The sequence below is a fragment of the Ictalurus furcatus genome, chromosome 4 (genome assembly GCF_023375685.1).
Source record: "Ictalurus furcatus strain D&B chromosome 4, Billie_1.0, whole genome shotgun sequence".
NCBI classification, from domain to species: domain Eukaryota; kingdom Metazoa; phylum Chordata; class Actinopteri; order Siluriformes; family Ictaluridae; genus Ictalurus; species Ictalurus furcatus.
The window spans coordinates 23,343,690-23,415,778 of NC_071258.1; the positions used below are offsets into that span (position 1 = coordinate 23,343,690).

At 40.2% G+C, this 72,089-nt stretch overlaps 3 protein-coding genes across 3 annotated transcripts in view; 2 read left to right on the forward strand and 1 right to left on the reverse strand.

Annotated features, from left to right (window-relative positions):
* The first annotated feature begins 14,560 nt into the window (after positions 1 to 14,560).
* Positions 14,561 to 53,601, forward strand: prx (periaxin). Its single transcript, XM_053622275.1, has 8 exons — positions 14,561 to 14,582; positions 21,394 to 21,507; positions 26,263 to 26,303; positions 26,675 to 26,782; positions 33,939 to 34,061; positions 40,334 to 40,499; positions 40,739 to 40,932; positions 41,059 to 53,601. Exons 1-8 carry the CDS (start codon positions 14,561 to 14,563, stop codon positions 52,201 to 52,203), a joined length of 11,913 nt encoding a protein of 3,970 aa, XP_053478250.1. The 3' UTR covers positions 52,204 to 53,601.
* On the reverse strand, positions 27,693 to 32,108 carry LOC128606338 (uncharacterized). The gene is given in 2 exon segments (XM_053622375.1): positions 27,693 to 28,525; positions 28,527 to 32,108. Coding segments are annotated over 2 exon segments (4,401 nt in total). The 3' UTR covers positions 27,693 to 27,706.
* Positions 53,602 to 64,877: 11,276 nt separating the features above from the next.
* The window catches only part of si:ch211-14c7.2 (uncharacterized), a 15,660-nt gene continuing 8,448 nt past the window's right edge, over positions 64,878 to 72,089 (forward strand). Inside the window, exons 1-2 of the mRNA XM_053623380.1 lie at positions 64,878 to 65,431; positions 70,238 to 72,089. The exon at positions 70,238 to 72,089 is cut by the window's right edge and continues 29 nt beyond it. Of these exons, the coding sequence (XP_053479355.1) occupies positions 70,273 to 72,089 (1,817 nt within the window). The 5' untranslated portion in view covers positions 64,878 to 65,431; positions 70,238 to 70,272. The remainder of the gene's footprint in view (positions 65,432 to 70,237) is intronic.

The window sequence follows — 72,089 nt, forward strand, 5'->3', positions numbered from 1 at the left end:
AGTGCAAAATGCCAAAATAAAACAATAAAATAACAGTACAAGAATAAAATGCATTTTGTATTTTAAGTTTTTGTATTTTAATTTGCCTTGCTACTTCACTTGCAAAAATGGGATTCACTTGAACAATTACATTTTGTATTTGTGCAAATTCAAAAGCCTCAATTAAAACATGTCAAAAAATCCCTGAATCCCTGGTGTACACAGTGGACTCAGAAGGTACAAATATAGTTGGCTGAGGGCCACGCCCCTCAAATCTGAACAACCACCTGCATCACTGAAACTCAAGCATTTAACAAAGCCTTGAAGGTAACCATGTGACAGTGCCACAACAATTCCCTTTCATCCTGCAAAGGTCCATTTTCTTAAGCTAGTAGCTTATTCTTGAGGCTGTTCAGTTTTGGGGACAGCTTTGAACAATCCAGCTCACGGAGGAGTTTCTGGAAGACTTCGAACGTATACCTGAGCTCCTTGGGATAGGCAAGATTCACTGCATAGGTCAACCCAAGGAGCATGGAGCAAGCCCTTGGAAAGTTACCAAGAGCTGTCAGAACTTTCATGCCCTCTACCACGATACTGATGTTATCAGGAACCTCCGACATATTACTCTTGATGTAGATTTTAATCCTTTGTACAGCAAGGTCCTGCAATACACTGTCTTCATCAGCATCCTGAAATAGCAAGAAAATTGTTTATTTCAGACTGTACAGCCAAAGGATAAGGTCCTAATTAAACATCTCCCAAATTGCTTCCAACCCTTCGGATGAGACATAGCTGTTGCCTGTAATGCACCCCATTTACGTCAGACATTTAGAAAGAGATCATTTACTTGTAAAAGCATATTTTCATGGCAGGCAAGTTAAAAAGGATGCAATCAGCTCACTAACAAAGCAAAACAGTTCAGTGACACCAGAGATGATGGTCAGAACTGAGTCTCAGATGTAAATATTTGTAAATGAAATTTAAATGAAATTAATCCATTGCTATATAAATTAGTTTCTCTCTTTCTCTATGGCACTGTAAGCTCACTCCTAAATCCACAGCAACTGGATCAACTCTGCTCCTTCGCTTATTTTAGAAGTTACCTCAGTCTCTGTAAAAGTGTCTCTCAGCTACTTTGTGTATAGCTCTTAGGAAGAAACTCTATAATTTGACCATAAAAGTTCCTAGGTTAAAGACATTAAATACAGCTGTTCGTAGTGCATTACTTGGGAGAAAGAGAATAAGTAAACTACTAATAACTTTTGAATTCTGCCTTTTGGTGAAATCAGACTGAGATGGCAAGCATTTAGTAACACCACCTATTTCTGCAGTAGTACTTAAACATTCCTTAATGAAAAACAACAAAAAAAAGTGTTCACACACAAAAGGACAATGATTATTTACAAGACTCGAACAAAACTACAAAACTCAGTGGCTTGCCAAGAATTATGGTGAGAAATATAGTATACAGAGTGACAAGAGAGTGAGATCACCTTCATATTTTAACATTTACTTTAACTTACATCATACTCTCTTAAGAGTTGATCTGTAGCTTCCCCAAGGTACACCACCAAACACTGAATGACAACATCTCTGATCATGTAAATGGTAAATGGCGCACTTATATAGCGCTTTTATCCAAAGCGCTTTACACTGTGTCTCATTCACCCATTCACACTCACACACCAATGGTAGCATAGCTGCCATGCAAGGTGCTAACTTGCCATCGGGAGCAACTTGGGGTTCAGTGTCTTGCCCAAAGACACTTCGGCATGTGGAGTCATGTGGGGCGGGAATCGAACCGCCAACCCTACGATTAGTGGACAACCCGCTCTATCACCTGATCCACAGCCACCCCATCATGTTGATGCTAGGATTGCTTGAAGCCTGAAACAACAATTAACATTATTCAAGTTCATGGTGTAAAAATCATGCACTGACCTTTAAAGTTGCCATTTTTAACACCACATTGTTAAACAATCCTCCATCAGTTATTCTTCATGTGCTGTCTCAGGGACCAGTCTAATGAAACAGTCATTTCTGAGGTTTCCAGGGAACCAACTGTGACTCCAGGAAGTCACTGGTCCCAGCAAAGAAATAGTGCATAGCACATAAACCCCCATAAAACCAAAACATTTTACACCTTGTATGGATTAAACAAACAAGACATAACATGTTCATCAGTGCACTTTAGATGTGCTGGTAGGACAATTTAGCTAACTTTGGACAGAGCCAGACTAGCTATTTCCCCATTTCCAGTTTTTATGATAAGCTATGCTGCTGGTTGTAACTTCACATTTATAGAACAGACAGTGGCATTAATCTGAAAATCTTCCTCTTAGAGAGAATGCCAATAAACCTATTACCCATAATGCTGACCTATTCCTTTAAGAAGCAAATATACAGAGCTGAAAATCTAATAAGGTGGCCACGGAGTGTATGCAAACTATTTTAAAAAGGAATGCAGTTATTTCATTCTTTTTGTAGAGAAAATCGCTAACATTACTTCCTGAAGATTTAAGTAATAAGCAAATGATATTCCAGCAGTTTGACCACAAAATCCCAAAAAGAAAACATTAGCAAACATAATACTCGTTGAAGGATACCTTGAGTAGGATGGCCTGTAACCTTAACCCCATGGTTCCACCCTTGGACTGGAAGAGTTTCAGAAGCCTGGGAGTGTATTCATCCAGATTGGACATGAACTTTGATTCAAGGTGCATCATTGTGATTCTGTGAAACTCATCCTGGATCTGAAAGATAAATAACGAAACCAGTGTACAAATTGTTCTTACAACATTTTTAAAAGCGAGAATCAACCTAATTCTGACTCTGGAATTTGATCTTGAATATATGATTTAGAAAATAGTTGACAGTAACATAACATACGTTTTGTATCTAAGAGCTAAATATGCAAAACCAACAGTGCAGTCCTTCACAATGGACTAGGAATATTTGTAATTTAGCATTAGTAACTCACATGAGATGCCTCAAATAGAGCAGGCCATCTGGCTTTGATGTCCTCTATGCTGGGTGATTGTCAGCCTATTTCGTTTCTTCTGTGTGCAAATGTTTTGGCCATTTTTTTCTTTTATCAACTTCTTGTTGTCCCTCTTATTTACTTCAGTAAGCAACTGAATCATTTCTTGTTCTTGACATTCTTCATCCTCTCCCTGCTGGGTGAGGGGGGAGGTAGTTTTCCTCTGCCTTTCTAGGTTTTTTTTTTACACTCTTTGCAGACTTCTGGACCTCAGGGCTCTCGTGTTTGAGTGCATTACATATGACCTCAGGAACACCTTAGCCTCTGAGTTTGGTGCGATAATTAGCCATCTTGTATTTTATGCTTTGTTGCCAGCCATAGCAACCTGAGAAGGAGCCAGGTTCTTTGAGAAAAGGATATTTCTTGACAAGTGCCTCAGCAACATCACTTATCTGTGCACGTGATGGATAAGCTGTAAATGTGTATATATTTTCAGACAGCTTCTCAAGTATGTCTGCCTTGACCTTTGAGGTAGTCAGAAGTGTTCCATTCTTCTTGTATTCTTCAGTGGCTCTTTCAAGGTACATCTTGGTTTCATATGCAAACTGTGGAATAGGGAACTGCATTGGCCTTGTTGGCATCGTTCTGAGGTACTTCGCCTAGGCAGAATAATGGTGTCCTGTGAAGATGATGTTCCAACAGATGACTCTGCATTTGATGCAGACTCAGTCAGTTGACTTTTGACCAAAGGAACTGTCCAAACTTTCATCAAGAGGAAGCAAGTTAAGAAGAATCGGGGCGCTGTGAACAACCTTTATGGTGTCTTTGTGTTTAATTTGGTCACTTTTATGAAGAGTAAAGTATTCTTCAAACAACAGTTTGCAGTTCCTCCACAGTGGGTGGGATTCCTGATGGAAGGACCAACTTCTCAATTCAGTCATCAACTATTACTCAGAGCTTTGCCTCCATCTCTGCCAGCCTGACAAGACTGTGAATAGACAAAAGTTTATATATGAGATCAGATATACAGTGAATAATGTGATGAAGAGCCTGGAGTGTGACACAAGATTAAAGCATTAAAAGACATTTAAATAATTAATAAAATCTGAGAATATTAATGGTAATTCAATTTGCCAATTAGAACTATATTTCCTTAGTCTTTAAATGATAAATGAAAAACTGAACTGATGTAAAATGTAATTACAAATTGTTGTATTTTTTATAAAAGTATTTAAATGCATCTTTTTATCATTACTTTTAATCATTTGTCTGCCTTTCCTATTCAATTAATTGAGTACAGAACTGCATTTAAATAACCTGGTAGCTTCTTTAACTCCACTTCAACTAGTCGCACACACAGTTGATTAACTTCCATAAAAAATATGGCAAATCATAAAACCTGTGGCGTGCAACAATAATTATTAAAGCGTATTAAATATTTGTAGATCCTTTAAGGGTATGCTAATAGCAGGAACACTGAAACGTATCATATGTAAATAAGAATGAGGCTAAGAGTAAACGTCCCTTCTTCACTGGCTGAAACATTATCACGCAAATCACTTATATGAACAATAGAACGATATCGCGTAGCATTTGGATCTAGGCTACTGAGCATGACAAGCTAACATAATATGTAGCCTACAGTGTAAACGTGTAACGGCAATCTCAAAAAGACGGACTAATAAAGCCTCTCTCTGGCAGTCTGCACCATGCTCTACTGTAATTTACTGACCTCAAACCAGCTTTCACAAAGATTTACCGACCTCAAACCAGCTTTCACAAAGATTTACCGACCTCAAACCAGCTTTCACAAAGATTTACCGACCTCAAACCAGCTTTCACAAAGATTTACTGACCTCAAACCAAACCAAATTTTAAAATAAAGCCAAATAAAAAAGAGGAAATAGCGCACTTTGTTTCAAAAAGTAAAAAGACACAAAACATACTGACCTTTCTCCCGAAACCTAAGAAAGCTGAGAAATTGCCTACTGCTTTTAACAGCTTGTTAGGCTACTGGAGTAAAAAACGTTGCCGAGTAAAATTTAGTTGAGAAAACGAAATGCAGTAGGTCTAAATCTAACTCGGAATTACTCACCTCTGAGAGCAAATGTTCCTACATATGTGCATGCTTGCTAGCTAGCTTGTGAAGGTGGGGGAGGGATGGAAGCTCAGGTTGAGGCCAGGAAAATTGGTAAAAGTAGATTAGAGGGGGCATTAGGCTATACAGCCTACAGTATAACACTTATTGGGAAAATCACATGAAATTGTGACATTTAGCTGACCATTTTTCAGTCCTTGCCATGCTTTTAGTCGAATTAAAGACAAGACAGACTAACTTCACTAGCCTACATAGCTTCATTTTAACTTACAGTGCAGTAAAGTTGTCATGTTTGGTTTGATAACTTGCAGTAGCTAACAATATTTAACTGCTACATCAACTTGGTTATAAATAGTTGGTTGATTACCTTTGGGGAAATGGCAGTTGATGAAATGTGTAGCAGACAATGATTGAAGTCCATGTGGTGCAAAATGCCTTGGGCGGAAGTGGAAGGTAATTAAAACCATCCATCCACCTTCAACCGCTTTATCCTTTTCAGGGTCGCGGGGGAACCTGGAGCCTATCCCAGGAGCATCGGGGTACACCGTGGACAGGGTGCCAGTCCATCGCAGGACACACATTCACACACTACGGACATTTTAGACACACCATAAACCCCCATGCGTTTCCTCCACGGGGAGAACATACAAACTCCGCACACACAGAGCCGTGGGAATAGAACCCCGATCCTGGCGGTGTGAGGCGAACGTGCTAACCACTAAGCCACCGTGCACCCTAATTAAATAAATTACCAAATACAATGAAATTCTACTCAGTGATTCACAGCTAATTTTATTCAAACAAAACAGAGTAAAATGCAATTAATAATTAACGACAATTTGTTTAATACCACTCAGTGTGATTCAAAACTGTACAAAGTCTTTATTATGTATAGGTTACTATCATTTCTTTACTAAATATTAATTAACCCCAGTCTCAGTTTTTACAGTGTACTTCAACTGTATTTTTAAAAAAAAAAACAAAAAAAAAAACAGTCACAAAAGCGAAGCCTTTAGCGGCACAAACCAGCACAAAAGAAGCACTTGATTTTGAAAAGGGGATAACAGAACTTATGTTTGTTGCGTTTTTTTTTAAATGTCTTTAACACAAACACATACTGTTATTTCAATCAATAAATAATGTTATATTTGTGAGAGTGTTTTCATTTTTAATCTTGTAGACTTCTGGAAGAATTGTGTGCTCACTCACATATGACTGATTTTCTAGGCAAAATATCTGACCGTTCTCAAAATTCACAATACCTGGACATGTTGATCATATTTCTCTTTTTTCCCCTTAGTACAGTTTTGTTTAGAAATGCAATTGTGTGATTTGACCACAAGAGGGCTCCATTGTCCACTTTAGCTCAGCTGTTTAGAGTAAACTAAATCAGATGGTTTTCTGTCCCAAGTACACTTTCACTGCAATTTACTGAGAAAAGGTCAAAAGAAATTGAAGATAAAAACAACATCATACAAGTTTTAGCTTTTATCTTTGCCTTAACACCACCTCCATCATAGCAAATTTGTCCATCATAGCAGGGGGAACGCATCCCGTCAGCTGGGAACGGTACTGTCAGATACGTTTCCCCCTGTGTTCAATAAGAATCAAAGCTCATACATGTGTCATATTTATACTGCTGACTTGTTTACTCACAACAGGTAAATCCTGTGGGTTCATTCATTGGTGGTTCCATTTCCAGTGTCATTTTAAATTATTTAATGTATTTAATAAAATCCTGTTTTACCCATTTATTCATGTAAGTGCCAGTATTTCAGTTTCCATTAAGATTTCTCCATGAATTACAAGCCATACTCCTTGTGTTGGAGTCATTTCATAGAACATTATTTTTTTCAGAGACATGTTTATAAATGTTGACATATTTTACTGTTAATACAGTACAAGCTCCCAGACACACACACACACACACACACACACACACACACACACATATATATATATATATATATATATATATATATATATATAGATATATATATATATATATATATATATATATATATATATATATATATATATATAGATAGATAGATAGATAGATAGATAGATAGATAGATACAGTGAGGGAAAAAAGTATTTGATCCCCTGCTGATTTTGTACGTTTGCCCACTGACAAAGAAATTATCAGTCTGTAATTTTAATGGTAGGTTTATTTGAACAGTGAGAGACAGAATAACAACAAGAAAATCCAGAAAAACGCATGTCAAAAATGTTATAAATTGATTTGCATTTTAATGAGGGAAATAAGTATTTGACCCCCTCTCAATCAGAAAGATTTCTGGCTCCCAGGTGTCTTTTATACAGGTAACGAGCTGAGATTAGGAGCACACTCTTAAAGGGAGTGCTCCTAATCTCAGCTTGTTACCTGTATAAAAGACACCTGTCCACAGAAGCAATCAATCAATCAGATTCCAAACTCTCCACCATGGCCAAGACCAAAGAGCTCTCCAAGGATGTCAGGGACAAGACTGTAGACCAACACAAGTCTGGAATGGGCTACAGGACCATTGCCAAGCAGCTTGGTGAGAAGGTGACAACAGTTGGTGCGATTATTCGCAAATGGAAGAAACACAAAAGAACTGTCAATCTCCCTCGGCCTGGGGCTCCATGCAAGTTCTCACCTCGTGGAGTTGCAATGATCATGAGAACAGTGAGGAATCAGCCCAGAACTACACGGGAGGATCTTGTCAATGATCTCAAGGCAGCTGGGACCATAGTCACCAAGAAAACAATTGGTAACACACTACGCCGTGAAGGACTGAAATCCTGCAGCGCCCGCAAGATCCCCCTGCTCAAGAAAGCACATATACATGCCCGTCTGAAGTTTGCCAATGAACATCTGAATGATTCAGAGGACAACTGGGTGAAAGTGTTGTGGTCAGATGAGACCAAAATGGAGCTCTTTGGCATCAACTCAACTTGCCGTGTTTGGAGGAGGAGGAATGCTGCCTATGACCCCAAGAACACCATCCCCACCGTCAAACATGGAGGTGGAAACATTATGTTTTGGGGGTGTTTTTCTGCTAAGGGGACAGGACAACTTCACCGCATCAAAGGGATGATGGACGGGGCCATGTACCGTCAAATCTTGGATGAGAACCTCCTTCCCTCAGCCAGGGCATTGAAAATGGGTCGTGGATGGGTATTCCAGCATGACAATGACCCAAAACACACGTCCAAGGCAACAAAGGAGTGGCTCAAGAAGAAGCAGGTTAAGGTCCTGGAGTGGCCTAGCCAGTCTCCAGACCTTAATCCCATAGAAAATCTGTGGAGGGAGCTGAAGGTTCGAGTTGCCAAACGTCAGCCTCAAAACCTTAATGACTTGGAGAAGATCTGCAAAGAGGAGTGGGACAAAATCCCTCCTGAGATGTGTGCAAACCTGGTGGCCAACTACAAGAAACGTCTGACCTCTGTGATTGCCAACAAGGGTTTTGCCACCAAGTACTAAGTCATGTTTTGCAGAGGGGTCAAATACATATTTCCCTCATTAAAATGCAAATCAATTTATAACATTTTTGACATGCGTTTTTCTGGATTTTTTTGTTGTTATTCTGTCTCTCACTGTTCAAATAAATCTACCATTAAAATTATAGACTGATCATTTCTTTGTCAGTGGGCAAACATACAAAATCAGCAGGGGATCAAATACTTTTTTCCCTCACTGTAGATAGATAGATAGATAGATAGATAGATAGATATAGATATATATATTAGGGGTCGTACAGTCCACTCCATCCAGGCTGAGGCTCTTCCTCCTGGAGCTCCATCGCCTCTTCTCCCGTGAAATTCATTACTGACAGTGCAGAGGTGGTGCAGGAATAATCCCAGAGGTGGTGCAGGAATAATCCCAGAGGTGGTGCAGGAATAATCCAAGTGTTGCAGGAATAACCGTGCTGTGCGTGTAAGCACGCAGACCACCCATATGGACTGGAAGTGTTGTTTTGTTAAGCTACATGCAAATTACATTCAATAAGATTATATCTCAATGTGGTCCAATTTGTAACCCACCCTTGATTTCACTCTGGAGATCATTCTTAGTACAATTTCACATAAAGAAATCTTCTGTTCTAAACCAAAAGAGAACTTGTTGATTGTTTATCAAGTATTTTAAAATTTAATGTTAATGCAAAGTGTGATAGTATGAGCAATGTCTCTCTCTCTCTCTCTCTCTCTCTCTCTCTCATTCTCTCTTTTTTGTATTTAATTCAGACCAGCTGCTGTTGGATATCTGCGGAGAGTGCTTTTCTGGCTAAGGGGAGACCCTCTGGAGCATTGGTTTTATCCAATGGGTTTTGACTGGTTTGTGAAAACATGTGATGTACAGCTTAAGGCCTGTTCACTTCTTTAAAGCTAAATCCTTAAAGTTATCATTTTAAACAGTATACTCTCTGTAAATAAGTAATGATTTGAATTATATCAAAGTCACAGCAATCGCATTCATACTTATGGGAGGACCCAGATTATTATTTTTTTTAATAATTTTTTTTGGAAGGAGGGGTTGGGTATAAGGCAAATATTGTTGTGCCCAAAAATGTTAATGTACCTGCAAATTGTTGAAGTGTTGAATATGAATAGTCTTTTTTTGTGGTCAATATGTTAATACAATGATGCAATAATGGGGCAGCTAGCTATTTGAATAAGAGGTCAAGAATACTTGAGGTCAAGAATACTATATATATATATATATATATATATATATATATATATATATATATATATATATATATAGATAGATAGATAGATAGATAGATAGATAGATAGATAGATAGATATAGACATATATATTGGCATGGCTTGCCCTTTTTTTTAACCCTGAATTTGTGTTTTTTGTGGGTATCTCTGTGTATGTGTATTTTTGCTTCCTACAAAGTACAATACTGTGCAAAAGTTTTAGTACAAACTACATTATCAAATTAGTACAAAAACATTTTAGATTACAAACCATTAGTTTTCCAGCACAACATTAAATGTTACAGAAAAATGTTTGTATGTTGGTAAAGAAAGCAACATATTAAATGGTAAGAGACACTTTTCAGATAAAAAAAAAACATAATGAAGGCTGCTGGATTTTGCTGCAAAAATAAGAAGCAAGTGCGACAGTCAAAGTCTCCAGAAGAACTGTGGCTGGTTCTGCAAGATGCTCAATAAAACTTACAGCTCATTTCCTTATAAAACTGCACTAATTGTACTGGAGACCACTATTTTTATTTATTTGTTTGTCACACCAAATATTGACTTTGTTTCATTTACTACTGTATACTGCCCTTTACTGTATTTTTTTTTTTTAATGTAGACCCACATCCAATTCCAGGTTGATTCATAACATTTCTAGTTGACTGGAACTTCTTAATTATTGCCTTGATGGTGGAAATGGGCATTTCCAAGGCTTGTGCTATTTTTTTATAGCTACTTCCCATTTTGTGAAGCTCAACAACCTTTTGCTGCACATCACAGCTATAGTCCTTGGTCTTACCCATTGTTATGAATGACTAAGGTAATGTGGCCTATGTGTTACCTCATATTTATAACCTTGTGAAACAGGAAGTCATGGTTGAACAATTTCCTGTTCCTAGTCACCCAGATGTATTTAATTTTTTTTAAATATCAATGGGAATATACTTCAAATATATTTCTCATATGAATTCATAGGGGTGCCAATAATTGTTGCACACATTTAACAAAGGTTTTTTGGTTGTTTTTTTTTTGGATAAACCTGTGATATCCATGAGAGCAGAGTATTTTTGTGATTTTTTAAACAAAAGTTCAAAAGCTTAAACAATAAGGACAATTTTTCACAGCCTTTTTTGCTCATATTTACCAAGGGTGTGAATATTAGTGGAGGGCACTGTAATAGTAGAGAAGCAAAATTGTGTTAAAGGCTGTAAAATTCGTACAGCAATGCGCATTAAGAAATTTATCACATGACTGAGTTACCAAAAGAACTAAGACAAGACGATTTAACGCAGTGTAATGGAAAGACATTTTTATTAAAGGTTCAAATGACTAGCCTTTAGATTTCCTCATTCTTTAAAACACACACACACACACACACACATTAGGTGTGTGTATTAGGTCAGTGTCTCCTTACTGCTTTCTTACACCTGTGCTGAGTGGTGAGTGTGAGGTGAAGAGTGTGAGGTGTGAGGTGATGAGTGTGAGGTGATGAATACGAGGTTTTACTAAATGTTTTAACTCTCTCGCCTATTGTAACACTGTTTATAATTTAATTCTTGCCCACTTGAACACAGTTTTCTTTCCTATTAGTGGTACAGCAATTGCTGAACCGTAAAGTTAAACAACTAGATAATAAGCTAGGACACATTTCATGTTATTGTGTTTATTTATACCTGTTTTAACACGGTTATTACTTGCTTGAGTCTCTATTCACTATTTACAGGCCGATAAAAATCACACAAAAACCCTCAACACTGAAAAGCAATTATTTAGCAACATGAGACATATGCTAACTAGCCGGCTAGCTAATCTTACCTTTGCTAATGTTCCTCCTCAGCTTAACTATTTGACTTTAGTAAACTTTAAGAAAAATATCGGACTTTTTCTAACAAGATAGCAAACACAAAACAAGCGCTAACAAGCCAGATAACATTAGGCTAATTATTTTGTATCTTAAACCATTTGCGGAATGGTTCATTTCTGCCCACATTAACATTTCTAAACACATTAACACCGTTTTCCTCTTTTCTGTTCATTTCCCTTTAGTTTGCTGTTTGTACATTAACACATTTAATAACATTTTAAGCGTGTTTGCCTGTTTTTAACGCTCTTAAAACTGTCTGCAGTTTTATGCCCATTATAGCTATAATACTCAAACAGCTATGTGCTAATGCTAACAGCTAGTTAGCTTAGCTAAAGGTGTTCCTCATCATAATTATTTCACTTTATCCAACCTTTCTGAAAAACCCGCTAACTTTAGGATAATTATCATGGATGTAAAACGATTAGCCGAACAATAACATACACATCGCTTTTACCAAAACTCTCTTATCACTGTTAATGATATTCCTGATTGTGTTTCCGCCTGTTTAGTGTGAATGCCAACATGTACTGTGACATACTGAAGCAAAGCATGATCAGTATGCAGTATTTCAGCATGATAACGACCCCAAACACACCTCCAAGACGACCCCTGCCTTGCTAAAGAAGCTGAGGGTGAAGGTGATGGACTGGCCAAGCATGTCTCCAGGCCTAAACCCTATTGAGCATCTGTGGGGCATCCTCAAACGGAAGGTGGAGGAGCACAAGGTCTGTAACATCCACCAGCTCCATGATGTCGTCATGGAGGAGTGGAAGAGGACTCCAGTGGCAACCTGTGAAGCTCTGGTGAACTGGTGATGCCCAAGAGGATTAAGGCAGTGCTGGAAAATAATGGTGCCACACAAAATATTGACACTTTGGGCCCAATTTGGACATTTTCACTTAGGGGTGTACTCACTTTTGTTGCCAGCGGTTTAGACATTAATGGCTGTGTGTTGAGTTATTTTGAGGGGACAGCAAATGTACACTGTTACACAAGCTGTACACTCACTACTTTTCATTGTAGGAAAGTGTCATTTCTTCAGTGTTGTCACATGAAAAGTTATAATCAAATATTTGCAAAAATGTGAGGGGTGTACTCACTTTTGTGACATACTGTATATACAGTTGCCAATAGCGAATGTTGTGGCACTCACAATTTGTAGAGGTCTGTGGGGTGACTTGTTGGTAGGACAGGCAATTGGTGAAACTGAGAAAAAGAGAACTGACCAAACTCAGCATCATGCAATAATTGTTGTTGTAAGTTTGACTGAAGATAGCTGGGGTGGGGACAATCTCTTTACTGGAAATACCAAGCCATGAACAAAAAAGTAAATGTCATCTTTCTTTAACTTTCTCTTTTGCTCTCTTCATTGATCTCTTCGCTCCTCTTTCTCTCTTTATTCTTATAGCCAATGTGGTGTTTATCATAAAGACACCAGCAGCTCAACATTCTTGCTCAACATTCTACTTGCTTGCATCTTTTTTTTCGTCTTCTTCTTTGTCTGCAAGACAGTTTTGTACTTGAGCACCACCAAGTCGTAGTTTTATGTAACTTCAGCAGCTCCGGGCACGTGAACAAAAGTGCGAATCTCATTGGTTGGCCAGTTTTTAATGCGGCACATAAAAAAATTAACCCCTCAACGTTAAAAGAATTTGACGCCTTAACACCACGTGTTTTATGCGTGGGTGTGAACACTCCCATTGACGGCCATTGGGAAAAACTTCCCGGTGTGAACAGGCCTTTAGCCATTGCATTTGATTTTGTCACACTCTGAGCTTCTTGTGCTATTATTTAAATGTGTCAGATTTCTTTGTAATTTGTTGAATTGTGTGCTGAAACAAATAAAAATAGTTATAAAAAATAGTTGATGGTTGGTTAATTTATTACAAAATGAGAAAGATGTAGTCCTATATTCTTTACAAATGTACCTCAAATCATAAAATATTTTTCCCCTACTTGTTTTTTTATTATTATTCCTGGATTGTGTTTATATTAATGTTGGGTATATGAATTTTTAAGAATATTAAGATGATGAGCTCTGATTTGACACAATATTGCAAACCCCATGAAAATTTGCTCTTTTTTTTTTTGGATGTAAATAATGATGCTAAGATAAATCATGTCAGATCTTTTTCCACCTTATAGCAACCAAGAAAAAAAAAACTTACAATAACCTGGTTGCATAAGTGTAAACACCTCTGTAATATATTTTGGGTAAGAGTCTTATTCCACTGCTTCTTGCAGAAATACTCCAGATCTATCAAATTGTGAGGAGTTCTCTTGTGCACAGCCATTACATAGGCTTTTGATAGGACTTCAATCTGGGCTCTGACTGGGCCATTCCAAAACATCAATGTTCTTCTTCTGAAGCCATTCCTTTGTTGATTTGGATTTTTCTTCACGTGTCCAACAGAGGCTTGCCAGTTTTGTGAAAGAATTATCTTCTATCATCTAGTATAAATTTACCTTCTATCTTGACTAGTGCCCTAGCTCCAGCTGAAGAGAAGCAGCCCCATAGTATTATGTTGCCACCACCATGCTTCACCATTGGCATGGTGTTCTCTGGTTGATAAGCTCTCTTGTTTTTGTGCCAAATATATCTTTTAGAATTATACCAAAAAAGTTGTACCTTGGTCTTATCAGACCATAACACATTTCCTTACATGGTTTATCAAAATGTAGGAGGGCTTAGGTGGGCTTTTTCACAAGAATGGGCTTTTGTCTAGCCACCCTACCTTATAGCCCAGACATTTGAAGAATACAGTAGTTTGCTGTCATGTGCAGGGAGTGACCAGCACTGGCCAGATATTGCTGAAGCTCCTTCAATGTTGCTGTAGGTCTCTTGGCAGCCTCTGTGATAGTTTTTTTCCACCTTTCATCAGTTTTGGAGGGACGTCCTGTTCTTGGTAATGTCACTGTGGCTTCTCATTTTCTCCACATGATAATGGCCTTCACGGTGGTCCATGGTACATCTAATGTTTTGGAACGTTTTGTCAAGAAAACACTACAGAAACAGGTGATCTTTATTCAGGATCTTTAATCAGAATCATGTAATTGATGAGAGATTTATTTATTTACTTTTGAGCATGAGTTGAAATGTGATTGGTTAATTCTGAACATAGTCACTTGCCTCATTATAAAAGGGCATGCACACTTATGCAGTCATAATTTATAATCCATGTTTCCCTAAAATATTTTTATTTGTTTTTCACTTTAATTTTAAGGTGAGACAAAATCTACTTACCCTACCTATCTACCTACCTGTTTAGTTTTCATAGAAATGTATACACACAGACAGGTGACACAGACTGTGCCTTGCCATTGATTCTATAAGATTCTTGATCTTGTACACCATTCTTCCAAAAGATATTCCCTCAATTGGTGTTTTGATGATTGTGGTAGAGAGCACTGTCTAAAGTCTCCCATAGGTGTTTTCTGTTTCTCACACCTCTGTATATAATTGCATCTGTAGTAATGACATTATTCTTTTGTCTTTGCAGTTTCAGTGTAACTCTTTAGTTTGTGTAATAACTTATGTTGTAGGATTATAGAATATATAAGTGAACCATGTTGCTGTTAGAGCTGTGACAAACACATTCCTGAGTTATGATCCATTTCTGTTTATTTCACTAATCCAAGTTAACATAGGGAACAAAAGGCTGGTGGCTTCAGCACACCACATTCTGCTGACTCAAACCGCTAACACTCCATTCTGTGTTGTTCACCCTCATCTTCTATCACTCTAGGCCTGGTTCTCTCCATCCACGATTCCCCCTCTCTCTCTCTAACCACACCCTGTTCACTATATAGTTCCCAATTTCATGACTGCAGCCTTTTTAATGTTACTTAGCATTATAATATCCTGCACTCATGAAGTTCTACAATGCACCACAACAGGATAGCATCCAGTTGATGTACCCTGATGGATATGGAATACCCAGACTGGACTATAATGTTTGAAGACAGCATATATATTGGGGTCTAGCACAGATCTTCTCTCTGATCCTGTCCAGCAGACTAATCTAGCAACCTGAGAAGAACAGGGCTAAGTGCACCCCTATGTCTGTTTAGTTTGTGTGTGCAGTGTTTGAGAGTGTGTTTTGTATCTCTATCAATTATGTGTGAGTGTCTGAGAGGGATTTTTTTTGTCAACTGGACACCATCTTCCAGCACAGGTGAGTACGTATGCTCATCTGAAGTTATAACATTGTTTTAAGCAGACTTCTTGCATTTTTTCCACTTTCAGCTCTGTAATCAGGGCTATATGTTATTATAATGTTACTGTATAGCATAACATTAACTATAACTATTTTGAATTTTATTATCATGGTACAATATTATGAAAAATTTAATATAAAAATAGACACTGTTATGGTTCACATATATGGTTGTAGAATGTAGAAACTAGAAGGCTCTCATTCCACATATGTGATCAGATATATTAGGGATTTTATAACACAACGGATAGTAAAATTAAAATTGGCAATGGGACCCAACAATGTTAAGAATTAAACACTACAGGAAGGTTAAGTGTCTATTTAGGTTGTCTCTAGCCTGTTTCCTGAGCTGTCTTTCCTTTTTGTAAATAATGTTAAATGTGGTGGTCGAGGTGAACAGGGAAGGCCGTCTGCATTGTTCTGCTGCCACACTTGTTTTATCTGAGAAGGAATTATGTGTACGAGTGTGTTTATCTGCTTGGGTGTAGCACAGACTTCCTGAAAGTGCCCATGGAAGAGATTCACATCAGATACAATCACTAGTTTATGATAAAATTGCTATTTTTTAATGTAATATCTAATGCTATCTGAGTTGCTTATCGTGTGTGTGTGTGTGTGTGTGTGTGTGTGTGTGTAAAACTTAGTACTAATCTCAAAAAAATAAATCACATTATACTAGTATGAGAGTGCTTTAAGGTATGTGCTCCAACCAATTCGCCAAGTCATGTGACACTGTCTCCCGGTCTATTATCTACACTTGAATGGTATCGGAACTTCATTCTGCTGACACTGAACTCCATGCCTAAATCCCACTGTTATAACTCACAACAATGTAGGCCTTTGCGCAGCTCACACAGACTAAATGTTAATTAGTACTGGATCACCAACACATGTCATGCAAAACAATTCAAATAATATCTGTCTGTTATTCATTTGGTCCTGGTTTTAGGATGACAGATCTGAGACCTAATTAAACATGCCCTATTATTGAATGTAACTCAGTGTGTCTGGTTTAAACGTGTACAGAAGAAAATATTTAAAGAATGCATTGCCAACTTTATAGCACATTAGCATTGAACATAGATGAAGATTTGCATCATGCTGGGGAAAATACTAGTACAAATCAACCATATCTACTTTACTGTTCCTTGCTTTCTTCCTACCACCCTACAATGACCATCCCTTGGGCTTTGTCCAGTTGCCATCCCTCCCTTCCTCCCTCCCTTCCTCCCTCCCTACATGGGCCATCCCTTGGGCTTCGGCCTGTTGCCCTTACTCCCTCCCTACATGGGCCATCCTGTGGGCTTCACCCAACTGCCTTTCTGCAAATGTAGTTCCATTTTCTAAATTAGCCAAGCTCAGTCAGGGCAGAAGGCTGGCTGTCAGAGGGCAGTGAGTGAATGTGTCTGTCTGTGTTGGTATTAATAATCATTTGAGATTTTTAGTCATGCACAGTTTCAAAAGGAGTCATTGATTACGGTAGGTACAAGGCTCTTTCTCTCCTTAAACTGGCCACCAAAGTGTGCTCTTTAGGGTGCTGAATAGATGCAACAGCAGATATATTGATATCTATTTGTGAACGTCAGCAATGAATGTTTATACAGAGTACACTCAATAAATAATGAAAACATGCAGAAAGCAGTTTTATAATGCAATATAAAAATGTGTATGTGACTCAAAACTTCTACCAATGTGCTGGTGATATATATGTGTGTGTGTGTGTGTGTGTGTATATATATATATATATATATATATATATATATATATATATATATATATATACACATACATACATACATACATACATACAACAGTGTAGTCTTTGAAATTGCATTACATTAAGTAAACAAATGTGTAATAACTGTGTTATGGAAGTATAAACCCATAAACTATCTATAGCAAAAGTGAAAAAGCTTTTAAAATTGTTAAGCTGTAATTTAAAGTTATGTACAGTCTTGTGTTTTCACAATCTCGAATTTGGATTTGGTATTATTTCCAGATGTAATACTATGTAACTGCTTTTTATCTGTTAGTTAGAGATTACGTTTGTATTAATGAGGGCCAAAGTGTAAATGATTTAGTGTTGACAGTTCTCTATTTTCTAAGGCCTTTAAAAGGTACTGTATAAATAAACGCTTGTGTCGCATGAAGCAGAATAAGGGGTGGTTTGTTGGAGAGCTTCACTTAAAAACACTCTCCTAGCATGATGCAATTCAGCAATGCTATCTATCTTAAAAAGGCTGCTGCTTTCCTGCTTAAAACCTGAAAAGTTTTTTTTTTGTTTTTTTTTTTAATTCTAAACTCCTTAAAAACATATTTATCTGTGCAATCAGTCAGGTCCTATAGGCCCAGAAGCAGAACTCTGGGACCAAATGTACAATGGCCAGAGTTATTTTAGCTGCACTGCATGACCTGTGTTTGCAAACTGATGCTAAATAACCATTTATCTGTGTTCAGTTTGTTATTAATTATAATTAAACAACTTTATGTGTGTGTGCTACTTTCTTTATGCAGTGCTGCAGTGCATTGTTGATATAATTTGTAGCCAGTGGTCCTCATGAGCTTGTGAGATTTATTTGTAGACTGGTACTGCCATATACACTTGACCTGAGCTATGAAGTATGCAGGCGTGTGTGTTTGTGTGTCCGTGTGTGTGTGTGTGTGTGTGTGTGTGTGTGTGTGTGTGTGTGTGTGTGTGTGTGTGTGTGTGTATTGGAGCTGTCTCTAAATTAGTTTTACAGAGAGGCAACAGCTGCAGTCTCCAGTCATAAGACCCAAGTCTCTGCATGCCATAACTTAGATAGCACTGTGTAGTGAAATCTTGGTGGTGTTTATTATTTTTGAACACACATAATAGGAGCTCTTTGTTTTCAAGTTGGTCTCATACACTGGTTTTTATTCAAAGTGTCAGTGTAGAATGGAAATGCAGACTAAAATCTGATTCCTACTGGAGGACAAAGTGAGTAAACAGAATATTGATTATAAAAACAGCATAGTTGTTTGTGTGCTGCTGATTGGGATTTTTTAAATTGATTGTAAAAACTCTCTCTCTCTCTCTCTCTCTCACACACACACACACACACACACACACACACACTACAGGTAAACGTAGTATATAACAGTGAGACATGTCCAAAGCTTGTTTTTTAGTTTTGCTGTAAGGCTTACGTAGGTAATGAGTAATGATAATCTATCACACCCACATTTTTTGTCCATAAATATCTGCCTCAAACGGCATCCAGTTCTTCGGTTGTGTCATGCAGTCTTGGCGGTGAGCTTTAGAGCACTGTATGACTTGTGGGCTCAGTTACCACTTGCACCTTGGTGAAATTCGGCTCACCATGTGGCAGAGCTCATTTATATGCAGATCAGTGTACCTAATTTGGATATAGCTGTGAAAACTAGTCTATTTAATCCATCCAGATTTAGTGAGTAGAAATAGATTTCTGATTAACTGGGCAGAAATTGAAACAAATGCTTTTTCAAAATAAAAGTACATCACGTAAAAGAAGCCCCACTACACAAAACAGGAGACTATTTTGAAATGTTGAAATAACAGCATACCTTCCATGAAATATCATACAAATATTTTCCTTTAAACATTTACTTTAGCCAACTTGCTTACTTAGGTAAAATGAAGGTATTCCTTTTAGTGGTGCAATACTGCAGAGTGTCTCCAGCAGTGAGAGTAAGAAATGTGTGTGAAACATGTTGACAGTCTAAAGATAGGTCTCAGTGCAGTGTAGGAATGCCTCATAGTGATCCCTACCTTTTAAAATAATGAATAAATCTTTTGTTTCTCCACAAAGCAGTCTGAAAATCAATGGTCCTCCATTTATTTTGTGCTAAAAAAATACAACTATTTATTTCATTCCAAGGATGTTTTAATTTCATTAGCTGTAATGAACTAAACTCGCATTCTCTCAGCTCTTTATTATTTAAGAGTACATAATTTAACACTGAGAGAGATCCAGTGTTTAGCATTTGATTCACACACATACATGTCATTCAAATGCTAACACACACACACACACACACACTCATAACAGCACAAGACACAGAAATGTTTTCATTTATAAAAGTTCTTACTTAGAGAGACAACAGGAACCTGTTTCAGTAAAACGGTCCTTATAAATATATTACTTATAAACAGAAATGGGGTTCATTTATCCAGCTTTGATGTTTTTGTAAGACGTTCTTCTACAGAACTACTCCTTTGCAGCAACAGTCAGAAATGATTAGGAAACTAAAGTGGTATTTAATTGAATATGGAGAGATACCTGCTGTTATACTTTAACAGACATTGGCTGTAGCAAGTGACATAAATTTAGAGAAAATTCACTGGGGGAGACGTGTTAATTAAAATTAACCAATGAATATCAGGACAAGTATGTAGGGAGGACCATTTGACCAAAGAGTATTGAGAGCAGTGATGTTAACGCTTTTGTAGTACTCTTTTGCATGTGAATTTATAGATTGTGTCATTTGAACAATAGTAAGTTTAGCCACACTTTTATTCAAATATTTTTGTAAATGTGGTGGACACAACTTTATTGGAATGTACCATAATACCTGCTCCTGCACTCCAAAAATGCTGGGTTATTTTTTCTACCCAAACACTGTGTTGGGAATTATGGGTTATTTACTTGGGTCATTTTCTAAGTCTAAGTCCCCCACCCCAACACAACAGCCCAGCTCCTTGGGTCAAATCAACTTTTGTTTTACACAGAGACTGTTAGATTTATTTGGATAAATAATGTTTGTATCAATATAATTATCCATAAAACCATTATTGTACACTAGAAAAAGCAAAAATGTGTGACAACAGTCCAGTTTACATGACATTAAATGCAACGCTATCTTGTTTGTAATGCCCACTGGATTGTAAGTTGGTTACTCAGTGGGTTTTTTTGTGTGTGGATGTTTTAAATGTCTCCTTTGATCAGAATCTGACGTTTTCGTCTTAAATATGACTTATTTGAGTCATATACTACAAAGTCTACATATAAACACAACTTTAGCAGCTCTAGCATTACACTGCTGAACACCTTCTTGTGTATAAATAAAGGAGATACCATGCTGACATATTTGTTTATAATGACTGTATATTTGTCATTTTCTTAATGGTAAAAATAACCCTGAAAACATTAACCTAGCCTTTACATTAGCCTATATGCTGGGTTAAAATCAACAACCCAACTTGATGGTTAGTTTAGCCCACAATGTGTTCTGTCCTATATTTACCCAGCTGTTGGGCTAAAAATAACCCAATTTGGGTTGTTTTTAACCCAGTGTTTTTTAGAGTGTGACTCAGTTAGATCTGTCAATGTGTTGTGCATCATCAGACCTATGCTTTCACTCAATAAGTATACCCTGTACTCAACTGATAATGAAGAGTAACAGAGTTGTGTTGGAGAAATACATCTTTGGATCAATTTTTATTCACTTTGAAACTAAATCTTCAGATAGTTTCAAAGTTAGGATAGTTTGCCTATATCATGTATTTCCAGAAACATTTCAGTTTTTTGTTTAGAATGCACCATTTCCTGTTTCCATTCAGGAGAATGGGTGAGATGTCACTTCCAGCAGGGAGAGTTGAAAGAGAGAGAGAGAGAGAGAGAGAGAGAGAGAGACAGAGACGTTTTCTCACCATCTCTGTACAGTCACCAGACCAGTGAGAAATAGCACCTTTTAATACTGCTTATGTGAAAATGCATCATAATGCATCCTACCTAAAACATACAAAACCATACAGTGTACGTCACCAGACACAGCAGACTATAAACAAAAGCTGCTGTCCCACACTGGCAGAAGAAAAATTAAAGAGGTGCATAGGAGGTGTATTGCATAGCTTTAAGTGGAAAAATCTCATATCAGTCTTAGACTAAAGGTCAGTGTTGGCTGTTGTCAATTCACTGTTTATGAGAATACAATGAGTGGAAAGGCTCTTGCCAAAATAATTAAGATACCCAGAAAAGAATCCAGCAGTGTAACAGGATGTTACATTGGCCAGTAGTACTGCCCTACACACAAAAAAATTGTTATTTATAGCCTTATAAACAACATAAACAAATTTACTGCAACTCATTAAATAATGTGACAAAAGTAATTTGTCACATAATTGTTACGGGACATTATATACTAAATGTACCCAAGCTAGCGCAGTTTTATCTGTCTGTCAGTCTACCCGAGTGTGCGCAATAGACACATTCAGCCTGTTTACTCAACCAGATGCTAATCTGTTGATTATGGAGGCAGATGTGTCACAGCATTGTGCATCTAAATAAAGATCAAGTTTGAGCAACAACATTCCTGCAGACCACTCCTAGGGGTATAGCATCACATGAGTGCAGCTGCTTATTTCAATCAATTAGTTACATAACACACACATATGCCTACACATATACAGCAGAATGCAGGCAGTCACTCCACTGGACAAACTTCTGCTAACAAACTAATGTTCAATGACCCTGTGACTACAACTCCTGTCCTCTTTTGCATGCATTCCAATTGTTAAATATTACTCTAAATTAAAATAGTGCAGTCAGACAGCTGACCACTCAAATCCTCCACCTTCAGTCTGACTTTCTGCAACAGTCTATTATGTCTGCTATCTGCAGATTGATCACTATATTATGTTGAGTCCATAGAACAGCTCTGGGTGGGGGGATGGGGTCGAGAAGGACTTTTATACATTTATACATACTCATTTATACATATACATGTATTTATAGTCTCACTAGCTAACATGAGATAACTTAACAAGCTTTAGAGGATTTTAAGTCTTACTCATTTATAATCTTCACAGCTAATGCTAGCTAGCTAGTTAACAGAACAGGATATCAATGAAAATATTTGAGTGTCATGTACCCACTCACAAATCTTGAAGGGCCCACCAGTCCCACTCAAAGACACATTGGCTCATGTAGTTTAGTTAATCTGTGCACATAAACAAACCTAATAACATTCTGTAAATATTACTGGCATTTACATTTTTAACCGTATATCTTACATGTAGATTTGCACTCGGTCTCCTTTAGTGAACAGTGGATTAGTTCAACAAAGACTTCATGTACAAACCATAATGAACTTTCTTTTACTTTCATACTATTTGTTGTTACACAGATGAGGACGGGTTCCGTTCTGAGTCTGGTTTCTCTCAAGGTTTCTTCCTCACCACTGGCTCACTCAATAGGGATAAATTCACACACTTAAAATCTGTATCCTGTGTTTATATATTTCTGTAAAGCTGCTTTGAGACAATGTCCATTGTAAAAAGCACTATACAAATACAATTGAATTGAATTGAATTTACTTAGCTTTTACTGTACAGGACATTCCTTACACATATTATTTTACCCATTTCTGTAATCAAGATGAAAATTTTAGTTAGGTCCTCATTATGGAAATGCATCAGTTAATATACTGCAGCACAATGCAGAATGTGTACTACTGTACATCAACTGCTATTTTAAAAATCTCCATTATGTTATACTTCCATAATCCATAAACTACTCTGACTCCAATTAGACCATTTAATTTTTAATGATTGAAATGTTTTTATTTATAAGACAGCCTATTGATTTCAGCCTCCAAATATAGGAAATTTCACAATTCTTAATTCATATTTCATTAAAAAATGATACAGTGAATGGTATATTAGCATACGATTAATTTTGTCTACTTATTCAAATGTAATATTTTGTCAGCCATAAAATCTAAGACAAAGACATATCAGTATTTCTTACAGTGTATGTTCTGTATTTTCCCCTTACATATTTTTAACAATTGCCACTGTGATTTACTATTAAAGAACAATAGTGTGGAACTCTTAAAATTAACAAATTGTCTAATTTATCTAATTATTACAAATTATATAACTGAAATTATTATTTTTTTCATATTATAGACTATTTACATAAAGATGACAAACTTAAGCAAAATGCAATGCATTTGATTCTAGAAAATGTTACTTTTGAACACTGTATACAGTATGAAGAACAAAAGAACAAAAGTACAAAACCATGCAAAATTACAAAGGTCCAGGTGTCAGTGCCCTCATAGCTAGTCATGGCCATGGTTTTAATGTATATTTGCACTCATATATTGCTATCCGTTACTGGTATTTATTTTTATACAATGTTTGACTAGCTTGTAATTAAAATACTCACTGTACTAGTGTCTGGCCCACATTGTGGTTAACAGAATAATGACTTTATATAAGTGGGATAGCCACTTGGCTCTGCCTCTTGAAGAGGAATGAGAAATACGCAGTTTGACGGGGAACACCATTGGAATGGTTGATAGCAACCAGAGAAGGGTGTGGCACTGCATACTTACTTACTGCTGAGACTAAAAAGCACCACGGAAAGAATCTGAATGGTGTCCGGTAACTATAGCAATGTCTGTCATGATAAATTAAATAGTCAAGTCAACAAGCCTAACATTTTCATTTCTGTACAGCTATTATTAGTAAGTAAACATATTGCTCCATTAAAAATGTCATTATTTATATGTAGGTTTATGACTGCACAACAAACATCTTTAATAAAAATAAAATGAATTTGGTTGACAATTTTGAATTCATTTGGGGTTTTCTGTAATCAAAGATTATTACTTCAGTGGTGCTGAAAGTTCCAAAATTTTCTTTAATTTGCCAAGACCAAGGCCTCTTTATTTCTTGTTAGTGATCATGACTACATTGACTACAGCTGGCAGCTTCTCTGTGCCAACATAAAAAGGGTTTGTTTGACAGCACTCATTGGATGATTGACCAACACACAGTACTATGGGAAGTCCAAGGAGCACAGTGCAGATCTGAAAAAGAGGATGGTGGATTTACACAAGTCAGGAATGTCTCTTGGAGCCATTTCTAACCAATTGCAGATTCCAAGATCATCAGTTCAAACAATTGTACAAGTTATTGGGAAGTGTGGCCACTTTGCAAAGGTCTGGAAGAAGACCCAAACTGTCACCCTCAGCTGCATGGAAATTGACCATATGAACAAAGAAAAAGCCTTCTGGAGGAAAGCTTTATGGTCAGATGAGACAAAGATTGAGTTGTTTGGCCAAAATGACCAGAGGTATGTTTTAAGGAATAAAAGTGAGGCGTTCCCAAGAACACTGTACCAACTGTTAATCATGGTGGTGGTAACATTATGCTCTGGGGCTGTTTTGCTGCCAGTGGATGGAATAATGAAGGAGGATTACCTTAGAATCATTCAGCAAAAACCATCAGCCAGACGGATGAAACTTGGACACAATTGGGTGGTCCAGCAGGACAATAAACCCGAACACACATCAAGGCTGGTTGTGGAATGGAAAAAGCAGGCTAACATTAACCTTATGAAATGGCCTTCCCAAAGTCCTGATCTCAACCATATCAAAAATTTCTGGACTGTGCTTAAAAGTTGAGTCAGGGCCAGGAAACCAACAAATGTCATAAGGAAAATAATGTACTTTCCATGGCTCTGTAGCAGCTAAAACCATACAGGGATAGCTTAGTTGTGCCTCCCCTTAGCTAGCGACACCAAACTAGTCTAGTTAGAAAAGTTTTATATTTTATCGGTCTGGTAATCCTACAAACAGTAACACCCAAGGCAAGTTTTATTATAAATCCAGCTTTTTCTGATCATGTCACACATTGACATGCACTAAAATTACTGAAAGAACCAAGTTTCACTTTGTAGTGTATTTTTATAGATTTGCTAGGATTTAAAAGTAACATGAACATAAACTAATTAGAAATCTGATTACTTTTTACATGTAGCAATCAGGAATGTAATCCAATTATAATTTTAAAGTAATAATTAGTAGTCTGTAGTGGATTACTTTTTTTGAGTAACTTAGTAACCCAACACTGGAACTCAACCATGAGAAACCACAAGAAACCATATTTCATAATCATATAGAGAAACATAACCCCTGAGATCACCCATGACAGCTTTGATACCTCTCTCTTGTTTGGAAAAATGTGAACAATATCTAAACAACCATTGGATAATAGAAAATGAATGGTGATCCTTAATAAATCTTGTGGCAGAGCTATACGTCAAGTCATACATAAGTTGGTCTTTATAAAAGTCAAATTTGAAGTTTAATAAAAGGAACAGTTATTTCAGGCATGTTTTCGTTTTATATTATAGTACTTGTAGAAGATTTGGTGCCATCATGTGTCTCAGAGAACTGTGTTTGAAATGAAGTCTGACTTAAATGACAAAGTTTTCACTGAGATTTTAATGGCACAGAGGGAGCCCTTGGTCAAGGGGTAGTAATATATGGTTTTTGCACTAGAGTGCTCAAGCAAAATTACACAATTAAAATTAGTTGAAATTGGTCAATAACATCTTTTTTCTTGTGGCTCTGTAGAACTGATATTATTTACTGCTGATTATACTGCATATCTTTATATGACTTGATTTGTTTTCAGACTCAGACAGAGAATTGGAGGAGAGCCAATCTAATCCACCTGTGAGTTCACACACCTATTATTTTTATTAGCCATTGTGTCACATTTGTTGCACCATACTGCTAGTAAAGTGTCATCATAATAAATACACAATAACTTATTTGCTTTACATGTCATGCCACAACTCAAAAGGTATATGCTTCATATAATCCATATACAATAATCAGTACTCAAGTATTCTGTACTCAAGTCAGCTATTAGGAATTCGGCTATTTGGAATATCTTGGTTCCACTCTCGTACCTAACATGGCTGAGCAACATTGAGTATTCTGTCTTGTTTAGAAACTGGAATAGAACAAAAATACTGTCTGGTTTGTGATCCACAAGTATTATACAAGAGCATCTATTCTTTGTTACGTCTTCGTGTGAGCAGGTAAAAGAAAGAAGACAGTCACCTCCATTGGATAGCCCTCGCTCTGTTCCTCAAATCAGGCAGAGCCTCTGCATCTCCACAGAAGATCAGGACAGCCCAGAAAGAGTTGTGAGTGCCAGTTATGAGAGTCTCAAATTCTACTATAACTAAATATTTCCACAGCATTTTAATAGATAAGAAATTGAGCAAATTAGTGACAAATGTTTAAGTCATTAAAGGTGTAATGGTTATGTCAGCAAATTCTGTAATTTTTTAATTAGTAGAAAGGCGTAGTCCACACTAGTACAGGTAAATTTACACATGTTGCCTTTCCATCCTCACTAAAACAGTTTTTGACCACCAACTATGCATCTCCTCAAAACCACTCTTTAAAGTGGATAAATTTGAAAATGCCATTTTAACAATGCAATGAGAATAAGAGAAAACGTAGCTTTTTGAAAATGCTGATGTATGATTGTCATGTGATCTCCACAATTTGAAGACTGCTCAACTTATTTGGAGACAGTTTTCTGTATTGCATTTTAATAAAATTTTAATTTCACATTTGACTGCTTTGTATAGAATATGAGTGACACTCAGTACGTTTACATGGACAACAATAATCCGATAACCCGATGAAGACAACACTCTGATTAAGAAACTACCATGTAAACAGATTTCTGATTACCTTAATCCGACTAAAGTCATACTTGAAGTAAACACAAATCGAATTAAGACATGTACTGTGAGGAATTAGCCCGGGGAAGGGCGGTGTACAGACTCACAGGAGGCAGAAGAACGTTCACAAACGGTGGTTTATTGGTGCAAGGGTGAAGTGAGTGGGTTGTGAGGGGATGAGTGCGGGGCTTGTGGAGGCGTGACTGCCGGTGTAGCCTACTCGTGGCGGAGGCGGGATTCCCGAGACGGGGGCGAGGGTTTTCCCGGGCCGGCGTCCTCCGTAGGTGGGACTCTCACCACCCGGCGATCTTGTCCACGCTTGCACCTTTTGTGGGGAGAGAGAGAGAGAGAGAGAGATTAGCGGGGGGCGTGAGGTTACCGTCGTGCTCGGTGATTGCGAGTCGCTATGTCGCTGGAAAACACGCACGGGGTCCGTCTTGTCGCTACGGTATTGTCTTCTCTCGTACGGCCGGAAGCGCGCCCTTTTATCCTCCTCCGCCGTCGCCTGAGTGGTGGAATTTCTCCGTTGGGCCCGCCAATCGCTGGCCGGTGTCGCGTCCGTCCCGCCCCGCCGCGGCGGTCCTTCCGGCTGGCGGAATGTTCGGCACGAAGCTGCCCACGTCGTGCCGGTGCGGCAGTTGGAGAAGGAGCGATTTCCTTCTTGTGTGCGCCGGCTCTCTGCCCGTCGCGACAGTACCCCCCCCTCAGCTCCGAGCCTACTGCCGCTCGGTGGTGGGCCCAGAGGGTGTCTCGTCGTGAGAGCCCATCCGCATTACCATGCTGGGCCCCCGCCCGGTGCTTAACCTGAAAGGAGAAGTCTTGTAAGGCGAGGAACCAGCGGGTTACCCGGGCATTGGTGTCCTTCGCCTTGGCCATCCACTGCAGGGGGGCGTGGTCCGTTATGAGGACGAAGTGCCTGCCTGCCAGGTAGTATCTCAGCTCCTCGATGGCCCATTTTATCGCCAGTGCCTCCCGCTCGACCGCTGCATACTTCCTCTCGGCCGGGGACAGCTTCCGGCTGATGTAGAGGACCGGGTGTTCTTCCCCGTCGAAGGTCTGGGAGAGGACGGCGCCCAGCCCGGTCTCGGATGCATCAGTATGTACGGTGAACGGGAGGTCAAAGTCCGGGTTGTGGAGTACCGGTGCGCTGGTGAGGGCCCCTTTTAGGGCCTGGAAGGCCCTTTCTGCGTCGGCTATCCACCTGACCTGGTCTGGCTGTCCACCTGACCTGGTCTGGCTGGCCCTTCTTTGTAAGGTCTGAGAGGGGAGAGGCTACAGCAGAAAAATTAGGCACGAACCTGCGGTAGTAGCCCGCCAATCCCAAGAAGGCACGTACCTGCTTTTTCGATGTCGGACGCGGGTAGCCCTTCACAGCCTCGATCTTCTTTAGTTGGGGCTTCAGCATTCCCCGTCCGATGCGGTATCCCAGGTACTGGGCTTCCGTCAGCCCTAGGTGGCACTTCTTTGGGTTGGTGGTCAGGCCGGCCCCCCGGAGTGCTTTCAGGACCTCCCTGAGGTGGAACAGGTGGTCGGCCCAGGTGGAGGAGTGGATGACCACGTCGTCCAGGTAGGCCGCTGCAAACTGCCGTTGGGGCCGCAGAAGGATGTCCATTAGCCGCTGGAACGTGGCGGGCGCCCCGTGCAGCCCAAAGGGGAGAACCCGATACTGCCAGTGGCCGGTGGCCGTGCTAAAGGCCGTCTTGGGCCTTGCCTCCGGTGCGAGCGCCACTTGCCAGTAGCCTTTGGTGAGGTCCAGGGTCGATATGAATCGGGCTCTCCCCAGCCTCTCGACCAGGTCGTCCACTCTGGGGAGGGGGTAGCTGTCGAACTCTGACACCTGGTTCAGCCTCCGGAAGTCGTTGCATAGCCTCATGCTCCCATCCGGCTTCGGCACGACGACGACGGGGCTGGACCAGGGGCTGCTGGACTCCTCAATGACGTGGTCCCGCAGCATGCGACTGACTTCCTCCTCGATGGCCTGGCGCCAAGCCTCGGGGACACGGTAGGGCCTTTGTCTCACCACTACACCGGGAGGAGTCTTGATTTCATGCTGGACCAGCTGGGTCATCCCCGGGGTAGCCGAAAACACATCTGCGAACTGGTCGATCAGCTCGGTAAGCTCCTGTCTTTGGGCGGGGGTGAGGTCCTCCCCTAAGCCGACCAAGGTACCCTTGCCCCGGTCCGAGTCCTGAGCTGCGAACGCCGACACCACCGGGGCTGGTTCCACTCACTTTTTCAGCAGGTTTACATGGTATAGCTTCTCGTCCGTCCGCTTACCGGGCTGCTGCAGGCAGTAGTTGACCGGGCCCCGGCGCTCGAGGACGGTATATGGACCTTGCCACCGGGCGAGGAACTTGCAGGCGCTGCTGGGCACTAACAGGAGGACCCGGTCCCCCGGCTGGAATTCCCGGGGCTGTGCGGGGCGGTTGTATACCTTCTTCTGCTCCTCCTGCGCCGCGTGCATGTGCTCCCGGACGATGGGGCCCACCCTGTCAATCCTTGCTTGCATGTCCTGCACGTACTCGACGACGGAGCGGAAAGGGGATGGTTGCTCCTCCCAGGCTTCGCGGGCCACGTCCAACAATCCCCGCGGGCGCCGCCCGAACAGGAGCTCGAAAGGCGTGAAGCCCGTGGACGCCTGGGGGCACTCCCGAACGGCGAAAAGTACGTAGGGGAGGAGGAGGTCCCAGTTCCTCCCCTCCTCGTCCACCACCCGGCGCAGCATCCGCTTGAGGGTCTGATTGAACCGCTCGACCAGCCCGTCGGTTTGGGGGTGGTAGACCAACGTCCGGAGGTGCTTCACCTGCAACAGACGACACAAATCCGCCATTAGCTTCGAGACAAAAGGCGTACCTTGGTCGGTCAGAACGTCCTTGGGGATCCCCACTCGACTGAAGAGGAGTACCAGCTCCCTGGCGATGTTTTGCGAGGTGGCCTTGCGGAGCGGCACCGCCTCGGGGTACCGCGTGGCGTAGTCGACGAGGACCAGGATGTATTCATGGCCCCGGGCAGACTTGGGTAGGGGCCCCACGAGATCCATGCCCACTCGCTCAAACGGGACGCCGATAACGGGCAGGGGGATCAGGGGCACCGGCGGGGGCCTCCGCGGGGCCGTGCGCTGGCACTGCGGGCACTGTTGGCAAAAGGCCCGGACCTCCGCGTCCATCCCGGGCCACACGAAGCGGTCCCGCAGCTTCTCCAGGGTATTTCGGGCCCCCAGGTGGCCGCCGAGTGGATGGGTGTGGGCTAGGTGCAATAAGACAGCCGTCTTGGGTCGGGGCACCACCAGTAGGTCCACCTGCTCCCCGCGGCGGCAGGCCCGTTGGTAGAGGAGCCCCCCTCGGACGAGGAAGTACGATGTGGGGAGCCTCAGGTCTGGACTCTGGTCGACCCCCTCTATCACCCGTACCTGAGCCCAGCAGTGCTTCAGCCGGTCGTCCTCCTTCTGCTCCCGGCCGAACTTCCCCTCTCGGTTCACCTGGGGAAAGACAGACAACAGAGGGTTAGTAGCTTGGGGGGTCTTACCTTCTGTGGTGGCCTCTCCGTCGTCCTGGGCCAGGTAGGCCGGCCGGGCAGGGGTCCCCTTCGTACGTCGCCGCAATCTCCGGGGCTCGGCTCTCGGTACCACCAGGAATCCTGGCCAGTCTCGTCCCAGGAGGAGGGGCACAGGGAGTTCGGGGATGATTCCGACCTGGAGGGGCCAGGTGCCGGCTTCGCCCCGGATCTGGACCTCGGCTGAGGGGACTTCCCGGGTGTCCCCATGGACGCAGGTCACGGTGAGCGTCCCCCTTGGGCGGCGCTCCTCAGGCAGGATGGAGGGCCGGGCGAGGGTCACCGTGCTCCCGGTGTCCAGCAGGGCGGTTATCGGTCTCCCTTCGATCCACACCGTCAAGGAGGGCGCCTCTGGCGGTTGCTGCTGATGGAGGGCGCAGCCTGCCAGCCATGGTTTTGTAAGCAGCCGGGCGGCTTCCCTCTCCGGCTCTGTAGGCATGGGCTCGTCTCGGGGGTGTTCACAAGTGGGCGCCCTCTGGGGGTTCCTCCAGGTGCGGGGCCGGGTCTGGCGGTCGGACCGGGGGCCCGGGGCACCTGGGGGCCGATCGAGGTGCTGCTGCTCCCCGGGGTCGAGCTCCAGGGTGGCCAAGGTTCGCTCCAGGACAGTTAGGAGTTGCTCGGGCGTAGTTGGGGCGTGTGCCCCCACGGCCTGTCTCTCTGCCCGGGGTAGCGCCCTCAGGAAACGGTCGACCGCCACTTTCTCCGCCACCTCCGAGGCGGTATGCCGATCCGGCCGGAGCCATCGTTTGGTGGTCCGGATGAGGGCGTTCATCTGGCAACGTGGTCGGGCCCCTGGTCGATAAACCCAGCGATGGAATTCAGTAGCAGCCTGGCCAGGGGTTCGGCCACACCATGCCAGGACTCCCTCCTTCATCGCCAGGTAGTCCGCGGCCTCCTCCGGCTCGAGGGCATAGTAGGCTGTTCGGGCCTCTCCCGTGAGCAGTGGACCAAGGACGCGTGGCCAGTCGTCACGGTCCCACCCCTCCCGGCGGGCGATACTCTCGAAGGCTTCGAAATACGCCTCGAGGTCCTCTTCGGGGCCGAGGGGGGGTAGTAGGCGGCGGGTCTCGCTACTTGCGTCGGGGAGAGGCACGGAGGCGGCGGGGGTCTCAGTCCTCATGGCGATCAGTGTCTGTGTGGCGACCTGAAGGCTCTCGGCGAGCTGCTGCGTCACAGCGTGCTGCTGGAGGCTTGTCTCCAGCAGGTGTCGCAGGGTATGGTCCATTTTGTGGGGGGGGGGGGGGTTTCTTTTTCTCCCTCTCGTTTGTTTTTTTTTGTGGTAGGCGAGTCTGTACTATGCCCGCATTCTCCACCAGTGTGAGGAATTAGCCCGGGGAAGGGCGGTGTACAGACCCACAGGAGGCAGAAGAACGTTCACAAACGGTGGTTTATTGGTGCAAGGGTGAAGTGAGTGGGTTGTGAGGGGATGAGTGCGGGGCTTGTGGAGGCGTGACTGCCGGTGTAGCCTACTCGTGGCGGAGGCGGGATTCCCGAGACGGGGGCGAGGGTTTTCCCGGGCCGGCGTCCTCCGTAGGTGGGACTCTCACCACCCGGCGATCTCGTCCGCGCTTGCACCTTTTGTGGGGAGAGAGAGAGAGAGAGAGAGAGAGAGAGAGAGATTAGCGGGGGGCGTGAGGTTACCTCGCACGGGGTCCGTCTTGTCGCTACGGTATTCTCTTCTCTCGTACGGCCGGAAGCGCGCCCTTTTATCCTCCTCCGCCGTCGCCTGAGTGGTGGAATTTCTCCGTTGGGTCCGCCAATCGCTGGCCGGTGTCGCGTCCGTCCCGCCCCGCCGCGGCGGTCCTTCCGGCTGGCGGAATGTTCGGCACAAAGCTGCCCATGTCGTGCCGGTGCGGCAGTTGGAGAAGGAGCGATTTCCTTCTTGTGTGCGCCGGCTCTCTGCCCGTCGCGACAGTACACACCTTAATCACACTGTTAACGTCGTGTGGGAGTTTTCAACGCATTGTGAGACAGGACAGATACACTCATGGCAGTGCTCAACCGGTTGATGGCCAACAAGAGAGCACGGCTGCATCCGAAACCGCGTACTTACCTGCTATATAGTAGGTGTAATACATGTACTTCAGCTAATATACAGTATCTCACAAAACACAGACCAAATTTAACACAATTGCTCCCCATTCACACCTGAGACCTTGTAACACTAAGAAGTCACATGACACCAGGGAGGGAAAATGGCTAATTGGGCCCAATTTGGACATTTTCACTTAGGGGTGTACTCACTTTTGTTGCCAGCGGTTTAGACATTAATGGCTGTGTGTTGAGTTATTTTGAGGGGACAGCAAATTTACACTGTTATACAAGCTGTACACTCACTACTTTACACTGTAGCAAAGTGTCATTTCTTCAGTGTTGTCACATGAAAAGATGTAATCAAATATTTACAAAAATGTGAGGGATGTACTCACTTTTGTGAGATACTGTATATTAGGTAAGTATACGGTTTCTGATGCAGCCCACAACTTCAAGCAGTCGTCTATTTGCACGTTTAGCATGACAAATAATTAACTGCACTTGAAGCTTCCGTAAAATTAAAAATGAAACATCCAAAACTGTATGTAGATACGTGAAATTCTGGAGGGAACATTGGACGGCGTGGCGAGGGGACGTAATGACGTGTGCCGTTAATCGCTCTATGTTCTACAACATGTAAAATGGAAACATGAAAGGAATATTCTAAAAGCGACTCATGTAAACACCTTAATCACAATATTGTCTTATTCAGAATACGGTCAATAATTAGATTATTGCTGTCTGTGTAAACGTAGTCACTGGGGCGTGCAAGAAAGCATTTTTAAAGTTGTCAAAACAAATAAAAATGGCAGATATTATGTTAAGGTCATAGGCACCCAGTGCTTATGCCCAGCAAATCTTTTTAATTCTTTGTAGAAGTGAATGCTTTGGGAAACTGACTGAAAATGCTAGTTTGATCAAAGCATAACACTTTCACAATTTCCTGTGTCAGTGTGGACCAGGCCCAAGACTTACAAGTTGACACACAAGAGCACTTAGAATACTGCACAACTTTTTTCAGGTTCAGAAGGAGAAACTACATGCAGAACTAAAACAAGTTCTAAGTAGAAAAAGAAGACACCTGAAACAGAGTCACTCAAATCTCACAAGCATGGATCCTTCAAAGGAGAGGAGTGAGTCTGTGGTAAGCTAGAACCATAATAATCACAGTTAGTGCATGATTAATTTCTCACAACAGTGCAACTTGTTGGAAGACTAAATGCAAAAGGGTCAGAATTATCCAATAAGAGAGATTGACGTCAACATTGTAGTAGGTAGTTCAGCCTGGTATAGTACAAGTACAGTTAAATTGAGGGTGAGCTCACAAGGGAAGTGAGTTGCAAGTAGTATAATTGTTATACCATTAAAGACAAAACTAGATATACTAAATACCTAAGGTGAGTGTACTCAGTTGTTCATATTTAAGTATAAGAAATGTATCAAAAACTTTTCATTAGATTAATTTTGAAAAGGGTTTCATTAGAGATTTTGAATAGGGTTAAAGGTTATTAGAGTGGAGGACCATCAGAGCAATTTTCATCCAGAACTAGGGGAGTTGTGTGCTGGTTTTCTTAGCTGAATGTAGCATATAAAAGGCCCCCACTACATCACATACAGTCTGGTCCATAAGCATTTGGACAGGGACACAATTTTTGTAATTTTCCCTTTTTAACAACACGACAATGGATTTTAAATTAAGTGATTAAGATGTGACTGAAGTGTACATTTTGGGTCATTATTAGAGATACACCGATACTAAATTTCGGAGCTGATACCGATAACCGATTATTCAGAGTGATATCGGCCGATACCGATAGTTCTGCCTTTTAAACCTTCTTATAAATTTATAATAATTAATTCCACAATTCTGAAAGAAGTGCAAATAAAAACTTTATTCTCTCCATTTCAATAAGGTGTTTCACATTAACTGGTCTCAAACAGAAAACACATTACTCAAATTAACATTAACACATGAACTGAATTCTGAAGATTAAAGTAAGATTTCATAACTTATTGAATGTTATTAATTCATATTAACATTAAGTGAATTCTAAAAAACCTCCTGTTAGGCTCACATTCACTCACCACAAACAAAAGCATTTCTACTTCATCAGTGAACATCAAACTGGTAATGTATAGGCCTAATATAAACTCTTTTTTTTAACATTATGTAGCACTTGTATGCTCTGATACAACTTTATTGAGCTACTGGGCCAGTTCTAGGTTCAGATGGAGTGGGGTAACCATGAAAAAATTAGACCAGAGACCAGGTACTTTAAATACAAAAGCCGGCAGTTTACTGAAGGTCAACAAAGACAATACATTAAACAGACATCAGAACCAATGAATTGTCCTGCAAGTAGCAAAAGGTAGGTAGAACCCACTTTAATCCTTTTTTTCCCCCTCTTTCCCTTTCCTTCATGTATGTCACAAATAATTTGGTTTACCTAGCTTATTTTATTAGATTAGACCGGTCTAAATATCTTGTTTTAGGTTAACAGGGTGTGCCTATTTTCTCTCTTTTTTTTTATCCCTTGAGTTAACTCTTTTTTTCTTTCCTTACAGGTGAGGAAACATTTATGTCATTTCCAAATCAAAGTCAATTCAAGTAAAACACTCTTAAACCTTGAATCATAATATTCACAATGATGAAACAGAATACAATGTGAAGTAACACTTCAGATCCAGTTCAAGTTCAGTTTCACTTATACCTTCAAATTCAATTAAGATCAGTAAAGTCCAGTTCAGTCCAGTTCAGTTCCAAGGGAAAAAATTAGTCCCAACACTCCTACCGCTCTGGCAGCGAGTTTACTGGAGTCCCATCGTACACAGCAGATCCTCTCTGGCACGAAGAAGCCAAGTTGTCTCTAGAAACTTTGTCCATGGGTTTGGCTCGCCATCTTGTATCCCGTGTCTGTGTGTGTGTGTGTGTGTGTGTGTGTGTGTGGTCCCCATACGCAGCATACCAAAGTCCAATTTCAAACAGGAACATAAACAACAAAAAAAAACCTGACCTGTATAACAGGTCATAAAGGAAATAAATTATTCTAACCACATGAATAAAGCAAATACCCCATTACAATTTCTGTGAAACGTAACATTACTGCTACATCACTGTACATGTTTAACTAGGCCTCAGAATAGCTACTGAGACAAAAACAAGTATTGTTTTTGAGCTTCTAAATCAACACTTCACAAAAGCGTTTAACTTTTTAGCTTGTTAGTCTGTCTGCTTCTCCTCTCCACTCACTGCTCAGTGCTGCTTCAAAATGGGCCAAGGCGTCTCTTAAAGGGGAAGCGTCACCACAATTCCTTACAGCCATACTTCTATTTGTTTACATTAAATCACTGTCAAACTGTTTTTAACCATTCTTAATTGTTTCTTACATGTATGTGTTTTAACTGATTAGCTTATTTATGCATTTTATAAATTATTTATTTTTGATAATTCAATGTGGGTTACAGTTAACTGTAACAATAACATTAACATTAATTGGACATGAAATATACTACTCTACAAATACTTTTCTGTGCAATATATACTTTTTTTGTTAACTCATCTTCATTTAAATCTTTCGACGGTGTACTGGCACTTTAATGCAGCGCGGAAGCAGTGCGCGATTAGCGCTGGGGGAATTATACTTGATGCTAAAACTCCTGTTTCCCGTTTCGCTGCTGCTCACTTCCGGTGTAAAATGCTAGCAGTGCAGAGATTACAGAGCTTACAAACTGCAGTTTTGTCATCATTCCACACAAGAGACATCTTCTTTACACACAGCACGAAATCGATGTGTTTTCCCACCCTCTTTTGATTGACGGGATATAATCGGCGCTGATCATCAGATGTTTTTAAACCATTGGCCGATAGCCGATAGCATGAAAAATAGCCTTTATTGGCCGATACCAATAAGCGATAGTTCTGCCTTTTATGCCTTCTTTTAAATTAATAACAATTAATTCCACAATTCTGAAAGAAATGCAAATAAAAACTTTATTCTCTCAGTGCATCTCTCATCTGTGTATCTCTAGTCATTATCCATCTGTAATGTGAAGCGCTGTCCTATCAGTTTTGCAGCATTTGACTGAATCTAAGCAGAAACTACAGCTCTATACATTCAGAATTCACCCTGCTACTTCTATTAGCAGTCACATCATCAATAAACGCCAGTGACCCAGTTCCATTGGCAGCCATGCATGCCCATACCATAACACCGCCTAGACATGTTTGATAGGTGATGTCGAATGCTTTAGATCATGGGCCCTTCCTTTCCTTTTCCATACTTTCCCCATCATTCTGGTACAAGTTAATCTTGCATCAGAACTGCTCAGGCATTTTTTAGAGGTTTGTTAGCAACGTCAAATTTGGCCTTTCTCTTCTTGAGTGTTACCAGTGGTTTGTATCTTGAGGTACACCATCTGTATTTACATTCATGAATGTGTCTCTTGATTGTAGACTTGATTGTATGCCTACCTCCTCCAGAGTGTTCTTGACTTGGCTAGATGTTGTGAAGGGGTTTTTCTTCAACAAGGAAAGAATTCTGCAATCAACCACTTTAGTTATCTTCTGTGGACTTCAGACCTGTGGGTGTTGCTGAGCTCACGAGTGCAGTCCTTCTTTTTACGAATGTACCAAATTGGTGATTTTGCTACAAGTTCCTTCTATCTCTCTGATAGGTCTTTTTTGTTTTTTTCAGTCTAATGATGGCCTCCTTCAGTTACATCGACACCTCTTTGGACCACATATTGAGAGTTCCCATAAACACTTACCAAATGAAAATTCAATGCTTAGAATCAACTCCAGACCTTGTATCTCCTTAATTTGTCATGATATAATGAGGAAACAGGCCACACCTGGCCATGAAACTGCTTATCAAGCAATTGTCCAATTGCTTTTGAGCCTGTGAAAATGCAGGGCCTCTGTAAAAAAATGGCTGTAATTCCTAAAAGGTTAATGCAATATTTTTGTTAAACCCCTTGAATTAAAGCTGAAAGTCTACACTTCAGGCAATGTATATACAGTCATGTGAAAAAATAAGTACACCCCATGGAAATTGTTGGGTGTTTGGACAAATATAGACAAACATTTGATCCTTTTTGAAACAGTGTTTATTAATAAAAGTGATACACGCTGTCAAATAAAATTAACATTTTGTAGTAATTTTCACAATTTAAATTAACAAAAACACAGATCTGTCACATGGGGAAAAAAATCCATAAAAATTTCCATAAAATTAGATCCATAAAATCAAATCCATAAAATTAGAATCAGATGTTCAAGACTGGGTGCCAGTGATTAGAACCTGCTTAGGAAGTGCAGGTGGAACCTGTCTTAATTAAACTCCTCTCATATCTAGTGTCTGGTTTTCTCTGTGCTATTGAGGTAGGTGGTGTCATCATGCCAAGATCTAAAGAGTTTTGTAAGGCCTTCAGAAAAAAGTTTGTGGATGCCTATGAGTCTGGTAATTGATTTAAAATGATCTCCACATTATTTGAGATACATCATTCCACTGTAAGGAAAATCATTTACAAGTGGTGCAGATTTCAAATGACTGCCAATTTGTCCAGGACTGGCCGTCCCAAGTAATTCAGCCCAAGAGCAGACCATCTGATGCAAAAAGAAGTCATTTCATCACAGGATCTGCTAGTAATTCTTGCAACTGTTGGTGTCAAAGTGCATGCTTCTACAATCAGAAAGAGGTTGCACAAATTTGACCTGCATGTGAGGTGTGCCTGGAAAAAGCCTTTGCAAGACTACAGTTAACCACTGAGCATATAGACAAAGACCAGGCCTTCTGGAATAATGTGCTCCGGACAGACGAATCAAAGATAGAGTTGTTTGGCCACAGTAACAGCAGACATGTTTAGTGCTGACCAAAGACAGATTTTCAGGAGAAGCACCTCATACCAACTGTGAAGCACGGTGGTGGAAATGTTATGGTTTGGGGTTGCTTCACTCCCTCAGGGACTGGACAGCTTGCATTCATTGATTCAACTATGAATTCTGCATCATATCAAAGAGTGCTTGAAGATAATGTGAGGCCATCTGTTGAAGTAAAACCTAAACTGGACCTTTAAACAGGATAATGATCCTAAGCACAATAGCAAATCCACCAAGGAATGTCTCAAAAAGAAGAAATGGATGTTTGGAATGGCCTAGTCAAAGCCCAGCTTTGAATACCAGTGCAATGTTGTGGGGGATTTTAAACGGGCAGTACGTGCAAGAAAACCCACAAACATCTTGCAACTGAAAGAATATTGCACGCCTATAAGAAGTTATTTCTGGGGGCAATACTAGTTTCTGAGGCCAAAGGTGTACTTACTTTTTACACAGACAAATATTATATCTATTGATATTTCTGTTGAATAAATGATTGAAAAAGTTCATTTTGGTTGTGGTTTTGTTCAATTTCATTAATAGATATTAGAGATGCACTGATGTATCGGCCAATAAACGGTATCAGCTGAAAAAGGTTATTTTTCCCGCTATGGGCTATTGGCCGATAGTTTAAAAACATCCAATGATCAGGGCCGATTCTATCCTGTCAATCAAAAGAGGGCGGGAAAACACATCGGTTTCATGCTGTGTGTAAAGAAGATGTCTCTTGTGTGGAATGATGACAAAACTGCAGTTTGTAAACTCTGTAATCTCTGCACTGCTAACATTTTACGAGATTCCCCCCCCAGCCTCGCACTGAACTAAAGGGCCAGTTCACCATAGAATTTAAAGGGGCAATACACCGTAGATTTAAGTGAGTGACAAAAAAAAGTATATATTGCACAGAAAAATATTTGTAGAGTAGTATATTTCATATGCAGTTAATGTTTATATGAGTTAATATCATCAAAAAAAGTTTGTATTAGACCTTTATATTACCAGTTTGATGTCAGCGATGAAGTTGAAATGCTTTTGTTTGTCGTGAGTGAATGTGAGACTAACAGGAGGTATTTTAAAATTAAGTCAATTACTTCTGTTAATATGAATTAATAACATTCAATAAATTAAAAATCTTAGTTTAATCTTCAGAATTTAGAAATGTGTTAATGTTAATTTGAGTAATGTGTTTTCTGTTTATGAGAGCAGTAACTGTGAAACAACCTGTTGAAATGGAGAGAATAAAGTTTTTATTTGCATTTCTTTCAGAATTGTGGAATTAATTATTATTAATTTAAAAGAATGCATGAAAGGCAGAACTATCAGTATTGGTCATCGTATCGGCCGATATCACTCTGAATAATCGGTTATTGTATCGGCTGAGAAATTTAGTATCGGTGCATCTCTAATAGATACTGTTTCAAAGATGATCAAATGTTTGTTTCTCCAAATATGTCAAAAAAGCCAACCATTTCTAAGGGGTGTACTTTTTCACATGTCTGTGTGTACATAAGTTGTGTAATGAGTTTTAAAAATCTTTACAGAAGCAGGAGAAGAGCCATCTATCAGAGGTAGTGGAGGTGGTGGTAGAGACAGACGCTGAGGTAGGAGCTAGTGGCTACAGTGTCGTGGGTGGAGGAACAAAGGGGATCTTTATCAAAGATGTCTTGAAAGACTCACCTGCAGCAAAACATCTCAGCCTCCAGAAAGGTGAGACCTTAACATTCAGTTCCACAATTTGTAGTAGCACTTCCTCATCTCTTCAAGATGTTTCTTTATCATTTTTATAAAATATCCCATACATCATATCCTAAAATGACTTCTGTTATGTTTGTGCATTTATGCACTGCCGAAATCCTTAGTTGTTTGTTTGTTTACTTAGAGATTTAAGGAGTTTGGCTGCATTTTGATTGATCTCTGAGTGTTTGAATAATGATGTGCTTCTATAGGAGATCAGCTGCTTAGTGCCAGAGTGTATTTTGATAATGTGAAATATGAAGATGCTCTGAAGATCCTCCAGTGTGCAGAACCTTATAAAGTGTCATTCTTCTTGAAGAGGACTGTGGCTCAAACTGAAGTGACCGGTCATCTGGATGCACCGCATATTGAGCAAAGAGGACCTAAGGCTAAGATGCAAAAAATGGTAAATGGCAAAATGTTCTAAGAAAACAGTTTTTTTTTTCAATGTTACTTGTATATTTTACTTATAGAACTTCTACCTAATATACAGCCATAAGGGCACCTGTTAATACATTATGTTTCCTTTCAGAGTGTGAGAAGTGTGAAACAATTCAAAGCAAAGAAGAAAAGAGGAGGAAGATTTGGATTGAAAAGGCTAAAAAAGAGAACAAGAGCTGAAGCAGAAATGGACGTTGAGGGACCATCAGGTAGATTGGACTTTACTCCAGTTGATGTGGAGTTTGCACTCCCAAAATTTAAACTAAAAAAAAAACATGGAAAAGTCACTGCAGAGCGTTCGGGACATTTAGAAAGTATGAAGCTTAATGATGAGGAGACAAGAAAGATTAAATTTCCAAGGAGTAAAATAAAATCATCCATAGAAGGTACACAAATAAAATCATCCATAGAAGGTACACAACTTTCAACACCAAAAGGAGAAATAGAGATGCAAAAAGACAAAGGAAAAAGCCCAAAATCGCAAATGAAAGATATTAATGAATGTGTGCAAGGAAAGAAAATCAGCATGGCAACTGATATATCAGTACCAAATCTAAATCTAGACACAAAACAAAGACCTGAAGATGAAGCTGATGGATTCATGGCTAAAGGGACAAATGTGCTGTTTATTAACAGTGAAGGCTCTGGTGTCAAATGTGGGGACATTAGGATGCCATCCACTGAGATATCATTAGTAAAAAGTAAAGATGAAAGAGAAATTGTCCTAGAAAGACATTCTGGAAAAGGAGAAAAGATTCAAATGCCTAAGCTTGACATTTCCATGCCAGAAATAAAATCACCTGAAGTTGATATTAACATACATGGGCCTGAGATCAACAATGGCAATTTTCATGTGCCAGATATTGACATATCATTGCCAAAAAGAAAAGTTAAAAATGTTGAGCTTAAAGGTGAGGACAGTAAAGGGGGGAAGTATCAGATTCCTAAGACTGATCTTTCCTTACAAACAATGAAGTTACCCGAGGGGAATATTAAAGTGCAAGGCCCTGATGTGAAAACATGTCATGTTGGAATGTATTCCATGGACATATCATTACCAAAAGGGATGGCTAAAGGAGAAATTGACTTTGAAGGACATTCTGGAAAAGCAGGTAAAAGTGACTTGTCAAAGCTTGACATTTCCCTACCAAAAGGAACATCACCCAAGGTTGACATCAGTGTTGAGGGTCCTGAGATCAAGGGCAGAAAGTATCACATGCCAGATGTTGACATCTCACTGCCAAAAGGAAATGTAAAAGGGGGTGTTGATCTCAATGGTGAGACAGATAAAGGAGGGAGGTTTCAACTGCCAAAGGTTGATCTTTCACTACCAAGAATGAAGTTACCAGAGGGTAAGATTAATGTGGAAGGCCCTGATATCAAAGTCGGGAAAATTGACATGTCATCAATTGACATTTCATTACCAAAAGGGATGGGTAAAGGAGAAATTGACATTGAAGGACTGTCTGGAAAAGGAGGAAAGATAGACTTGCCAAATCTTGACATTTCCTTACCAAATGTAAAACCAACCATGGTTGATATCAGTGTTGGTGGTCCTGAGATCAAGGGCAGAAAGGTTCACATGCCAGATATTGACATCTCTATGCCAAAAGGAAATGTAAAAGGAGGCGCCAATCTTGAAGGCGAGGGTGGTAAAGGGGGGAAGTTTAAAATGCCAAAGGTTGATCTTTCACTACCAAGAATGAAGTTACCAGAGGGTAAGATTAACGTGGAAGGCCCTGATATCAAAGTTGGGAAATTTGACATGCCGTCAATTGACATTTCATTACCAAAAGGGAAGGTTAAAGGAGAAATCGATATTGAAAGACAGTCTGGAAATCAAGGAACGACTGACTTACCAAACATGGACATTTCCTTACCAGTAGTAAAACCCCCTGACCTTGATGTCAGAGTGGAGGGTCCCGAGATCAAAGGTGGAAAGTTTCACATGCCAGATCTTGACTTCTCACTGCCAAAAGGAAAAGTAAAAGGGGGTGTTGATGTCAAAGGTGAGGCAGATAAAGGAGGGAGGTTTCAACTGCCAAAGGTTGATCTTTCACTACCAAGAATGAAGTTACCAGAGGGTAAGATTAACGTGGAAGGCCCTGATATCAAAGTTGGGAAATTTGACATGCCGTCAATTGACATTTCATTACCAAAAGGGAAAGTTGACATGCCATCCATTGATGTTTCATTACCAAAAGGAATGGGTAAAGGAGAAATTGACATTGAAGGACTGTCTGGAAAAGGAGGAAAGATAGACTTGCCAAATCTTGACATTTCCTTACCAAATGTAAAACCAACCATGGTTGATATCAGTGTTGGTGGTCCTGAGATCAAGGGCAGAAAGGTTCACATGCCAGATATTGACATCTCTATGCCAAAAGGAAATGTAAAAGGAGGCGCCAATCTTGAAGGCGAGGGTGGTAAAGGGGGGAAGTTTAAAATGCCAAAGGTTGATCTTTCACTACCAAGAATGAAGTTACCAGAGGGTAAGATTAACGTGGAAGGCCCTGATATCAAAGTTGGGAAATTTGACATGCCGTCAATTGACATTTCATTACCAAAAGGGAAGGTTAAAGGAGAAATCGATATTGAAAGACAGTCTGGAAATCAAGGAACGATTGACTTACCAAAGATGGACATTTCCTTACCAGTAGTAAAACCCCCTGACCTTGATGTCAGAGTGGAGGGTCCCGAGATCAAAGGTGGAAAGTTTCACATGCCAGATCTTGACTTCTCACTGCCAAAAGGAAAAGTAAAAGGGGGTGTTGATGTCAAAGGTGAGGCAGATAAAGGAGGGAGGTTTCAACTGCCAAAGGTTGATCTTTCACTACCAAGAATGAAGTTACCAGAGGGTAAGATTAACGTGGAAGACCCTGATATCAAAGTTGGGAAATTTGACATGCCGTCAATTGACATTTCATTACCTAAAGGGAAAGTTGACATGCCATCCATTGATGTTTCATTACCAAAAGGGAAGGTTAAAGGAGAAATCGATATTGAAAGACAGTCTGGAAATCAAGGAACGATTGACTTACCAAAGATGGACATTTCCTTACCAGTAGTAAAACCCCCTGACCTTGATGTCAGAGTGGAGGGTCCCGAGATCAAAGGTGGAAAGTTTCACATGCCAGATCTTGACTTCTCACTGCCAAAAGGAAAAGTAAAAGGGGGTGTTGATGTCAAAGGTGAGGCAGATAAAGGAGGGAGGTTTCAACTGCCAAAGGTTGATCTTTCACTACCAAGAATGAAGTTACCAGAGGGTAAGATTAACGTGGAAGACCCTGATATCAAAGTTGGGAAATTTGACATGCCGTCAATTGACATTTCATTACCTAAAGGGAAAGTTGACATACCATCCATTGACATTTCATTACCAACAGGGAAGGCTAAAGGAGAAATTGATATTGAAAGACCGTCTGGAAATCAAGGAACGATTGATTTACCAAAGATGGACATTTCCTTACCAACAGTAAAACCCCCTGACCTTGATGTCAGAGTGGAGGGTCCCGAGATCAAAGGTGGAAAGTTTCACATGCCAGATCTTGACTTCTCACTGCCAAAAGGAAAAGTAAAAGGGGTTGTTGATGTCAAAGGTGAGGCAGATAAAGGAGGGAGGTTTCAACTGCCAAAGGTTGATCTTTCACTACCAAGAATGAAGTTACCAGAGGGTAAGATTAACGTGGAAGGCCCTGATATCAAAGTCGGGAAAATTGACGTGCCGTCAATTGACATTTCATTACCAAAAGGGAAAGTTGACATGCCATCCATTGATGTTTCATTACCAAAAGGGATGGGTAAAGGAGAAATTGACATTGAAGGACTGTCTGGAAAAGGAGGAAAGATAGACTTGCCAAATCTTGACATTTCCTTACCAAATGTAAAACCAACCATGGTTGATATCAGTGTTGGTGGTCCTGAGATCAAGGGCAGAAAGGTTCACATGCCAGATATTGACATCTCTATGCCAAAAGGAAATGTAAAAGGAGGCGCCAATCTTGAAGGCGAGGGTGGTAAAGGGGGGAAGTTTAAAATGCCAAAGGTTGATCTTTCACTACCAAGAATGAAGTTACCAGAGGGTAAGATTAACGTGGAAGGCCCTGATATCAAAGTTGGGAAATTTGACATGCCGTCAATTGACATTTCATTACCAAAAGGGAAGGTTAAAGGAGAAATCGATATTGAAAGACAGTCTGGAAATCAAGGAACGATTGACTTACCAAAGATGGACATTTCCTTACCAGTAGTAAAACCCCCTGACCTTGATGTCAGAGTGGAGGGTCCCGAGATCAAAGGTGGAAAGTTTCACATGCCAGATCTTGACTTCTCACTGCCAAAAGGAAAAGTAAAAGGGGGTGTTGATGTCAAAGGTGAGGCAGATAAAGGAGGGAGGTTTCAACTGCCAAAGGTTGATCTTTCACTACCAAGAATGAAGTTACCAGAGGGTAAGATTAACGTGGAAGACCCTGATATCAAAGTTGGGAAATTTGACATGCCGTCAATTGACATTTCATTACCTAAAGGGAAAGTTGACATGCCATCCATTGATGTTTCATTACCAAAAGGGAAGGTTAAAGGAGAAATCGATATTGAAAGACAGTCTGGAAATCAAGGAACGATTGACTTACCAAAGATGGACATTTCCTTACCAGTAGTAAAACCCCCTGACCTTGATGTCAGAGTGGAGGGTCCCGAGATCAAAGGTGGAAAGTTTCACATGCCAGATCTTGACTTCTCACTGCCAAAAGGAAAAGTAAAAGGGGGTGTTGATGTCAAAGGTGAGGCAGATAAAAGAGGGAGGTTTCAGCTGCCAAAGGTTGATCTTTCACTACCAAGAATGAAGTTACCAGAGGGTAAGATTAACGTGGAAGGCCCTGATATCAAAGTTGGGAAATTTGACATGCCGTCAATTGACATTTCATTACCAAAAGGGAAAGTTGACATGCCATCCATTGATGTTTTATTACCAAAAGGGATGGGTAAAGGAGAAATTGACATTGAAGGACTGTCTGGAAAAGGAGGAAAGATAGACTTGCCAAATCTTGACATTTCCTTACCAAATGTAAAACCAACCATGGTTGATATCAGTGTTGGTGGTCCTGAGATCAAGGGCATAAAGGTTCACATGCCAGATATTGACATCTCTATGCCAAAAGGAAATGTAAAAGGAGGCGCCAATCTTGAAGGCGAGGGTGGTAAAGGGGGGAAGTTTAAAATGCCAAAGGTTGATCTTTCACTACCAAGAATGAAGTTACCAGAGGGTAAGATTAACGTGGAAGGCCCTGATATCAAAGTTGGGAAATTTGACATGCCGTCAATTGACATTTCATTACCAAAAGGGATGGGTAAAGGAGAAATTGACATTGAAGGACAGTCTGGAAAAAGAGGAAAGATTGACTTACCAAAGATAGACTTTTCCTTACCAAAAGTAAAACCTCCTGAGCTTGATGTCAGTGTTGATGGTCGAGAGATGAAGGGTGGCAAATTTCATGTGCCAGATATTGACATCTCACTTCCAAAAGTAAAAGTAAAAGGATGTGTCAATCTTGAAGGTGAGCGTGGTAACAGGGGTGAGTTTAAAATGCCAAAGGATGATTTTTCCCTACCAAGAATGAAGTTACCAGAGGGCAAGATTAATGTGGAAGGCCTTGATATCAATGTCAGGAAAGTTTACATGCCATCAATTGACATTTCATTACCAACAGGGAAGGCTAAAGGAGAAACTGATATTGAAAGACCGTCTGGAAATCAAGGAACGATTGATTTACCAAAGATGGACATTTCCTTACCAACAGTAAAACCCCCTTACCTTGATATCAGTGTTGAGGTTCCACAGATCAAAGATGGAAAGTTTCACATGCCAGATATTGACATCTCACTGCCAAAAGGAAAAGTAAAAGGAGGTGTTGATCTCAAAGATGAGGCAGATAAAGGAGGACGGTTTCAACTGCCAAAGGTTGATCTTTCACTACCAAGAATGAAGTTACCAGAGGGTAAGATTAATGTGGAAGGCCCTGATATCAAAATTGGGAAAATTGACATGCCATCAATTGACATTTCATTACCAAAAGGGATGGGTAAAGGAGAAATTGACATTGATGGACTGTCTGGAAAAGGAGGAAATATAGATTTACCAAAGATGGACATTTCCTTACCAGTAGTAAAACCCCCTGACCTTGATTTCAGAGTGGAGGGTCCCGAGATCAAAGGTGGAAAGTTTCACATGCCAGATATTGACTTCTCACTGCCAAAAGGAAATGTAAAAGGGGGTGTTGATGTCAGAGGTGAGGCAGATAAAGGAGGGAGGTTTCAACTGCCAAAGGTTGATCTTTCACTACCAAGAATGAAGTTACCAGAGGGTAAGATTAATGTGGAAGGCCCTGATATCAAAGTCGGGAAAATTGACATGCCTGCAATTGACATTTCATTACCAACAGGGATGGGTAAAGGAGAAATTGACATTGAAGGACTGTCTGGAAAAGGAGGAAAGATAGACTTGCCAAATCTTGACATTTCCTTACCAAATGTAAAACCAACCATGGTTGATATCAGTGTTGGTGGTCCTGAGATCAAGGGCAGAAAGTTTCACATGCCAGATATTGACATCTCTATGCCAAAAGGAAATGTAAAAGGAGGCGCCGATCTTGAAGGCGAGGGTGGTAAAGGGGGGAAGTTTAAAATGCCAAAGGTTGATCTTTCACTACCAAGAATGAAGTTACCAGAGGGTAAGATTAATGTGGAAGGCGCTGATATCAAAGTCGGGAAAATTGACATGCCTGCAATTGACATTTCATTACCAAAAGGGAAGGTTAAAGGAGAAATTGATATTGAAAGACAGTCTGGAAATCAAGGAACGATTGACTTACCAAAGATGGACATTTCCTTACCAGTAGTAAAACCCCCTGACCTTGATGTCAGAGTGGAGGGTCCCGAGATCAAAGGTGGAAAGTTTCACATGCCAGATATTGACTTCTCACTGCCAAAAGGAAAAATAAAAGGGGGTGTTGATGTCAAAGCTGAGACAGATAAAGGAGGGAGGTTTCAAATGCCAAAGGTTGATCTGTCACTACCAAGAATGAAGTTACCAGAGGGTAAGATTAACGTGGAAGACCCTGATATCAAAGTTGGGAAATTTGACATGCCGTCAATTGACATTTCATTACCTAAAGGGAAAGTTGACATGCCATCCATTGATGTTTCATTACCAAAAGGGAAGGCTAAAGGAGAAATTGACATTGAAGGACAGTCTGGAAAAAGAGGAAAGATTGACTTACCAAAGATAGACTTTTCCTTACCAAAAGTAAAACCTGCTGAGCTTGATGTCAGTGTTGAGGGTGGAGAGATGAAGGGTGGCAAGTTTCATGTGCCAGATATTGACTTCTCACTACCAAAAGTAAAAGTAAAAGGGGGTGTCAATCATGAAGGTGAGGATTGTAACAAGCATGAGTTTAAAATGCCAAAGGTTGCTTTTTCCCTACCAAGAATGAAGTTACCAGAGGGTAATATTAATGTGGAAGGCCCTGATATCAACGTCGGGAAAGTTGACATGCCATCCACTGACATTTCATTACCAAAAGGAATGGCTGAAGGAGAAATTGACATTGAAGGACTGTCTAGAAAAGGAGGAAAGATTGACTTACCAAATTTTGACATTTCCTTACCAAAAGTAAAACCAACCAAGGTTGATATCAGTGTTGAAGGTCCTGAGATCAAGGGCAGAAAGTTTCACATGCCAGATATTGACATCTCTATGCCAAAAGGAAAGGTAAAAGGGGGTGTAGATCTTGAAGGTGAGGATGGTGAAGGGGGGAAGTTTAAAATGCCCAATGTTGATTTTTCTCTACCAAGAGTGAAGTTACCCAAGGGAAAGATTAAGGTGGAAGGTCCTGATATCAAAGAAGGGAAAGTTGACATGCCATACACTGACATTTCTTTACCAAAAGGGAAAGCTAAAGCTGAAATTGACATTGAAGGTTTGTCTGGAAAAAGAGCAAAGCTTGACTTGCCAAAACTTGACATTTGCTTACCAAATGTAAAACCACATACGCTTAATGTCAGTGTTGAGGGTCCAGATATCAAAGGTGGCAAGTTTCACATACCAGATATTGACATCCACTTGCCAAAAGGAAAAGGGGGTGCTAATTTTGAAGTTATGCCTGATAAAGGGGAGATGTTTCAAATGCCCATGGTTGATCTTTCACTACCAGGAATGTTATTACCAGAGGGGAAGGTTACTTTGGAAAGCCCTGATATCAAAGTTGGAAAAGTTGACATGCCATCCCTTGATATATCATTACCAGAAATACAGGCTAAAGGAGAAATTGACATTGAAGGACCTTCTGGAAAAGGAGGAAAGATTGATTTGCCAAAGATTGACATTTCTTTACCAAAAGTAACACTGCCTAAGGTTGATAACAGTGGTAAAGGCCCTGAGAAAAATGATGGACAGTTTCACATTCCTGGTATTGATATCTCCTTGCCAAAAGGAAAAGGGGGTGTTGATCTTGATGGTGAGGCTGATAAAGGTGGAAAGTTCCATATGCCCAAGGTTGATTTTTCTATACCAAAATTGAAATCTCCAAATATTGAGGAACCTGATGGTGGAAAAATCACTATGCCAGCTATTGATCAATCACTTCCAAAAGGAAAAGCTGAGGGATTTGGTAATTTTGAAAGTGATATTGCTATGTGGGGAAAGCTACATATGCCTGACCTTGAACTTTCATTACCGAAAATTAAATCACCAAATACTGAGTCAAAAATTCACAGACCAGACATAAATGATATAAATATGCCTGATGCCAGTGTTTGTCGAAGCAAAGGTGGTAATTTAAAATTGTCAACCGTAAAGCTACCAAGTGTTGATATATCAGCACCTAAGGTTGATCTTGACTTTGGTATTTCCAAAGGTAAAGGCACTGATAGAGAGGACATTGAACTTCTCAAAGCTGAGGGCAGCAGACCATCATCTGGAGCAAGTTTTGACATCCCAGATGTGACTCTAAAAATGCCTAAAATTCCACTGCCTAAATTTGGGGGAAAATTTAAAAGTGAAGACACCCAAGTAGAAGCACTTAGCTCATCTGCTAATTTGGATATAGAACAAAATATACCATCTGTAGGGATAAATGCTGATGGAAAAGTAAAAGGCAAAATAAAGAAGCTACAACCTGAAGGAGATGTGAATGCTTCGCTTGATTTGGGAGCAGAAAGCAAGGAGCATTTTAAGGCTCCAACATTAGATACAAAGGCAAAGGTCAAAATGCCCTCAGTGGAGATAGCCCTGACAGCCCCATACATACCAGAGAGAGAGGCATTGCTGCCAAAATCTGAGATTGATGTATCTGAGGCAGATATCAACACTTATGAGGGAAGTTTAAAAATCCCAAAGATGCCAACTGTTGATATATCAGTACCAAAAGTAGATTTGGATGTTGTCCTACCAAAAGTAAAGCAAGCGGCATTAGTTGACCCCAGTTCTTCTAACCTCAACCTTGAAAGAGATAACCTAAAGTTACCACATATCAAAAAGCCTAAAGTTGATATATTACTACCTCAATACAAAACAGCTTGCACTGACACACCAGATGTAGAACTGGAAGGTAAATATGGGAAATTCAAGATGCCAAAAATTAGAATGCCAGCCGTGGAAATATCATTACCACATCGAAAAACGGTTGTGTATTCTTCAGATTTGGACATCAACCTACACAGTGGGAAATGTAAGATATCTGATGTCAAAGTGCCCTACATAGATGTTTCAGTACCCCATGGTAGAATAGACATTGAATCTCCAGATTTGAAAACAGAAGGACAAAATGCAAAGTTGCCAAATATTACTCAGCCAACTGTGGATAAATCCCTGCTAAAAGGGAATGAAGTTCAAGAAATGGACACAGGAGGATGGCAAAAATTAAAGATTCCAACAATAGATACACAGGGCCCAGTGAAACATCTTGAATTGGATATCGGATTATCAAAAGATGGTAAAAAGGAAAAAAAGTTTGAGCTTCCCAGTATTGACCTCAGCCCCTTGGCATCAGAGGAGAAAGTCAAGGGACCAAAAGTAAAAGGTACCAAGTTCAATATTGGAATGTCTAAAGTAAAAACTTCTACATTGGAGACAGATGTAAGTAAGTCTAGTAATGTGAATGCAGGTCAGCATTTATCCTCAAAGTTGTCTAATATCAAACTGCCTGAAATAGAAATTTTTGAATCTAATGTAAAAAGCAAATGTCAAGGAAAACTGGTATCAACAGAATGTACCCCTACAGATGCTGGTTCTTTAACTTCACCTGAAGCCAAAGTCAACATTAAATCACCAAAAGGATCTTCCCTGACCACAAATCCTGAAATACAGTATGAGGGCCCTCATATCCCTAAAGTAACAAAAGCAGTTTTTGTTTTGGTTAATTCCCAAACAGAAAGCTATGTTACCGTAACTAGCAAAGCAAGTGCTGAGACTGTAGATAAGAAAATTAAAGTGCCAAAAATCATAAAGAAGCAAAGCTTTGAAAAGTCACATTCAAAGGGTAAAGGAACAAATTCTGGGGAGGAGGAGGCAAATGATGAAGAGTTAAAAACAGGAGAATTTAGGTTGCCAAAACCTGAGCTTTCTTCACTATTCTCAAAAAATGTGGGAGAAGAGGAGAAATTGGAGATGGGCATGGAACCTGAGAATAAGAATAGCACAGAAGCTAGCAAAGGCACTAAAGATAAATCAGGAAAAATATCATTTCCAGGTTTCAAGAAGAAATCTGTAAAAGGTGATGAGGAGAGTGAAAATGGCTGTGTAGTGTCCTCAAAAGCCAGGGTGGAAATGTTAAAAGAAAAGCAAGGCTCTGAGTCTCCAGTACCAAATATTTCAATTGGATCTGTCTCAGGAAAGAACAGAACACAAAAAGAGGTTGGATCCATAGAAGATATTAGAAGCAGTCAAGAGTTGGAAGAAAAAGAGGCGATATCTTGGTTTAAAATCCCCAAAGTCACTCTTAGCCCCCATTCCACTGGCATCCTGCAGATCACACCAGAGGGATCTCCAAAGGACAGCAAGTCATCTTTACAGTACTCCAGTGAAGAGATTTCTGGAGGTTTCTACAGGAGGATGCCAAATACTGAATTTTCCACTCAGGATGTTTCTCCAAAACACACAGTCACCACAACAAAAGAAGGGACTTTCACTGTGGTAACAGAATCTGCAAGTAGCAGCTCAAGTACACACTGGAAACAGTAAATTAGGGGTAAATCAAGGTATAGTGGAATATTTTTATATTGTTGTTGCTTTTTCGGTGCTATACAGAATGAATGTATTTACATAAATACAGTCACTATTTAATGTAGCACACATTTTATTTCATATACTTGCACTGACCAGTCAGTATTATTCTTTATGCAGATAATTACTTTCTTCAATTAGATTATTAGTACTACTTCTCATACCTGCAAGTCATGCATTAGATCGTATAAACACATAGGTGAAAATAAATCACAAGGTGAGTGGAATTTGAGGTAGAATTTTTTTTATTGGAAACATAATAGTTTTTGAAGCTTCATATGTTCGTGTTAACTTTTTTTTTTAATTATTATTATTATTGAAGCTGAACATGTGTTTCTTCCCTTATATAAGAGGAATATTGTTTTAATAAATAACACCTAAACTGTAGAAGAATGAACTGTATATATTTAAATATTTTTTAAATAAAAATTATTTTTAGTGCCATGAATTGATTTAACATGAAAATTAATAAAAATTTTAAAGACACATAATATAATATAATATAATGACTTTTAGAAATATTTAAATGCATTAAAATGTGATGCAAGGATGTGTACAATGATGTTGATGTGTCTGTGTGGGAATGGTTTGTGTTCTTGATTTTGGTCTTGATTGAGTGTGCATTGTGAAATTCTTTGCCGCATAATTTTTCATAATTTCAATCATGATCTGAGTATGAAATTTTAATTAATTTTAATTAATATAAAATGCAGACCATTATTACTGTATAGTTTTTAGCATGTCCTTTACATTTCATTTTTAAAGCACAATTTCTCAGCTTGATGAAATATTAAATAAAATATTTTACCTGCTCTTTCATTACTCTGAATTTCTGCAGTCTTTACTGTTAGATAAGACATGTGCCTTTTGCTGTTCATGTAGTGTATATAGTATTATGCAAATAATAAACATTAAACATAAATAACATTATAAATAATGTTTAATTGGGTCCTTGTGGAATTGAAAATCAACATTTCTGAATTTGAATGAGGACTTAAGCTGTGGGTTTGTTTGTTTGTTTGTTTTTTGTTTGATTGTTTGTTTGTTTTTACATTATTTGTGGTTTAACAACTGGAATAAAGTAATAGCACTGCCATATGCATTTAATGTAAAATTAATAGTCTCAGTGCATATATACATATGCACATAAAAAAAACATTAATTGCACCACCCAGTGTAAAACCCAAAGCTCACATACTGTATGCACTCCACTCTCCTGTTCAGTTGACTGTAAAAAATTAAATACAAAAAAAGAAAGAAAGAAAATGAGCAAATGAGTTCCAAGTTAAAAAATGTTTCTTTATCATTCCAGTGCCCTTTTTCATATATATATATGTTTTGTACAATCATTATAATTTCTGCTCAGATATTCAGAAATAAAAGTGACTAGCTTAAAGCAACAATAGAATGGTTATTCTTTTAACCATAAGTCCAGACATAACAGAAGGGAAATTAGCATACAATTATAGGCAACAATAATATGGCTATTTAAAGGGAAAGTGTAACTGAATACTTTCAATTCAAAATATGTCCATATTATATTAATAACTTCAAGAAACTAAGTGAAAAGATAGTAAGTGATAAATGTTTGTTTTTTAAATCCATATAAAAAAAAAAGAATCTCTGAATTTCTTCAGTAGATAAAGGTAAAATATATGCGTATGCAAAATAATGCTAGGAAATTATAAAACTCCATGTGCATGTATGCAGACATGTCAAGAACTTCCATCAAAGTAATGTAGTTACATACTGTATGGTGCATTATTTGCAATAAACACCATGGATATAATAACTCTACACACGCCTTGTTAAAATTGCATGTATTTGTCATGTGAACAATGAAACCAAGATTCATCATGTAAGACTTTTTCTACCAATAAAATTCAGGTAAAAATAAATATAACCTTTTTAGGGAAAAAAGTGAAAAACTTATAATTACTTGGATGCACAAGTGTGCTCATATTTATTTATATTTTTGTAGCACTTTTTGCTTGTAATACAGTGCTCATTCTTTTTGGGTTAGAGCATTTTAATAACAGTCTTTTATTTTCTGAATAATTTTCTCCTTCTTCTGGAAATCAGTTCAATTCAACAGACAGTTCAGTTGACATAATCAACATGTATGCATGTATAAAATAGGAAGCATATCAATGTAAGACAGGAACAACTCCATATATGGTTTTCAGGAAGTCATAGGAGTACGAGCAAATGTTATTCAGGAAGGTATGTAAATGTACAACGGTATTCAGGGAGACAAAGGAATTCGCAAACGGTGAGGGACTTTATCTCTCTGTACATGGTTGGGAAGAGTTAACAGAGGAACAAAGAGAAAAAGGTGTTAACACAGGAACAAAGAAAGTGTTAACAAGCGAACAGAGAGCAGAGAGTGTTCACAGTAAACTTATCACATATCCTCCGTCAGTAAAAGGTTTTCCTTGTCTTACAATTGCCAATGAGCCAGCAAAGCTGACAGCATTCGGGCTTCCAGTTGCCGCTTATGTCTGATGCTGTCCAGCTTGCAGTTTACGCTGGAGCTCTGCACGTTCCTTTGGCTTTCACCCACCGGCTACTTTGCTGCAAATGCAAAATGTCTCTTAACAGTTGATTTTTTTAAACGAGGCAATACGTTCTATGTAAATCAGACACAGCAGAGCACCAGAGCTTTCAATAAAAGCATATACTTCAGTCCATCCACTTTGAAATGTTTGATGCTCTTCTGAATACTTTCTTTTCGCCATCTCCACAAACTAGCTAGGTAGCTGCTTGACTCTGAGGGTGAGAGGTTACCATAGAAACGTAAGTTGTTTGCCATTGATTGGTGTCATGACACAGCACTGCATACATGCACTAGCCGGAACAACTTGAAATATATTATTATAAACGGACTTTTCATTAACTTAGGTACGCTGTACAACAAAGGAATAGTAATTGACTTTGCATTTTCTATAGGAAACTGATCTCCAGTGATGTGCTTTTAACAATCATAAGTTGGTGAAGGGTGAGACACCTGGCGTGAACACATTTTTTCTTTTTTTTTTTGTAAAATATTTCTATTTGTTTTCACTTGAATTTTGTTGTGTGCTACAGTGAGGGAAAAAAGTATTTGATCCCCTGCTGATTTTGTACGTTTGCCCACTGACAAAGAAATGATCAGTCTATAATTTTAATGGTAGTTGTATTTGAACAGTGAGAGACAGAATAACAACAAAAAAATCCAGAAAAACGCATGTCAAAAATTTTATAAATTAATTTGCATTTTAATGAGGGAAAAAAGTATTTGACCCCCTCTCAATCAGAAAGATTTCTGGCTCCCAGGTGTCTTTTATACAGGTAACGAGCTGAGATTAGGAGCACACTCTTAAAGGGAGTGCTCCTAATATCAGTTTGTTACCTGTATAAAAGACACCTGTCCACAGAAGCAATCAATCAGTCATATTCCAAACTCTCCACCATGGCCAAGACCAAAGAGCTCTCCAAGGATGTCAGGGACAAGATTGTAGACCTACACAAGTCTGGAATGGGCTACAAGACCATTGCCAAGCAGCTTGGTGAGAAGGGGACAACAGTTGGTGCGATTATTCGCAAATGGAAGAAGCACAAAAGAACTGTCAATCTCCCTCGGCCTGGGGCTCCATGCAAGATCTCACCTCGTGGAGTTACATTGATCATGAGAACAGTGAGGAATCAGCCCAGAACTACACGGGAGGATCTTGTCAATGATCTCAAGGCAGCTGGGACCATAGTCACCAAGAAAACAATTGGTAACACACTATGCCGTGAAGGACTGAAATCCTGCAGCGCGCGCAAGGTCCGCTGCTCAAGAAAACACATATACATCCCTGTCTGAAGTTTGCCAATGAACATCTGAATGATTCTGAGGACAACTGGGTGAAAGCGTTGAGGTCAGATGAGACCAAAATGGAGCTCTTTGGCATCAACTCAACTCGCCGTGTTTGGAGGAGGAGGAATGCTGCCTATGACCCCTGGAACACCATCCCCACCGTCAAACATGGAGGTGGAAACATTATGCTTTGGGGTTTTTTTTCTGCTAAGGGGACAGGACAACTTCACCGCATCAAAAGGACGATGGACAGGGCCATGTACCGTCAAATCTTGGGTGAAAACCTCCTTCCCTCAGACAGGGCATTGAAAATGGGTCGTGGATGGATATTCCAGCATGACAATGACCCAAAACACACGGCCAAGGCAACAAAGGAGTGGCTCAAGAAGAAGCACATTAAGGTCCTGGAGTGACCTAGGCAGTCTCCAGACCTTAATCCCATAGAAAATCTGTGGAGAGAGCTGAAGGTTCGAGTTGCCAAACGTCAGCCTCGAAACCTTAATGATTTGGAGAAGATCTGCAAAGAGGAGTGGGACAAAATCCCTCCTGAGATGTGTGCAAACCTGGTGGACAACGACAAGAAACGTCTGACCTCTGTGATTGCCAACAAGGGTTTTTAAACCAAGTACTAAGTCATGTTTTGCAGAGGGGTCAAATACTTATTTCCCTCATTAAAATGCAAATCAATTTATAACATTTTTGATGTGCGTTTTTCTGGATTTTTTTGTTGTTATTCTGTCTCTCACTGTTCAAATAAATCTACCATTAAAGTTATAGACTGATCATTTCTTTGTCAGTGGGTAAACATACAAAATCAGCAGGGGATCAAATACTTTTTTCCCTCACTGTATATCACAATAAAGGTGGAAAAGATATCACATGATTTATCTTTATTTTTCAACATCACAGAAACCTGCAATTTTAACAGAGGTGTGTGTACTTTTTATATCCACTGAACATCTATCATACAGCCATGTTTATTTCCTACACACCACTGAGAGGCAACATTATCCCTGTAAGTGCCTGATGGTGCTAAGCACAGAATTCCTGCAGCACACCTTTGAATAAGATGAGGAGGAGAGATCCCTTTGTAAAGTATTCAGTATTCAGTTCAAATCAATACAATTTTATCAACATGCAAGTGGGGACTCCAGAAGGTCTAATTATGGCATTTACAGTTCTACTTGTGACATATTAGTCAATTAAACTTGACACGTTAGCTGTTACATAGAGACTCTGAAAACAGGGTGAAAACTAGACTTAGCAGATAAAACCTGCTAGACTTAGCAATAAAACCTCTGAAAACAATACCTTCTCTACTTTAAAGCTTGTATTTAAATGCAAATTATCTAACAAAAAATGTGAAATGTACCTTATGCTGATAGAAAGTAGGTAATAACACTATAAACTAACACACGCAATTATAAAGCCCACACTAACGCAGCAACAGGAGAAGACATCATGATTTGGGAAACAGGGGAGCTGAACTCTCCGGATAACCGGAAACTGTAATGCGAACAGTTTCTTGTGCACATGCAAAAGGCTCTGTGATTTTTTTTGCACAGGTCACTTCAGGGGCTCCATAAAATTCCATTATGTGAGGGAAAACTAAAATAATTTACAGTCATAACACCATGTCAAAATAAGAGAGTCTCAGGTAGCCTCAGAGAGCAAAAACTGTGGCTTATCATTGGTGTGTTGGCATGCCTGCTGCATGTGGTGCTGTGAACAGAGACTAATTAGTGTGATAAATTACTTGAGGTCAGTTAACAAAGTTCATATCCTCGAAGGACTTGGATTAAATTCCTTGGGACTGGAGTAGGGATGGCCGATTTACTTAAAACTACATCATGATATTTCATGATATAAATTCCAATATGAAAATAGTAACATTCAACACTATCTATATAGCACTATGTATATAGCACACAGTGGTCTGTGTTTTTGCTTGAGGTGGTGGCAAAAATTTGATGTGTTTTCCACCCTTTGTTGATATGGGTTTTTGACACACTTTACAAATCACAGCCGTTTGATTCACATCTGATCTTCTTTATCTGAACCACTTCCGTATTATGGCGGAAGCTCCTTTTGGGGGGATTCATTCATTTTCCTTGTCTAGGGTTTGAACTCCGCCTTCCGCCATGCTTGCTCTCATTGTACATGTACGATGCCCATGCTGCGGCATGTAAACAAGTCATCAACTATATAGTCAGTATCACAGGATGACAAATTCTTATCATGGGGACCAATTGTACCAGTATATCATGGACAATATGATATGGCACAGACCTAGACTGGATTATCTTCAACAATCACTTATACAGCCTTGCCCTAAATGCAGCATAATGCCAATTGTGGCACAGGAAGTGTACCTTGCAGGCTATGGAAGAACTGTGGCCTATTCAGCAAGTTCTCTCTAACAATACAGGAGTGTAGCAGGGATTGAAGTGGAAAACCACAGGACCCATTAGAAAAAGAAACTTGAGCTGCTCTGTAGTGCAATCAAAAGAAGAATGGCAGCTGACAGGGGGTTCAACTGCTCAGCCCTGTGGAGAGAAGAGAAGGAGTGCCCTTACTGTGTTACAACACAGAGTAGAGGAGTTGATACTAGACATGGGCCAATTGCAAGATCTGTTAGCAGCAATGCAACTTCACCGTGAAGTGCAGATCTTGGTGGAGCTTCCTCACAGAGACAGACCCTGATATACTTTCAGTTGCTGCATCTCATTTTCTAAGCTTGGGACCCGCCCTGAGCTCTCATATGAGGTCGAGAGCACATGGAAATCACAACCTGGTATAAGAGCACACATAATGGCTACAATTTCAGATGTATAAACTATAAACCTAAAGTCAGTGCCACCCGTGAAGAGACAGATGACCTCTCTAGTGGTACAAGCAAACTAAAGACTGTGCTGAAATCCAAGCTGAACACATTTAAAAAATAAAAGACCTGACACACTGGTTTGCAAAGCATATGATATCTTTGCCAGTGTACATCAAACACCATGGTACATTTTGCCCTCAAGGAGACAATTACCACAACAGGAGATTCAATGGACACAGAAACATTATGAGCAGGTCCAAGCTATGGGAGCCATAACAACAAAGCGTGGGAAGTCATTGATCTATTTGCACACAATTGCACATTTACTGTAAATTCAGTTGATTGAATATGATTTAAAAAGGCATGCACTTGTGTGCATGTGGTCCTCATGGTGCATGTCAGACCTATAAACAAGCTATGAAGTCCAAGGAACCAAAGCCAAAGGTTGTTCTAAAGTTTTGAATGTTCCCAGGTGCACAGTGGGCCATTACAGTGCAATAGAAGTTTGGAACGACCAAGACTCTTACTAAAGCTGGCCATCCAGCCAAACCCAGTAACCATGCTAGAAGGGCCATGGTCAGAGAGGTGACCAAGAACCAAGTAGTCACTCTAACAGAAATTAAGAAGTCTTCTCCTGGGCTTTATGGTATAGTGACTAGACGGAACTCACTCCTGAGTAAAAGGCATATGGCAGGCATTTAAAGGACTGTGAAAGCATGAGGAAAACGATTATCTGGTCTGAGTAGACAAAACATTTTCTCTTTGGGCTGAACCCCAAGCACTTCATCTGGCAAAACCAAATACTGCTCATCAACTGTTAATGCCATTCTTACAGGGAAGCATGATGGCAGCATCATGCTATGAGGTTGCTTCCCACTATTTGAGCCAAATACAGAGAGGTCCTTGAAGGAAACCTCCAGAGTGCACATGACCTCAGACTGGAGTGAAGGTTCACGTTTCAGCATGACAATGACCCAAAGTATATAGCCAGGATGAGCTGGAGTGGCTTCAAGCCCGACCAAAGCCCAGACTTGAACTCCAAAGAAAATCTGTGGAGAGACTTGATGATGGAACTTCAGAGATGCTCCCCATCCAAAACTGATTGAGCTAGAGAGATGAGATGATACTTTCTAAAATTCACACACTAGACACTAGAGTACATAGTGCATATGTAAGTGCATAGTACATCATTTGGGGCACAACTTTAGTCTGTACTCTCCGATGCAAGTTTTTGGAACAGAAGTAACGCAATGAGTAAATGTACCCCATGCCGTGCGTAGATCAACTAATCGATAATGAGATTCATTGACAACGATTTTCATAAGCGATTATTATCGATTTTATTGATTAGTTGTTGCAGCTCTAAAATTGTGATTATTTTGCCTTCTGGGAAACATGTAAATATCTTATGTAGCCTCTGAAATGCAGTACTAAATGAAAAAAAATAAGAGCTTTAAACAAAATAATAACAATTTACAATGAGCATCCTGTTCAAAAGTTTACACCCTGTACCTTTTGTAATACAGTATATAGGGCTAAAATATTAAGGGTCAGTTACTTAGCCCACTGCTCTCCTATGACCAAAGACAGAAATCGGTGCAGTCGAAGGAAATGCGTGTTTACATTTATGATTTATATTTCTGACTCCAGTTAATTAATTATCTGACTCCAAAAGGTAATCTTCTAGTTAGTGCTGGAAGTATTATATCTCAGTGTTCTGATTATATTTAGTCTAAAACAGTTTCAAGCTAAGCCTTCATTATAAAATGATGTTCAGAGGCTTTTATATAGCCTATAATAAACAATTATTTTTGTTAGCTCAGAGGTTTATATCAACGTGCAAGCCTAGGCCTTTCCTATTTACTTGTCAGAGGTGTCATTTAAACTTGCAAGTATTAGTCTTTTATATTAACTTGTCGGAGGTCGATTTTAACGTCTAACATACAACAACTTTAGCTTAGGAAACTATTTCTAATAACCATATAAATACAGTCTTGCACTTTTAATGCAACATACTTTCTTACAGAAGAACCACTGAATACAGTGAGGGAAAAAAGTATTTGATCCCCTGCTGATTTTGTACGTTTGCCCACTGACAAAGAAATGATCAGTCTATAATTTTAATGGTAGTTGTATTTGAACAGTGAGAGACAGAATAACAACAAAAAAATCCAGAAAAACGCATGTCAAAAATTTTATAAATTAATTTGCATTTTAATGAGGGAAAAAAGTATTTGACCCCCTCTCAATCAGAAAGATTTCTGGCTCCCAGGTGTCTTTTATACAGGTAACGAGCTGAGATTAGGAGCACACTCTTAAAGGGAGTGCTCCTAATATCAGTTTGTTACCTGTATAAAAGACACCTGTCCACAGAAGCAATCAATCAGTCATATTCCAAACTCTCCACCATGGCCAAGACCAAAGAGCTCTCCAAGGATGTCAGGGACAAGATTGTAGACCTACACAAGTCTGGAATGGGCTACAAGACCATTGCCAAGCAGCTTGGTGAGAAGGGGACAACAGTTGGTGCGATTATTCGCAAATGGAAGAAGCACAAAAGAACTGTCAATCTCCCTCGGCCTGGGGCTCCATGCAAGATCTCACCTCGTGGAGTTACATTGATCATGAGAACAGTGAGGAATCAGCCCAGAACTACACGGGAGGATCTTGTCAATGATCTCAAGGCAGCTGGGACCATAGTCACCAAGAAAACAATTGGTAACACACTATGCCGTGAAGGACTGAAATCCTGCAGCGCGCGCAAGGTCCGCTGCTCAAGAAAACACATATACATCCCTGTCTGAAGTTTGCCAATGAACATCTGAATGATTCTGAGGACAACTGGGTGAAAGCGTTGAGGTCAGATGAGACCAAAATGGAGCTCTTTGGCATCAACTCAACTCGCCGTGTTTGGAGGAGGAGGAATGCTGCCTATGACCCCTGGAACACCATCCCCACCGTCAAACATGGAGGTGGAAACATTATGCTTTGGGGTTTTTTTTCTGCTAAGGGGACAGGACAACTTCACCGCATCAAAAGGACGATGGACAGGGCCATGTACCGTCAAATCTTGGGTGAAAACCTCCTTCCCTCAGACAGGGCATTGAAAATGGGTCGTGGATGGATATTCCAGCATGACAATGACCCAAAACACACGGCCAAGGCAACAAAGGAGTGGCTCAAGAAGAAGCACATTAAGGTCCTGGAGTGACCTAGGCAGTCTCCAGACCTTAATCCCATAGAAAATCTGTGGAGAGAGCTGAAGGTTCGAGTTGCCAAACGTCAGCCTCGAAACCTTAATGATTTGGAGAAGATCTGCAAAGAGGAGTGGGACAAAATCCCTCCTGAGATGTGTGCAAACCTGGTGGACAACGACAAGAAACGTCTGACCTCTGTGATTGCCAACAAGGGTTTTTAAACCAAGTACTAAGTCATGTTTTGCAGAGGGGTCAAATACTTATTTCCCTCATTAAAATGCAAATCAATTTATAACATTTTTGATGTGCGTTTTTCTGGATTTTTTTGTTGTTATTCTGTCTCTCACTGTTCAAATAAATCTACCATTAAAGTTATAGACTGATCATTTCTTTGTCAGTGGGTAAACATACAAAATCAGCAGGGGATCAAATACTTTTTTCCCTCACTGTATTTAATATATGATAGAAATGGCAAATTAATTTATGAAACAAACTCACAAATGGTTTACATAAAATAGAAACAAATTACAAGAATGCTGATCCGAGTCATTTGTGTAAATTCAGTTATTATTGTGTCTTGTGAACTATATGTAAACATCTGTTATTTGAAATAGCTCATTCAGGGCAGAACTAAATAAAAAACAAAATGCAATTTTTATGATCCCTCTTTTTTCAATTTATTAACATTTTGCAGATTCTGCAATGGGTATGTAAATTTATGAGCACAACTATATACACCAATCAGCCATAATGTTCAATTCACCTCCCTAATATTGTGTAGGTCCCCCTTGTGCCACCAAAACAGCTCTGACCCATCGAGGCATGGACTACAGAAGACCTCTGAAGGTGTGCTGTGGTATCTGGCACCAAGATGTTAGCATCAGATCCTGTAAGTTCTGTAAATAGCGAGCTGGGGCCTCCATGGATCAGACTTATTTTGTCCAGCATATCCCACAGATGCTCAATTGGACTGAGTTTTGGGGAATTTGGAGGCCAAGTCAACACCTTGAACTCTTTGCCCTGTTTCTCAAACCATTCCTGAACAGGTTTTGCAGTGTTGCAGGGCACACTATCCTGCTGAAAGAGGCCACTGCCATTGGGGAATAAAAAGAGGTTTACTCAGTCTGCAATAATGTTTAGGTAGGTGGTACGTGTCAAAGTAACATCCACACAGAAGTCTGAACCCAAGGTTTCAAAGCAGAGCATTTGCCAGAGCATCACACTTACTCTGCCAGCTTGCCTTCTTCCCATAGGGCATCCTGGTGCCATCTCTTCATCAGGTAAGCAACTCACACACACCTGGCTGTCCACATGATGAAAAAAAAAACACGAGTCTTCAGACCAGGCCACCTTATTCCATTACTCCATGGTCCAATTCTGAAGCTCACATGCCCATTGCAGGTGCTTTTGGAGGTGGACAGGGATCAGCATAGTCACTCTGACCGGTATGCGGTCACACAGCCGCATATGCAGCAAGCTGCAATGCACTGTGTGTTCTGACACAATTCTATCATGGTTGAAGACAGAAAGATCGTGTGATTATTCTGTCTTTAACCATGTCATGGTTGTAGGTACCAGATGGGCTGGTTTTAGTTTTTAAGAAACTGCTGATCTTCTGGGATGTTCACACACAACAGTATCTACAGTATACAAAGAATGGCGCAAAAAAACAAACAAAAAAACATCCTGTGAGCACAGGGTCTGCAGGCTGAAACACCTTCTAGATGAGAGAGATCAGAGGAGAATGACCAGACTGGTCTGAGCCGACAAGAAGACTATAATAGCTTAAATAAGCACTCTGGTGCACAGTTGTGGTGAGCAGTAAAGCATGACAGGTTCCACTCCTGTAAACCAAGAACAAGAATCGGAAGCTATCATGGGCAGAGACTCACTGAAACAGGACAGTTGAAGACTGGAAAAAGACAACATGATTTTTTTTTAAAAGAAATCCTCAACTGTCCAGTTTGGGTGAGACTGTGCCCGTCATAGCCTCAGACTCCTGTTCTTGGCTGAACCCAAGTGGAACCCAATGTGGTCTTCTGCATTTGTAGCCCATCCACCTCAAGGTTCTATGTTTTGTACATGCAGAAAGATGCTTTTCTGCTCACCAGGGTTGTAAAGAGTGATTATACACTATGAGTTACTATATCCTTCCTGGCAGCTCAAACCAATCTGGCCATTTTCCTCTGACCTCTCTTATCCACAAGGCATTTCCATCCACAGAACTGCTGCTCACTCAATGTTTTTTCCCCACACCTTTCTGTGTGGGGAAATTCCCAGGAAATCAGCAGTTTATGAAATACTCAAACCAGCCCTTCTGGTACCAACATTCATGCCATAGTTAAAGTCACAGAGATCACACTTTTTCCTCAATCTGATGTTTGATGTGAACATTAGCTGAAGCTCTTGACCTGTATCTGTATAATTTTATGCATTGTGCTGCTGCCACATGATTGGTTAATAAGCTAACTGCATGTGAAGTTAGTGAAATGTGAAGGTGAGTGTACATACAGTGTATATATATATATATATATATATATATATATATATATATATATGTGTGTGTGTGTGTGTGTGTGTGTGTGTGTATATATATATATATATATATATATATATATATATATATATATATATATATATATATATACCCACACACACACACACACACACACACACACATATCAGGATGTTAAATACGTGAGAGGTATTTTTTGTATTTTTTTTTTTTTAAAAACCTGAAACTAGGCTACTGACCATCATGTCGGCGATTAAGATCGGTGCATATTATTGGTTCCTATATAATCACATAGGGTTTATATAATACGGATTCACCACCAGTGGGCCCTCACATGGTGGATATTTGAATATACTCTGTGTGTGCGCGTGCGTGCTTGCGTGTGCGTGCGTGCGTGTGCGTGCGTGCGTGTGTGTGTGTGTGCGTGTGTGTGTGTGTGTGTGTGTGTGTGTGTGCGTGTTGCAGTAGGCTAGCTTTGTGTCTCCTTGTCAGAGAGGGGGCGATACTGCGCTATAGACAGCCGCTATAGAGACTCGAGGGCTCTTACTACTGAGACCTGATGGTGGTGTGACAGTGTCGCTTGATCAAGACGTGATTATACACGATTATGCTTTTGGATATGTGCCTTTTAATATGTCATCGTTTAAATACTAGGACGTGTCGAATAATAAGATGTAGATCAGACAGAGTAGACGTCCGTCCATCGCGCCCGGCAATCTGAATCATCACATTGATTCGTGACACGGATTCTGCTGGAGGAAAAAAATATATAACTATAAATATATATTATATATGGCCACGGCATCGAGGTAAGACATCGAAATCCGTAAATAAATCGATTATTTGTGTTGATTTTCATATTGAGCTCAGGGTGCCTAGGTTTTATTTATGCTGATGCGCATATCTGGGAAATCTTTCATCACCTATTGTATCCTGATGCAGCATCCTCTCTCATCATGTGGCATCGTGTGTGTGAGACACGGAATAGTAATCCATTGTCTGAATTGCACACTGAAGCCAGTTTCATTTCTATTATTATTTACAACGTTATTTATAGGAGTTTCCATGTCAAAACCCCAAAAGCAAAAACTATGTCGCATAATAGGCGTTATCCTATTATTATTTCTGTGTATGGGAGGAAAATTAGGTCTAGGTTAAACAGCAAAATACCCAGTGAATTAACGGTTACAGTTTCATTTAACTAATTTCGAAAGCTGTTTCAATGGATGAATGAGAATGCAACATATTCATGTTCAATATATCTTTAAATGAACTGTTATGATGCTGAGTTAACACACCTGCCATTTTAATGAACTTGAGATAAAATACACAGTGTTGAATTAATACTTATTAGCCTATATTAAATAAAGTAATATGCTATTAAATAAAATCTTACCGTGTTGGATTCCATTAACCTAAATTGAATTAAATCCTTCAGTGTTTAAAAGTTTGGGGATTCAAAGTCTGGAAATCTTTTGAATTAACATCTGTAGTGTTGAATTAACCAGGGCACTATTTTCATGCCAAGCTTAATTTGGTGGTCAAGTTCAGTGTTACCTGTCCCTTTACATGAAGTTGTGGGTTGTATGGGCAAGGGTTAACCCATGCAAGTCCCCAAATGGTCCAACTTGGGTTTTCTGTGGACATCCCACACTTTGGCATGCCCACATGAATCCCATGTAGGACCACTGTAGGTTGCCCATATCTGGCTATTGTTGTGGAGCCAATGTCGTGCCGATAGGCAAATCCTCCATGGGGGTTTTCCCCGATGTGGGCTGCCCAAGATGGGCTAATGTGAGTGCCTATATTCTGACCTCACTGGCCTTATATATGTCGGCATGTTTATTGGATACTATTTTGGTTTGGTGCACATATTTTAGTTATTTATTTTTGCTTTTTATGCTATTTCTATTTTGTCCTGTGCTGTTGTGGGTGGAGTGACGCAAAAACTGACATGGCATTCTAAAATCAGTGGATCTAATGCGATTTACAAACTTATTTTCATCCTAAAATGTTCGTGTTCTCACCTGTTAAAGGCACCCTTTAACCACAAATGCAGACATAAGACTTCCATCCATCCATCCATCTTCTATACCGCTTATCCTTCTTCAGGGTCACGGGGAACCTGGAGCCTATCCCAGGGAGCATCGGGCACAAGGCGGGGTACACCCTGGACAGGGTGCCACTCCATCGCAGGGCACAATCATATACACATTCACACACTACGAACACGCCAATCAACCTACCATGCACGTCTTTGGACTGGGGGAGGAAACCCCTGCAGCACGGGGAGAACATGCAAAATCCACACACACAGGGCCACGGTGGGAATCAAACCCTCAGGTGTTTCACCTCACACCCTGGAGGTGTGAGGCAAACGTGCTAACCACTAAGCCATATTGCACCCTGACATAAGACGTTATTTTCCTAATTTCAAGCACATTTCACAACAACGCAGTCTTGTAGATGTTCACTATTTATATTACTTTGTTTTAACATAAATAGGCTACTTTACACAAATACTAACTAGAACAAACAGCCGTCACTGCTAAAGACCAGTTCACACCTGAAGCTTTTATGATGTATCTTTTAGTGATGCACAAGCTTTTGTTTTAACCAGTCTTTAAATCCAGCTGTGAAACACACCATCAAAGCATGCACACGTAAAAAATAACCAGTTTATTTACATAATATTCAGATCAAATTTATACAGTGTACATTTACATATATAAACCTGTAAAAGTATGAAATTCTTCCCAGATATTTAACTTTTTTTTAAATCTTTCACAAAACATTTTTTTTGTCAATTGAACATGTTTGCTTGTATTGAGATCACATATAATTAGTATGCAGACACCCATGAGCTTTAAATGCCATTGATAAAAACATAAATGTAGAATTTACCATTTCCATATTTTGCAAACAATTCCTTACATATAATTCATATTTATTTAATTGCAAGCCTAGACTACAGAGTATAACATGAATATTGTATAGGGTTTGTTAAAACTGTTTTGAACTCTGGACATTTAGATTAAAACCTCCTGTGTTTACTACACCAATTAAATATCTACATAAAATCTAGTGACAGAGACAGACTCAGAGACAAGTCATTTCAATTACTCGACATACAGTGCATCCGGAAAGTATTCACAGTGCTTCACTTTTTCCACATTTTGTTATGTTACAGCGTTATTCCAAAATGGATTAAATTCATTATTTTCCTCAAAATTCTACAAACAATACCCCATAATGACAATGTGAAAGACGTTTGTTTGAAATATTTGCAAATTTATTAAAAATAAAAAACAAAAAAAGCAGATAAGTAATAAGTATTCACAGCCTTTGCTCAATACTTTGTTGAAGCACCTTTGGCACCAATTACAGCCTCAAGTCTTTTTGAGTATGATGCTACAAGCTTGGCACACCTATTTTTGGGCAGTTTCTCCCATTCTTCTTTGCAGGACCTCTCAAGCTCCATCAGGTTGGATGGGGAGCGTCGGTGCACAGCCATTTTCAGATCACTCCAGAAATGTTAAATAGGGTTCAAGTCTGGGCTCTGGCTGGGCCACTCAAGGACATTCACAGAGTTGTCCTGTAGCCACTCCTTTGTTATCTTGGCTGTGTGCTTAGGGTCGTTGTCCTGTTGGAAGATGAATCTTCGTCCCAGTCTGAGGTCCAGAGCGCTCTGGAGCAGGTTTTCATCAAGGATGTCTCTGTACATTGCTGCATTCATCTTTCCCTCAATCCTGACTAGTCTCCCAGTTCCTGCCGCTGAAAAACATCCCCACACCACCATGATTCACTGTAGGGGTTGTATTGGCCAGGTGATGAGTGGTGCCTGGTTTCCTCCAGACATGACACTTGCCATTCAGGCCAAAGAGTTCAATCTTTGTCTCGGTCTTGATGTGAGAGTCAGCACCTTCAGGTGCCTTTTGGCAAACTCCAGGCAGGCTGTCATGTGCCTTTTACTGAGGAGTGGCTTCCTACCATACAGGCCTGATTGGTGGAATGCTGCAGAGATGGTTGTTCTTCTGGAAGGTTTTCCTCTCACCACAGAGACACGCTGGAGCTCTGTCAGAGTGACCATCGGGTTTTTGGTCACCTCCCTGACTAAGGCCCTTCTCCCCCGATCGCTCAGTTTGGCCAGCGGCCAGCTCTAGGAAGAGTCCTGGTGGTTCCAAACTTCGTCCATTTACGGATGATGGAGGCCACTGTGCTCATTGGGACCGTCAATGCTGCAAAAATGTTTCTGTAATCTTCCCCAGATCTGTGCCTCGATACAATCCTGTCTCGGAGGTCTACAGACAATTCCTTGGACTTCATGGCTTGGTTTGGTTTGTGCTCCGACATGCATTGTTAACTGTGGGACCTTATATAGACAAGTGTGTGCCTTTCGAAATCATGCCCTATCAACTGAATTTACCACAGGTGGACTCCAATCAAGTTGTAGAAACATCGCAAGGATGATCAGTGGAAACAGGATGCACCTGAGCTCAATTTTGAGTGTCACGGCAAAGGCTGTGAATACTTATGTACGTGTGCTTTTTTTGTTTTTTATTTTTAATAAATTTGCAAAGATTTCAAACAAACTTCTTTCACGTTGTCATTATGGGGTATTGTTTGTAGAATTTTGAGGAAAATAATTAATTTAATCCATTTTGGAATAAGGCTGTAACATGAAAAATGTGGAAAGCGAAGCGCTGTGAATACTTTCCGGATGCACGGTAGATATAAAAATCTCTATGCTAAGTGAAATATAATTGTATCTTATTACAGAAATGCCAGTTTGCTGCAATGAATGCTCATTACAGGACCTGATTTGATTGGATACCTTACCACACCTCTTAATAATATATTCATTAAAAAGCCTAAATTTATTTGCACCACTCTGTGCCATGTTACCACTTGCACTTATGGTCAGAAAGATTCCAAAAATATACAATTATATGCCATATTTTTGTGTGCGCCACATTACAAAAAACCCTTAGTGCCCATCTGCACTTATATAAACATTGTAGGTAGTCTAAGTGCATGTTGCACTTTACACATTGCAAGTGCAATGCTGTATGTGTAAATTCTTGCTTTCTAAACCTGGATCTTTGGATTTTTGCTTTTTACATTTTTTTTTGTTTCATCCAATTGGTTTTATTAAAATTTCAGACCAAAATATTTTTCAGGAGGGTCTTAATGAATATAAACATCTCAAACACTCAGTTCATTATTCATTTTGATTTTGATTTTACAATACATGTAATTTTGTATTAATAATCTTTAATAATAATTTAATAATTCAACAATATAAAAATCAATTTAACACAGTAAGAGATCATTTAACAGTGTGTGTGTGTGTGTGTGTGTGTGTGTGTGTGTGTGTGTGTGTTTTAAACACTTTTTTTAAATTAAACAATTTAATGAAAAACTAGGTGTTAATTCAACACTGCAGAAAAAAAGCTGAGGAATTTGTCAGGCATTTAAGATATACATGTTTGTAGTGCTAAATAAACGCAAAACTGGATAGACAGTAAAACTGCAAATACTGACAATAAATTATTATAAGTATGAATGAACATTTGATTGGGCATGTCAGAAGTTTTCCTTTTTTTCTTCCACAGCATTTAACCGACCCCTCAGAACAATAACAACCAGAATGCTACAGCACAACAACAACAATAACTACCCTTGCCTGGACGTGGCTCATAGAGAGCTGCTCCATGGTTGCAGGCGAAATGGTACTACGTTCAGCAGTGCCCTTGGATTTGGTGCAATCCCACTAATTAAAGGTCTTAGGGCTTGGGCAGTAAGTGGAGGATATTCAAGAAGTAAGAGAAAAGCTGCAGCTGCTTCTCAAGCATCTCACACAGCTCATGAGAGCAGAATTGGGACCAGCCATAGGAAGACACATTCATTTCATACACCTGGGGTCAGGCAAGGAGGACTTGGTGCCCTAGTGACTGTGGCCACATTGAAGGACTCAGATGGAGGCAGACAAACCCAGACTCGATGCCTCTTTCTCAAAGCCGAAGGATGTAATTACCTCTGTGCTATGGGGACCAGAGTGGATGGAAGAAAATCTGGAAAAGGGAGTCAGGGTGTGGGAATTTGTGATGGCAAACCTGTCAGAAAGTGGAGAAAGTCTAGCAAGAGACCTAAATCCATGGAGAACATCTCAGTAGTTGAGAATAAAGAGCGGGAGGCCTCTACAAAACTGGAGCTTTTGGACAAATGTTCTATAACACAGTGCCTACAGGCAAAAAGTGCCCTGACAGCGATTAACAATGATGAAGATCATCTAAGATTCATAAGGTCAGAGTTTTCTACTCTGCATGAGATGTGTGAACCAGCCATGTGCAGCCTCTCTACCAAATATGATTCTAGTACAGAAGTGAAGGAAGACACAACACTAACCTCTTGCCCTAAACTCAGTGGTTGTGAGATTTTTGTGGGACAAGAGACACCCATTTCTACCAGTGACTGTACCGATAAGACCACAGAAATCAGTGAACATGAAAGTGATCTTACAGCTGATGTGAATCTGAATTATGTTGTAAAATCCAAGGAAATTGCTATGCCAAACTCTGAAGAGCATTGTCCAGGATCTAGAGTAGTTATGCATAACAAAAATGGAATCTCATCCACCATTAGCCATAGCCACTGCAACACCACAGACACCATTAAATATGACATTGAAATTTTAGCAGAGAGAAATCTGAATAAATCCAATGAATTTGCTTTGGTGAAATTTAAACAGCATGGTCTACAGTCTGAAGTACTTTCAGAGGACACCAATAAGACAAATGGAACTTCGTTAACCATTAGTCACAGCCACTTTGAGGAGACTATCATAACCCCTGCATCCAGCATCCATTCAGATGATACTTTATTAACGATTATGCAAGTTGAACAGGAGATGAAGAGAACAGACGACAGTTCCTTTAACCATGATATGGAGAAGACTGTCCATGAAATGAAGAAAGACATGGATAGTGCCTCTAATCAGTATGTGGGTCACTTAAGTGAACAAGCAGAGGAGCACTGGAGGTCACCTGCGTGTGCTTCTCATCATAAGGAGGAAACAATCATGGAAGAAAATATTACATTTGAGGATGGAAAAAAATTAAACTCCACAAATGAGACTTTTGAAGAGCTTGCTAATTCTTTATCACAAGGTTCGGGCTCTTTCAATGTTGCTAATGCTATTACATCCCTGCCTAATCCGGCCCCCACCACAAACACAGCTGCCCTCAGATCCATAAGTAGGCATCAACAGGAGGGGACCAAGGGTAGGAGATTAGCACTAAAACCAGTATTGGAGCTGTTAGAAAAGCAGGAGAGAGACCAGGAAGTGGACAAAGTGGCTGACGATGGGCCTGATGTGGTGGATGAGGAAGATGGGGATGAGTTTGGAGTCTTTATGAAGGCAGGAGATGAGCAGGTCTGGAATGAAGGATTCAACAAGCTCAAAAA

Excerpts from the sequence above, each read along its gene's own strand:
- prx (XM_053622275.1), top strand. The coding sequence starts at position 14,561 with ATGGCCTTCACGGTGGTCCATG. Across the intron at positions 14,583-21,393 it reads GGCCTTCACGGTGGTCCATG|GAGAATGGGTGAGATGTCAC; the intron begins GTACATCTAATG and ends GTTTCCATTCAG. Across the intron at positions 26,783-33,938 it reads AGGACAGCCCAGAAAGAGTT|GTTCAGAAGGAGAAACTACA; the intron begins GTGAGTGCCAGT and ends AACTTTTTTCAG.